The following is a 71774-nucleotide window of genomic DNA, read 5'->3' on the forward strand; positions in this document are numbered from 1 at the left end:
TGGCACCTGGGGCCCATGATACTTTCAGGAGCCCATGAAAATGTCTTAAAATTTCTTATAAAATCAGAAGAAGAAGGAGAAAGAGAAGAAGGAGGAGGGGGAGAGGGGAAAAAGAGGAAGAAGAAAGCTTAAGGTGAAGAAAATGTTTTAATATAGAAATTAATATTTCTTTATAACAATTTAGTTATAAAATACACTTTTTACTTTTTTAATGGAGGAAGGAGCCCATAAATGTTAAAGTGCCTAGGCTCCCCCAGAGGAATGCAAGCCTGTGCTACAAACTACAGCCTGCCTAACTCCAAACCTGTGCTCTTTCCATGCCTAAATGAGAATATTTGCTGTCTTTGAGTATAACATGCAACTCTGCTCTAAAACTAAAAAGAGACCACGAGAAGATAAATAATACTGTTTCATAAAAAAGATGTGTACTGAGGCACAGGTACTCACTTTACAATGTGATTGTAGGGGGGTAAATGTAGTTTCCTCATTTGCTTTATAAGTAATCTGTTCTTTCTTATCAGTTCCACTAGGGATCTAGCCCAGAGTTGGGGGTGAGGGAATAGAAACTAAATTTTGTCTAAATTGGTAAACTTCCAATATCAGTAACTAAAGTTGTCTTTTTTAAGTAATTTGGATGACTTGGGAGAATCTCAACCTTTGGGAGTCTGCTTTCTCTGCTTCCTGAACCCACTGTGGTGAATGGTTCTGACCAAGATCCTCATGGCAACCAGGAGAGGGTCCTTGAGTTCCTGTGGCATGCCCCAGATCCTCACTGGTCTCCTTCACAAGAGGCTAGACTAGCCAGCTACCTGAGCTGATGACCACCACAGTAGGATGGGTCCCTTCTGGCTTTCTGGGGTGTTATGCTAGGATATAACTAACACTCGAGGCCATGGTCCCTGCCAGTTGCCCAAGTGACCTCTTGGTCCTATTGTCACCAGGTCTATCCCCAGGCCTATCTTCTGCCATTCTGCTAGCTCTCTCAGCACCTACTCTGGTGCTATCTCAGGCTTCTCTACCCACCACTTCCTGCTGTACCCCCATGCTATCATGTGGGTGCTTCTCCTGGACTTGTGGTCTTCCCCCACATGCCTGGATAAGGACCCACCTGGCCCAGACACTATGTCCTTCATGCTTTTCTGGATGATTCAGAAATTCCCAACATGCCAAGTTGTGTGTGGGGAAGATGGTAGAGGCAAGAATGGTAGTGGCAGAGAAAAACCTTGCTGCCTGTCTACCTATTCCCTCTCTATCCTTTTCTCCTTCTCACAGTCTATCAGAATAGAAGGAACAGGTGTTCCCCTCTCCATTTTCTCAGAACTAGTCAGGCAGACCTAACTTTTGCTGTGTTAAATGAGAGTTAAAGGAATATAGAAAGCCTTTCCTCTTAACGATGACTACATTCCATCCAAGAATCTTGCTACAGATGCAGACAAAAATCTAATCTGGACAAATTGATTAAAGTATTTTATGTGCCTTCCTCTCACTGCCTGCCCCAAACATTGCTTCAGTGGACAAAAAAAACCCAGAATAACAAGATTTACAGGATATGAAAATTCATCTAAAAGTGTTAACCCCATTGCAGAAACATAGTAGTTCAACAGGAGAAATGAACTATGCTGATATTAAATATCAAAAGAAATGTACAGTTGACCCTTGAGCACTACAGTTGAACTGCACAGGTCCTGAGGACTTTTTGCAGTACAGTACTGTAAATGTATTTTCTTTTATGCTTTTCTTAATAACATTTTCTTTTCTTTAGCTTACTTTATTGCAAGAATACAGTACATATTACATTTAACATACAAAATATGTATTAGTTGACTGTTTATGTTATCAGTATGACTTAAGTCAATGGTAGGCTATTAGTAGTTAAGTTTGGGGTAGTCAAAAGTTGTTTGTGAATTTTTGACTGCATGGGGAGTTGGCACCCCTAACCTGTATATTGTTCAAAGGTCAACTATATTCTATGCCTCCTTTCTATACAAGAAAGATTGAACAACCTGGTGAACACTAGTCTCCAATGCTTATTTTACAAGCCTTCTTCCAATAGCTGTTTGTTTTATCACCTTCATAAAAGTAGACTAGAATATTAGGCACTTCTGATGAAAGAGGGCTAATCAGGTGAGTCCAGTTATGCTATACCTGGTGTTCTTACCACTGGATGTAGCTTAGACACCCCAGAGAAGATAGCACAATGTAGCATGACTGGTCTTTCAGGCAGGGTTTAGACTGGGGAGCAAAGTCACTCTCCTCCTCTCCCTCCTTGAAGGACATCAGGGAGAGTTTTTAAAAAGGAAGATGGGCACAACCATCATAGTTTTTTTTGAATATTAGTCATGATTCAAAATGGGAACCAGAAATAGTTTGAGTTTGGGGCGGAACTGACTTTTGGGAGGAAATGACTCAACAAGTGTGAAAAGTTGGAGAATACGAGATCAAATTCTAGGATCTTCTACACTCAGGCTGGACATTTGCAACTATTAAAGGTCTGGATACAAATTATGACTTTTACTCTGGACCAGGAGAAAGACTCCAGAAGTCTTAGTATCTGTCTTATCCAGAAAGAATATGATCATAGGGAGAATCAAGATCTTCACATTGGAAGGCACTCAAGAGTTCATCCTGTCCAACCACTGCCTTTGAGATAGAAAATAAGACAAAGACAAGGATAGTCACTATCACTACTTCTATCAACATTGTGCTGTAAGTCCTTCCCATTTAAATAAAGAGAAAAAAAAAATGTAAGGCTAAGATTGAGAAATAGAGAAACAAAACTTTAAATGTATACAAATAATATTATGTGAATAAAAATCCAAGAGTCTACTAATATTATTAGACCTAGTAAGAATGTTTTGCAGGATTGCTGGGTATAAAATTAACATACCAACAATGAGTTTTTTTCAATACATGAACAACTAATGTGAGAAAATGAACTTTTTAAAAAGTGATCATATACATTTGCAACAAAAATGAGGGATTTATGAATGAGTCTAACAAAATTTATGTTATACTTTTTTTCTTAGAAAATGATTAATTTTTTTTAAATTTTTTTTTCAACGTTTATTTATTTTTGGGACAGAGAGAGACAGAGCATGAACGGGGGAGGGGCAGAGAGAGAGGGAGACACAGAATCAGAAACAGGCTCCAGGCTCTGAGCCATCAGCCCAGAGCCCGACGCGGGGCTCGAACTCACGGACCGCAAGATCGTGACCTGGCTGAAGTCGGACGCCCAACCGACTGCTCCACCCAGGCGCCCCGAAAGTGATTAATTAAGCAGAATTTTATTTCCAAGCTCATTAAAGATTACTACAAACACAAAGTATCTTTTAAAGGTGTCCCAAATTGGGGCACCTGGATGGCTCAGTCAGTTGAGCGTCTGACTTCGTCTCAGGTCATGATCTCGTGGTTGGCAGTGGGTTCAAGCCCTGTGTTGGGCTCTGTGCTGACAGGTCAGAGCTTGGAGCCTGTTTCAGATTCTGTGTCTCCCTCTCTCTCTTCCCCTCCCCCAGTCATGCTCTTTCTCTCTCTCTGTCTCTCTCTCTCTCAAAAATAAAAACGTTAAAAAAATCTTTTTCAGTGTCCCAAATTAAATCAAAGCACATCATCAAAGTAAAACACTTGTGACATTAAGAATTTAGGTTGTAGTATTTTCCATTATTTTGTTTTTAATCATTTGCAATGTTCAGAAGATCACATGTAAACATTTTTTAAGACATGAAATGATGTACCTTTTTTTAAGACACAACCACGACAACAAAGTAGAGGAACTTAAGATAAAGACCGAATCTTTACAAATATGTTTGCTAAGAAAGAGCTCCCATGTTTAGTGTTACAAATAAAATAATCTTCTCATTTAGAAAAATCAAGACATCATTTGATCAATAAAACTTATTCTTCTCCCAGTTTTATACTTGCTTGTCTTCATTTAGAAACTGTTAAATTCATGAGAAAATAACAAGTTTTGTTATGGTATAAAAATCTTAGGAACAACAAATTAACAAAATACAAATTTTTTAACAAAAATGTTTTCCTTCCCAAACTGTAAACATCTAGTCAATAAAACAAACATGATATTCCAGATATAGAAACACTAGTAATTTGCTCATGAAAAAAGTATATTTGGTGGTAACATTTTTGTTTGTCTTAAATATAGAAGCACTTTACCAAAAGAATCAGGCCATTATTATCTAAAGTCCATTCTTTCACTCAGTTCTCTTATCCGAGTAGAAACTCATCAATTTCTGTAGAATTTTGGCTATAGGACCAGGCCACAGGACAGCCCCGAAATATCTAAGAGTCATTTGGCTGGAAAAAAGTGTTTTCTTGAGACTTAGAAGCAGTCATCCATCACTTTACGCTTAAAAGCATTCCTCAGGAAACTTCTTCCCAGCCTTTAGAATAAAGCACAGGATCTGAGCTCCCAGAAAGTGTTGCTTTCAGCTGGAACACCTACCAGCAGGGCATCCTTGCAGGCATTTTACGTGCAGTACTGTTGAAGCTCTGCAGGTGCCTGTGAGGCCTTGATACTCTCCACACCGGCATCCAGCTTGAGCTGCTCCATCAGGCATTGCAGGACATTCACGCTGGCCCCAAAAGACATGGCAGCAACACAGGGCTCCAATGGCCTGTATGTTAGACTTCTATAAAAAAATTATTAAACTTTATTGAGGGACACTAAAGGATACTCTAAAAAATGCAGAGGTATACTATATTCGTGGATAGATAGGTCTGCATTGTAAAGATGTCATTTTCCACAAATTTATATGTGGATTCAAAGCATTCCAATCAAAATCCCAACACATTATTGCATGTAGGATTTGGTAAACTTATTGTAAAATTCATATGAGAGTGAAATAAGAAAAACAAAGTGAAGGAATTGTCCTATCAGGGATTATTACTTACCATAAGGTCATAGTAATTAAGACAATGTGTCATTGGCACAGGCATAGAGAAATAGACCACTGAAACAGAATAGAGAGCTCATGAACAGATCAACACATATAGGGATACTTGATATAACATAGAGGTAGGGTTACAAAGCAGTGAGAAAGAAAAACAGACTTTAAAAAAATGCTGGAGCAAAAGAGTGGTAGGGAAATGTGTTATAAAGGAGGAGAAAGTACCTTGTGGTGTCTTTACAGATCACTCCAACATGGCCGTGGACATTGCACTTGGAGAGGCAGATGAAATGAAAGGCTTTGGGGCACCTGGGTGGCTCAGTTGGCTAAGCATCCAATTGTGGCTCAGGTTATGCTCTCATGATTTATGAGTTCGAGCACAGCATCAGGCTCTCAGCATAGAGCCTGCTTTGGATCCTCTGTGCCCCCAACCCCCGCCCCCCCACCACCATCTCTCCCCGACTCACACTCTATCTCTCTCAAAAATAAATAAACACTTAAAAAATTATGCTTTACTATACTCACATTCTAGGATAGGGAAGCACGACAGGTTACACAAAGTCAATTATACCTCAATTAAAAAAAAAGAATGCATACAGTAAGTACTTACTTGCCAAGCCTAAAGGTAAATTAACCATTAGCTTAAACTGTATAAAATTGCTGTTATCCAACCATTTAGTCTCCTACAGTTCACTCTAAGATTTTTAGGGTACATACACAGAGGATAAAACCATATAGAAAGGTAATGATGACCAGAAAAGTCAGGATAGTGTTACCTCTGGGGAGAAGGGGAGGAGATTTGATTGGGAGAGGTGTGGAGTTGGGGCACTTCACAGGTACTGGAGATGTTCTAGTCTATTTCTTGATCTCATGGTTGGTTACAAAGGTATTCACTTTATAGGTCTTATGCATTTATTTGTTTTAATGTTTTATTTTATTTTTGAGAGAGAGAAAGACCGAGCACAAGCAGGGGAGGGGCAAAGAGAGAGGGAGACACAGAATCCAAAGCAGGATCCAGGCTCTAAGCTGTCAGCACAGAGCCCAATATGAGGCTTGAACTCATGAATCGCAAGATCATGACCTGAGCCAAAGTCGGACACTTAACCGACTGAGCCATCCGGGCGCCCCAGTTTTATGCATTTAAAAAACAATATTTTCTTTAAAAAAGTAGATGCCAGCTCTGAATCAGGACACACTAGCCAGACAAGTCATCTATCCACAGGTGGGTGGCAGAGAGCAGGGCACCTCTGTTCTGGAAGTCAGGGTCCACATTACAGATTATGTGTAACAGTTGCCTGACACAGTTGATTTGTCTTGTTTTGTTTTTACCAGATAACAATTGGTAACATTCTTATTATTCCACTTATAATATATATAATAATAAATTATTTATGTGTGTTTACCCGACAGAGAGTGTGCCCCTTGAGGGCAAGGCCTGTTTTTGTGGTTGACCCAGTAAAGCCAAGTACCTGGCGTACTGTAGATACTCAATTAAAAGTCCCTTGAGAGGTGGCTGGGAGGCTCAGTTGGTTAAGCGTCCGACTTTGGTTCAAGTCATGATGTCATGGCTCATGAGTTCAAGCCCTGCATTGGCTCTGTGCTGACAGAGCTTGGGATTCTCTCTCTGTCCTTCTATCTCTGTTCCTCCCTGACTCATGCTTTCTCTCTCTCTCTCTCTCAAAATAAATAAACTTTAAATCAATAAATAAATAAATAATAAAAGTCCCTTGAAAGGGCATACTCTACATGGATGGATGGATGGATGGATGGGTAGATGGACAGACAGAGCTCTTAATGGTTGCAGGTCTTTCAGTGGATTTTATTTTCAGAACTAGTAAAGAGATGTTTAAAGCCAAACATGGTGAATGGAGTGGGTTTATACGTGTACATGTGCTAGTATGGTAAAAACAGAGGCAAAAGCATATTTAGTGATCTAGTGAGTGGGACAGTACGTGCTGTATTTTGAGTACTCGGTTCTGTGCCCGTCTAATTGTGCTGCTAGGACTCGCTTCTGGGACTTGCCAGCCACACAGGGCCCGCTACTTCCTTGGGCAGCTCCAGGGCAATTGCTGACTTTGTGTTTTAGGTAAATAGGGCTGCCAGAGTGGGGCAATGAGGAGGCTCGGAAGTGGCTTCTGCTGGGGAGGCCATGGAGCAGTGGGCACAGCAAAGCCCCAGGAGAGGGATGGTGGGAAAGTAGCCCCGCACGGGGCTGGACCCTCAGCATGCCTGCACCACCCCTCAGTCTTGGAGGATTGGTGGCACTCAGATGACACGGTCTGGGAAACATTTTCCTTCCTCACTCTCTTTCCTTCCTTTTTCCTTCCTTCTTGCCTGCTTTCCTCTCTCCTTCCCTTCTCTCTTTTCTCTATTCCTCTTTCCCTTCTTTGCTTCCCTCTTTGGCCCCTCCGTCTCTCTGGCTCTCCTTCTCTCGCCCAACCCCTGCACTGGGCAATCTTTCCAGGCCTCTATTTCTATCTCCCTCTGTCAATCAGATGAACTCAGTGGTGAAGAAACCCAAATACATTAGCTATTCTCCCCTATCCTCCCCAAGAGACCAGCTCAGACTGCAGTTCTTAGGCGGCTGAATTCCCTCGGGGCCCTTTGCCCTGCATACTCTCCACCCCACTGCCCTGCAGGCCACAGACCCCTCTGGGTGGCCTGGAATCTGCCCCACCAGGCAACCACGAAGCCCCCTTGGGCTGGCCCAGGACCCCTTCCCAAAGCTGCATTTAGAGAAGGGGCCACCTCTTACTCCTAAATGTATCCATCCCTAGCGCCAAGAGCAAATGCCCCCCTTTCTGGACCCCATAATAGAAACACAGATCTTGGCTGCCCTTCTTTTCACCCCAAAGAAGGGCTGCTTTTGCAATAAGGGCATTAGAAGATTGTCGTCTGCCAGGAATGCATAGACGTTTTTTTCTCCTGTCCCTGCCCTGGGCTGATCTGGTCTGATTGACAGGAAAGGTAGACAGGACAGGGCAAGGGGAGAAGGAGAGCAGGAAGGGGGCTGGAGAGGTGGAGTCTGGAGGGTAGAGAGAAGCAGAGGCAGAAGAAGAGATCAAGTTCCAGAATTTTAGAACTGGAGGAAGAGACAGAAGACCATCTAGCAGGCCACCCCAACACACACACCACCCATTTTTCAGAGGAGGAACCGAGACTTCAGAGTCTCAATGCAAAAGAAGCGGTTTGCTCCTGTCCTGCGTTGATCATGGGCAGAGTCCGGACCAGCAGGCAGGTCTGTTGACTCGGATCCCAGCCCAGCACCGCCCCTCCGCCTGACTCAAGGCAGAGAAAATTGACTGTCTTGGCAGAAAAATGAAACCTTTTGATTTACGAGGAATTCCGAGATATCTTCCAGTTGACAGTCTTTGGAGAATTGCACAAGCCCACACTTTTGTGGGGGCAGCATTTAATGAAATGAACACATGAGTTATTCGTTTTTCATTAAGGATGTCATGCAGAGAATCCATATCTAAGGAGGAAAAATCAGTCCCGGTCTGGGGCCCCACAGTCCCATGGTCCCAGGGAGAATTTGTCTCAAGACGGGGAGGCCAGGAGCAGGGGTGAACTAACCTTCCAGACACTTATGTCATGTCCATCGTCTCAAGTAATTCTCACAGGGACCCAGAAAGCTAGATACCGTTGCTCCAGCATTACAGATGAGAAAATTGAAGCTCAGAGAGAGCAAGTAACAAGCCCAGTGTCACCCAGCTAATGAGTGACAGAGCCAGCGTTTAAATCCCAGCCTGCTTTGGATCAACTGCAGTAAGCCGTCCGTGCAGGAATGGGAAACCAACTGGGCAGCCTGGGGTCCAGCTGTGCAGACACTCACTTCAGATCGATGGTCCAGGGACAGAGGAGCCCTGGGGCCTGGCAAGGGCAACCCTGGGCTTTGGTGGTCAGCCAAGCCCAGCTGGATGATGGTGGCCAAGCCTATGAAGTCTAGGGAGTAATTGGACCATGACAATGATGCCCGGCAGGCTCTGTTTTGGTTGCTTTCTGGATTCCCAGCCTCAGAGCAACCTGGCATCTGTATCAGGATACTCAGTTGGGCCCCCATCTCAGATGCAGACATGACAAGTGTGGGCCTTAGAGCCAGGTAGACCTGGGTTTGAATCCTGAGTCAGGCCCTGAAAAGGTGCCTTGATCCCTCTCAAGCCTCAGTTTCCATACTTGAAATAGTTACCTACAGCACTTACCTCTCTGTATTGTCACGAAGTTTGAAAATAATATTATTATTACTAATAGCAACTATTTAATAATAACGACAACTAACATATTGAGTGCATTTTATGTGCTGTGCATTATGCTAAGCATGTTACCTGAGTTAATTTTTTTTTAAATAGTGTTTTATCTAGTATAGTTTATTTGAATTTGTTTTTTTTAATATGAAATGTGTTGTCAAATTGGTTTCCATACAACACCCAGTGCTCTTCCCAACAGGTGCCCTCCTCAATACCCATCACCCACCCTCCCCTCCCCTCCCTTCCACCCCCCATGAACCCTCAGTTTGTTCTCAGTTTTTAAGAGTCTCTTATGTTTTGGCTCCCTCCCTCTCTAACCTCTTTTTTTTTTTTTTTTTCTGAGTTAATCTTTAATACGACGCTCTGAAGTGTACTCTTAGGAGCTCCATTTCACCTATGAAGAAACAAGCTCAGAGCCATTCCCTCTCCCAGATCACATAGCAAAATGACAGGGTCAGAATGTGAACCCAGGTCTGTGTGCACCCCCAGCTCATTAACATGACTGTCTTTATAAGCAAAATAAGTAGCACATAGTAAACATTCAACAAATGGGAGTTCCAGTCCCTTCTTTTTCCCCTAAAACTCCAGATTCCCACAGCGTCCATGGGTATTTGCCTTAGGGCTTGCCTACATGGAGTTTTATGGAAGTCAAAAGAAAGCTGGGGAGGTGGGTGGGAGAGGGGGCATGTCTCATTCCAGGCTCCCCTCCCTTCTCTGGCTTCCTTATAGGGTTTGGCAAAAGCTGCTTCACTGAGGCCTCTTGTGTTGCTGGAAACAATGCAAGTTTATTTTGGCACCGTGAAGAGGGCCCGATTCCGCCCCCTGGACGCCTCTGTGGGAAGAGGACCTAGAGAATGTGGCTCAGGCCCCATCAGTCCCTGCTGCCCTCCCAGCACATCCACGGCACAGTTACAGCCATCACACGTAGCTCGGAGAAGGACATGAGATAGGGCTTTCTTTCCCATCCTCTCCATTGTCCCCTTCAGAAGGACATCGGTCCCAGGATGAGGCGCTGTGGTACCTGCCTGCTCTTAGCAGATCCCTTCTCAATGCTGCGGGCACTTGGTCTGGCGGCTTCTGCCCCTGGGTAGTCAGGTGCCTGTGGCCAGCGTACCGATTAGTAGACACCCAGAGTTGGAAGGGATCGTCACTGTCCTCCGGGCCAAGCCCCCACTGGCTTAGGTTCATAGCGGTTTTTCGAAAGCCAACCCGGGGCCGAGCCAGGAGCGCTTTTGCATCTGTTAGCTTGTATTTCCCAATCCTCACACCACCCTCTTTTAGGAAGGCCTCACTTTCCTGTTTTCACAAACGCAGGGCCTGTGGCTCAGGGAGACTAGGAGACCGTTGGTTCGAGCTCCTGAAGGAAGGAGGTCAGGGTCGAAGCAGGTTGTGGCCTTCCAGCTCTGACATCGCTCGGTCTGCCCCAGCCCAGAAGGCGTCCCTTCTGCAACACTCCCCATAGAAGTCTTGTCCAGGCAATGTCTGAGCTCCACTAGTATTCCCTGTGAGAGCCTTTCCAGGGTTGAACTAAAAACTGCCTCCCTGTCACTTGCTCCCACGGGCCCCAGATGTCCTCAATCTAATTTCAGGCAAAGGGAGGAAATCTAGGTCTCTGCCCTTAGCCTTACCTGTTCTTCAGAGATGGGAAGATGAGCCCAGAGGACTCTTGGTCAGCCCTGTTCTTGTTCTAGGACTGGTGTGGCTGTGGGTATGGTATGGATGCCCACCCAAGGACACTGGCAGTCAGAACTCTGGCTCTGTGAGGCTCCTTTGAGGCAGAACTTGGCTCCAGGTGGAAGTTAGAGGAGGCTGAGGGTGACAGGTGTAGCCAGGTGAGCCTACCAGTCGGGCCCCAAGTGAGAGAGGTGCACGGGGACCGTGGCCCAAAGAACTGGAAAGGCCTGGCAACGGTGAGGAAGACACCAAAGCACTGAGCAGGTGGTGCCCTGTGGGTGGGAAGAGCCCTTGGACTATAGGGGCAAACCGAGCGTCCCCTCTCCCCACCCACATGCTCCACCTGCCATACACCCCCACTTGGTGGCCCAGGGCCAGATTCACCAGCATTAAGGGCACAGATGCCAGTTTTCAGGGCTCTTTCTCCACATTAGCCCCTTGATCCCACAACAACTTCTAGATGGAGGTAGGTAGAGCGAGCTTCGTCTTACTCTACAGATGTGGAAACAGGCTGAGAGAGCTCCGAGGGGCAAAGTGAGGCCTGAATACCGGACTTCTGGCTCCCACGCACGGTAGAGATGTCCGCTCGGCCGGGCCCCCCTCTTCCTCCATCAAGGCTAGGAAGACCGGTCTGGGGACAGCTACAAAGGCACAGATGCAAATAAGCAAGCCTAGTCAAAGGGCAGGGAGGAAAGTGATTGATGGGCTGGTCGATTGAATCACAAGACATCATCTCCCAGAGCCCCCATCAGGCTTTTCTTGGATTTCTCTGCTGGGATAATAAACCACCAGTGAACAGGAGAAGCAGCACAGGCCAGCCCAACTCAGTTCACCTTCTGGGTCGCCTCCCCTCCCCCAGGAGCCCTTGGAATAGGAGGAGAGCAGCTCTGTACTTGGAGATCCTGCTCAGGGTGAGTTTGAAACACTTATGGTTCCTATTTAAAGCCATACCTCGTTCATCATTTCAGCACCAACCAACAATTAAACCTGATTCAATCAAGCGCCGACAACTAATTTAAACCGAGCCTCACAAGGGGCTTGTCACTGGCTATTTAAAACCCTCTCCTGGCCTCTGGGGCTCTTCAGAACCAGGACTGTCTGTGCTGCAGAGAGCAAGGACCCGCTTGCGGCCTTGGGGGATCCTGATTCCTGTTGTGTGCAAGGCCTGGTCTAGGGCTGAGGCTGGAACCATCTCTGCCACCTTGCCCAGGCCCGGGCTGGCTCCCCGGGGCATTGAGGGTTGGCTTCTGGAGGAATGCCAGGAGGCGGGAACAGGGGGAAGCAAAGAAATAGCAAAAGCCCACTCAAGAGGTCATATGGGCCCCAAATGCACATACTTCTGGTGCTTGGTTTGGCTTTATTCGGGCCCTGAGCAACGGTGACACCCAGGGAATGTAGAAAGCATTAGAAATTCCGGTTTGAACCCTGACTCTGCAATTGACTACCCAGTCCTGTGACCTTAGCCGGGTCTTGGGCTTTCCTAGCCTCACTGTCCTTACCAGTCTAGTGAGGATCACAAAAATCTCGCTCTAAACCACCTCCCTGGGCTAAGAGAGCCCTCAGATCTGGCCGCCCCAGGAAAAACGGTCAGAAGATGAGAAGTCCTAAGACCCAGAAGTCCTGCAGAGTAGAGCAGACTTGAGCTTGCCCTGGCTCTGGCTCAGCACAGGCAGCATGACAGATGCCAACACGTGGTCCTCAGAGTGACGCCTGCCGTTCACGTGTCTCTCTAGGGCTGCAGGAACACAGGATGATGACGCCTTCAGGCCAAAGACTCGGACCACACAGGTGTACTTAGGGAGGACTTCCTGGAGGTAGTGGGCTTGAGGCTAGCTTTGAAGGCTGGGCAAGGCTCAAATAAGCCAGGAGCTGGAAGGGAAGCCCAACCAGGTAGAGCCACTTAGAACTGGTAGTGAGCTTCCACAGCAATTTCCCGTTTAATCCTCACAAGCACCCCGATTTTCTGGGATGAGAGTGCTGAGGGTTTAAATGACTGACCACTGAGAGATTAAGGCAACCAGATACTAGTTTGGACCTCCTGATGCCAGCTGCCTTGGTCCCACTCTGCCCTACGCTGCCTCTCACCTCTCCACAGAGCAGAGGGTACAGAGGATGCCAGGGTAGGAAGGCAGAAAGACTCCCAGCAGAGCCTGGGATTCCTACTTCATAGCCTTCTCAAAGGCAGAAAAGTACAAAAAATATGGTTTGGAGGCAAAGAGCTTATGGGATAAACTAGGGAGAGAGTGCTGTTTCAAGAGGGGCTGAGGACCTTGGGGTCCATTACTGCACTGCGGGAACTGGGGCTGCCCTAACAGGGGGAGAGGAGGCTTGTGGGTCTCCAAGTTCCCGTGTGTGGGAGGAAACAATAGTCTCTTTTCTGGGGCCTCCAGGGGTGAGGAGGAGTGAGATCATGTCTGGGGAGGGAGGGGGCAAGGACACAGGATATGAGTGTGCTCCCAGGGGAGCATGGGGGAGCTGAGGAGCAGGGCCTTAAGAATGGCTGCCTCTCTCCCCAAAGTCCCTCCACGGCCTCCGCCCCAGCATCCCTCATTCCTCTAGGTTCCTGGGCCATAAGTCAGGACAATCTGACTCCGCTAGGATTCTTCAGGGCTCTCACGGACCCCACTGGACTGCAAACCCCTTCAGGGCAGGACTGTGGCATCGCACTGAAGTTAAGAGCTCAGGGCCTAGAGTAGGGCAGCCCTGAGACAACACCAGGCCTGCCACTTATTAGCTGTGTGATTTTAAGCCTGTTCCTTAACCTCCTTGAGAATCTCCTGTGCAATGAAGGTAAAATAGGACCTCTCCCATGTGGTTGTCGTGAAAATTAAATGAGTTAATCAGAGTAAGTGCTTACCAAAAATATCCTCATTTGGAACCCCCAGCGCAGCTAGTACGCGCCTCAGTATATGGCAGGGGCTTGACAATTAGTTGATGGCAAGCTCAGGACAGCAGCTGCCACAGCAGGACCCGGCTTGGATGGGAGGGAAAGCTCCCATGATGCCAAATGGAGGGCAGATGCTAGCTGGTTAATTTCCTCCCTGGGAGGCCTCGGGAAGGTACCCCCCTGTGTCATTCCACCCTGAGGTGGGATGCCCCCATCTCCTGGGGGAAATTGAGAGCCCCCAGACTCTCTGTGGGGTCTTCTTCAAGAGTCTTGGTCCCGCCTCATGATTGGGTTGGGACAGGTGATCGGGAACAGAACCACCCTCCTCCCGCTGATACTTAGCTGACGAGCACTGGGATGGATGTTAGCTTACAGCAGGGGAGGAGAAAGGACCCCCTCATTCAAGCCCCTGCAGAAGTTGTTTGAGGATTAAATAAGATGCCACACATCAGTTTCTAGACCAGTGCCTCAGGCTTTCTGTGAAGGACCAATTTTGCAAATTTTCAATTGGCCACAGACCAGTGGTTTTGTAATAGACAGCAAAAAAGGGAATTACTAGAAAAAATGATCACACACTTGAATATTGTGGCAACATCAAACTGCCCTAGAAAGTTGTGTTTGTTCTGTTTCTAGGCTTATCAGCAACCAGTGACAGTTGGTACAGGTGACAACCACACTGCATTTGGAGCAGGCACTCCATAAAGGCCAATTTCCCTTGTTTTCTTCCTGCCGTCTTGCCTCCTCCTCAGTTGGATGGGAAGCGGGATCCTGACGGCCCCTCATGATGTGCTTAGAATCCTCCCCACCCCGCCACCCTTCAGGGCCTTCCCTGGTCATCTATGGCCATATGCCTCAGTTTTTCTGGGATAGTCCTGAATATATAACATTCTGTCTCATGGCAAGGTGTTCTGACTTTTTTTAATGACTGCCATATAATAGCTATGCTACTGAGAAGGGAGCATCAATTCTGTATGTGATACCAAGGAGGTTGAAGACAGCAGGGTCCTGAGGCGGCGGTGAAGCCCTTCCCAGGGGTGGGTGTGGAAACAAAAGAGTGTCTGTCTACTGGGGAACAGCACAAAGGCTTCTACCTGGGATTCCAACAACAGCAGTTACTTTTTTTTTTTTTTTTTTTTTTGAGCACCTACAGTATGCCAGAACCTGGTTCCAAGAGCATTATCTGTGTTTTCCTGACAATGGACATAATTTTGTCTGACTGAAAATAAGACGTCTCAAACTCTCTGGGTTCCTGGGAGTTCTGCAGGTGCCGTGTGGCCTGGAGGGCTTCACGACAGGTTGACCGACCTGCTGGTCCTCGGCGGTTTCAGGGCATCCTGAGGAGCTTTTTAAACTTGCAGATTCTCCAGTCTCAAGTGCTAGATTCTGATGCCAGCAGCCTGGCTGGTCCCCAAGGTCCCCAGGTGATTTTGATGACTGGCTGGCTCAGGCTCCACTTTTCTCGAAGATATAAAGGCCTAGAGTCAGCAGAGGAACTCAAGAGAGACCACATGATGTGGCCCTTAAAAACAAAGAATTAAAAAAAAATTTTTTTAATGTTAATTTATTTTTGAGAGAGATAGTGCGTGAGCAGGGGAGGGGCAGAGAGAGAGGGAGACACAGAATCTGAAGCAGGCTCCAGGCTCTGAGCTGTCAGCACAGAACCTGATGTGGGGCTCGAACTCACGAGCCAAGCCATGAGATCACGCCCTGAGCCAAAGTCAGACACTCAACTAATTGAGCCACCCAGGTGCACCAAAAAAAAGAATGTTTAATAATAAGGGAACATACTTATGTTATATCAAGGGTACAAAGCAGATAAGAAAATTGATATATAGTTTTACCTCAACCACGTAACCAAAAACAAAAAGTACTTTAAAAAAAAAAAAAAGACTGGAAGAAAAATTGCAAAATGTTGATGTTGATTATCTCCCATGAAGAGATTATATGTGCTTTTATTTCTTTATACTTTTCCACACCGAGCACGCATTACCTTTATAAATAGAAAAGCAATAAGTACTGTTTTTAGAAAACTGCCATCATCTGTGCTACCCCAACAAGCATGAGTCAACTTTTAACATTCTGGGGTTAGACAGAAATTGCTGGAGTTTTTGTTTTCTTCTCTCCGAGGGCAGGAAATCACTATCTCCCACTGGGTTTCCTGCTGGAGTTAGAGGCTGAGAAAAATTCTGGCTGAAGATTCAAGAAAGGTATACAAATTAAGACATGCAAGGTCCTTGTGAGTGTGGCTTCTGCTTAGCTCTGCAGCCCTTTCCTCCTCCACCGCCTGCTCTGGGACTCACTTCTGGAAAGTACCATCATTACTCTTGTCTTCGCCCCCACTGCCACCTCAACCCGGAAATCTCATCCCTATCCTCCACCCCCCACCACTCACTTTAACATCTTCAGGCATCAGTTAGATGTCCATGTTCCATGAAGAGCTTCCTTGATCCCCCCAAACTGAGTGAGCACCCAGACACCCTATCCTTCCCTGTCAGTGTAGTATGTCACCTTTGATTGTGATCATGGCTTACTTCTGTGCTTCCCCACCTGCCTCTTAAAGCACCATGTGGGTTGGGATTCTATATCCCCAGCCTGGTACACAGGAGGCACTCAATAAATGCTTGCTGAGTAAATGAAGGAACCCTGCCTCGAGGTACTAATGACTGGGGGGTCACTCCAGACACTCTAGGTACCTGGCTCTCTCAGAGCTCCTTGGGGGAAAATGGCCACCAATAGTTCCTTCTGCATGAAGTTCAGTAAAACCACTTCCTCAACCTGCTGCACAGATTGGCCCAGGGATGGGGACCGCAGCCAAAGGCCACCGCGCCCAGGCTGGTGGGAGGGAGGCTGGCCTCTGTGCCAATAGCTCACCCAGAGATTCTGCCCAGTCCAGGGACCTAGTTGGGGGACTCTGTACAGGATGGTGGCTAGCTGGCCAATCACACAGCTTTTTGGGAAGAGGTTCCCTAAGGCTGCTGAGTCTCACGTAGGCTCCTGGGGAAGATGGCTCTCTGGCCCAGTCTGGAAGCCATTGGTTGCAGATCCCTTCCCCTTCCCACGCCTCAGAACTCAGGGCATCTCCGTCCATCTCTTCCCAGCAAACTAAAGAGCCTGCGTCACAGGCGAGGGCAGCCATCCACATTGTCTCTCTCCTCCTCTGGTTGCTCTCTGGCCACCTTTGGCCACTCCCCTGGGCCCCCCTCCCTCTCAAGCGGGGGCGGAGGTTGCTCCCCTGCCAAGGCCTGGCCCAGCTGGTCACATGCAGGAGACGACCTGCACCCACTGGACCCAACCCCAACAGGCTGCAGTTGGTTGATGAGTTTGGAGCCCTGCTTTCCTGTCTGCCCAGCCTCCGCCTGCCTGGGGCACGGGGGGCAGGAAAATGTGACTGCCAGTCCTCACACACTCTCTTAAGAGAGAGGGGCGAAGCATTTGGCACCCAGGCTCACTCTGGTGGGGTGGAATGAGCCGCACCAGGGAGACTGGGAAAAAATAGAAACATGTTGCTGATGCTGCAGGAAATGTGCTGGGAGCAGGGGTCCCAAGAGGGCCAGAGGCGGGCGGGGCGGGGGGCGGTGTTTTCCAGGGTCTAGAGGAATCGACCCACGCTTGTCGACAGGCAGCGTGTCCTTCCCAGGCCTGCACTCAGTAGGTTGGAGTTGTGCTAGATCGGTCTGGTCCCCACCCCACCCCCTACCCTTTCCACACTTTCTCCTCACTTCCCCTCCCCCTCTTCAGGGAACCAGTGCCCTTGGGCTTCTGGAAACTACATGTTCCAGTCTCTGAAGGATAACTCAGATTTAAAATATTCCTATCCCACATCAAACCATGTGTCACTGTGCTGTGGCCGTCCCACAGCCTCCTGCCCAGGGCAGTGGCTGACACATGCACCCACACTGAGGAACAGAGGTGGCCTGGGCAGAGGACAAAGAAGGGGGCATACGTTTAAACAAGCAGCCCCAGGAAAACAAGGCTTCATCAAAGAAACGAAACCCTCAGACTGGGATGGACCAGTCTAGCCAGGGCCACAGAATGAGAGCTCTACTCAGGTGACCACCTTCTCTGCCCAAACAGGTCCCGACGGGCAAGATTGAGCAGGAAGGTGGGGAGGGTGACCTAGCAGTCAGCATGGATGCAGGCCACCCCCACTGCAGAAGATGGGCTTCCTGGTCACAGCACAGAAGGACAGCCCTGAGCAGGGAAGCCAGGCCTCAGCCAGGCCTTGGATGAGCCCTATGGCAACTCAGCCACAGAGCCTCAGTTTCCCTACTGGTAAAATGGGAATACTCCTATCTATATCACGGGGCTTTGGGAGCCCCACTGAGATAAGACCTGAAGGATGCAGGCAAGTCAGACGCAGGACACTGTGGAAGGGTTGGGAGCAGAACAACAAAAGAAGGCTGAAGAAAATATGGTATATATATATACGATCAAATGTTAGCCATTAAAAACAATGAAATTTGGAGGCACCTGGGTGGCTCAGTCCGTTAAGTGTCTGACTTCAGCTCAGGTCATGATCTCATGGTTCATGAGCTCGAGCCCCGAGCCTCTGTGCAGGCAGCTCAGAGCCTGGAGCCTGCTTTGGATTCTGTGACTCCCTCTCTCTCTCTGCCCCTCCCCCACTCATGCAAGCGCTCTCTCTCTCTCTCTCTCTCTCTCTCAAAAATAAATAAATAAAAATAAAAAAGAATGAAATTTTGCCATTTGTAACAAGATGGTTGGACCTAGAGGGTATTGTGCTAAGTGAAATAAGTCAGAGAGAGAAAGACAAGTACCATCTGATTTCACTTACATGTGGAATCCAAAAAACAAAACTAATGAACAAACACACAAACAAAAAACAGAAACAGACTCATAAATACGGAGAACAAACTGGCAGTTGCCAGAGAGCATGGGGGTGCGGGAACAGGTGAAGGGGATGAAGAAGTACCAACTTCCAGGGTCACCTGGCTGGCTCAGTCGGTAGAGCATGCGACTCTTGATCTCAAGATCATGAGTTTAAGACCCACGTTGGGGGGCGCCTGGGTGGCGCAGTCGGTTAAGCGTCCGACTTCAGCCAGGTCACGATCTCGCGGTCCGTGAGTTCGAGCCCCGCGTCAGGCTCTGGGCTGATGGCTCAGAGCCTGGAGCCTGTTTCCGTTTCTGTGTCTCCCTCTCTCTCTGCCCCTCCCCCATTCATGCTCTGTCTCTCTCTGTCCCCAAAAAAAATAAATAAACGTTGAAAAAAAAAATTAAGACCCACGTTGGGCATGGAGACTACTTTGAAAAAAAAAGAAGTACAAACTTCCAGTTATAAAATAAGTAAGTCAGGGGGATGAAAAGTATAATATAGGGAATATAGTCAACAATATCATAATAATGTTGCATGGTGACTGGTAAGCACTGAGTAATACGTAGTTGTTGAATCACTATGTTGTACACCTGAAACTAATATAACGTTTCATGTCAACTATACTTCAATAACAAATAAATAAACAAAACAAAACAAAAAAAACAACGGCCTGGCTGTGTGGCCTTGGGCAAGTTCCTGCCCCTTTCTGTGCACTGAGAGGTGGATCAGCAGATCTTGAATGCCTCTTGCAATTCTAGTCTCTCTCATTGCCTTCTTTGTTTTCAACACCCTTGTCTTTCCCCTTATGAAGGGATCCTTTCTGAGGAGGTGCTATGGGCTGTTTGTACATTGTTCCTCAGAGCACCTGCCAATGGCCTTTGTCTGGACACTTGACCTTTCTGAGGATGTATGGGGAGCCCTGGGCCGAGGGAAAGAGGCAAGTCCTACCCTTCTTCTGCGCCCCCGCCCCCGGCCTGAGAATGTGATGTTGTCTCCCCTCCTACCACACCCTCTGGCTCCCTAGGTGGGTTTTCCTGCCCTGGTGTCTGAGATCCCTGGTAGCTAGCTCCCTGTACTCAACACACACACACACACACACACACACACACACAGGCTGTCCCCTGCCCTGATGGCCACTCTGGCTGAGCCAGGTCTTGGGTCCTGAACCAAGCTCCTAGAGTCTAGGGCTTCCCAGTGGGTGCCGGCAGAGGCCAATGGAGCTTCTTTTCTAATAAAGCTGCCTCCTCTCTTCCTGCCAGGGTTAGATGGGGCCCTAGCTTGCTGGGATTTGCTCTCAGAGAAGGGTCTGGCCATGGACTTGCTTTAGGGATGGGCATGATTCACAACCACCTGGTTTGGGAAGACCATACTCTTCAGAAGGGAAGGCAACTAAAGGGAAGGCAACTAATTGCTAATGATGTGAATGTGTGATTTTCTTTCTTTCTTTCTTTTTAATGTTTATTTATTTTTGAGAGAGAGAGAGAGAGAGAGAGCATGAGTAGGGGAGGAGCAGAGAGAGAGGGAGACACAGAATCCGAAACAGGCTCCAGGCTCTGAGCTGTCAGCACAGAGCCCGACGCGGGGCTCGAACTCACAAACCGTGAGATCATGACCTGAGCCGAAGCCGGACGCTCAACTGACTGAGCCACCCATGTGCCCCAGGTGTGATTTTCTTTCTTTCTTCACTTCTGCCTTCAACCCCTGATTTTGATTGCCTTTCCCTCCCAGCGCCATGAGAGCTTGTTGCTGTCCAGCAGGCCCTGGAACTAAGAGCAGCTCCTAGAGGTCACCATCCCCACCCCCAGCCCACAGGCCTGGCCACACTGGACCTATCTGACCAGCCATCCTGTCAGCTAGGCCCCCGAGGCTTTGACCTCTAATCTGGAGTTGAACTAGAGAGAGGGGCAGCCAAGCCAGACCAAGCAGAGACCCTGATGCCCAGTGAGCTCCACAGCATGAGTGGGATTCCCCTGGCTCCTCTCTCTCCCTCTCCTGGGTTGGGCTGGGGTGGGGAAGGGCCCTCTGTCTGCCTTCCCATCCTCCAGGTCCTCTCCTCCCTTGGGGCCTCTTCCCCATCCCCAGCTGCCCCCTGGTCCTCTGTATCTTCCCATGCATCCCTCAGGTTCTTGGCCACTTTGTCCTCTGTTTTCTCTCTCGCTCTGGCTCCCTCTCCTCCTGTGTCTTTCTTTGCTTGTCCCCATCTCCGGGTCTTCACGTTGTCCTCTCCCTCTCTACCCTCTGTGTCCCTGACCCAGTTGGTGCTTCTCCTTGGCTGTTTCTCTCACTCTCCTTCCCCTCCGGCCCTGCCCTCTGCATTCATCACTACAGGCTTTGTAACCCACTTTGCAGAAATCCCGTGAAGAAAAAAAAAAAGAAAGAAAGAAAGGAAAAGAAAAGGCACAGTTTGGTTTTCATCAGCGTAACAAAGCCCTGGTGGCCTGGAATGTGGCTGCAGACCTGCCCACCTCCCTGCCGAGGCCTCCCTCCCTCCAGGACATCTGTGCTGGTGGGCCCTCCCTGCGCATCAGCAGGAGGAAGCAGCTCCGAGCTCCCACCTGACTCCTCCATCAGGCCAGAGCAGAAACATGCCAGCCATGATGCGTGCCGAGGAGGCACGGCCAAGCATGGGGACAGAGCAGGACCCCACAAGGCCCAGGACATGTTTCCAACAGCAGTTGTGTGCTTATTATGGACTGGATGTTTGTGTTCTTCTTATACTGAAGCCCTCACCCCCAAAGCAACAGTATGTGGAGTCCTTGGGACTTGGGACTTTGGAGACCTTGGGAGGTTCAGGTCAGGTCACGAAGGTGGGCCCCCATAACAGGATCAGTGTTCTTGTAAGAAGAGGAAGAGATCAGAGCTCTGTTTGCCACGTGAGGACACAGCAAGAAGGCGGCTGTGTGCAAGCCAGGAAGAGGCTCTCACCAAGAACGAAATCAGCTGACATCTGGATCTTTGACTTCTCAACCCCCAGAGCTGTGAGAAATAAATATCTGTCGTTCAAGCCACCCAGTGTAGGGTATCCTGTCATGGCAGCCCTAGAGGACTAAAGACTAACAGTTGGCCCCTCTATGGAGAGGCAGCAGCCTGGTCAGACCTCCAGGCCCAACCTGGACCAAGGCCAGCCCCACCCTGCACTCTGTCCCCTCACCTTCGGCTTTTGTAGCCTCTGGCTTCTCCCACGGGGGCTCCCGCAGGGATGTGAAGGAGGCTCTCTGCCCCCGCGGCTGGCCTGCCAGAGAGCCGGCCTCCAACCCAGGAGCCTACATAGGCTTGGGGGGCCCAGACTCGACCCCTGGCTAGCCACAAGACACTGATCCACTGTGCTCCTTGGTGGGGGAGAGCAGTGGACAGTCCAGGGCTACTGTCCCTGCATTCTCCCGGTCACTGTCTTGCCTTCCGGGAGCATCTATGTGCCTCGTCTGCTCTCCACTAAAGGCTCCTGTGTGCCTGCATGCCCTCCACTCACCACTCACGTTTCCCACCTGTACCAGGAGCCTGCAAGTGGGAGCTGCCTGAGGAGGGGGTTGTGGATTGCAAATTCCTCCTCCTGTTCCAAGGCTGAACCTGTGTCATGACGACAGTGGCTGTTGTTTTTGAACATCTAAAGCAGATAGGATCTTACAGTTCACAGAGGACTTCCTCCTACTGCATTTCATTGAATCCTCACAAGAGGATGGTCCCTGTGAATGTTTTACCGAGGAGGAAACCAAGGCAACGCCACGCTGATTACAGTCAGCACAGCACTGGCCCCCTGCTCGCAGGGCTGGGAACCAGCGAGCCAGCCCTCCTGACACCCAGTCCCTGCTTGGCCAAGGATACTCTACTAACCCACAGGCACATCTTGTGCCTTCCTGTCTTTGGGCCCTTGTTTGGTCGTTCTCCTGCTAGAAATGCCCTTACCCATCCTTTTTGCTCATTTAAATCCTACTCATCTTTCGCAGCCTGGCTCGCCCCCTACTTCCGATTGAAAGCCTTCTGTCACTTCGACAGAACGAGTCTAGTTACCGTGTTGCACGTATAATCAGCACCACGGAGTTTAACAGTTGTGGCAGAGCCTGCTACTCGTCCCTCAGCATGCATTCCCCCCTTCTTCCTCAGTCATGGGACCCCTGAATTTTAGTGGGGTACATAGTTGCCTAGACAAAAGCCTGTGTTCCCCAGTTTCCATGTGGTTAAATGTAGTCAAGTTCTAGCTGGTGGAATATAAGCAGAGTCGCATTTATGACTTTGGGGAAGAATATGTATGCATTTTTATGGCCTCCTTTCCTACTTCCTACCGGCCGGGATGCGAACACGATATCTGGAGCTCGAGCAGCCATTTTAGACCTTAAGGGTGGATACCACGTTCAAGGATGGCACAGCATCATGACTAAAGTAACTTGCGGGCCTGTTGGTCTTATTGCTGCACCACCTTCCCCACTTTATCCGAAACAATAATCAATTTCCATCTTGTTTCAACCATTGTTGTTTTGGGTGTTCGACCAGTTTAACCAAACACAATCCCACTTGGCACCAAAACAACCACGAAGTAAGTGGCATGTCCTTTGTGCCAAGTGCAGGACAAGTCAGGATTTTTTTAAAGGTGGTTTTTTTGTTTAATTTTCACCACAACCTGAAAGCTGGGTGCTAACACTAATGAATTACTTCGAGCTTCATCTCCCAAATGAGTTTTGTTCATTCCATATGCTACAACATGCTAGACACTAGACAAGGCATTGAGAATCCGGCAGTGGGTAAGATAAACTCCTTTTTTCAAAACATTGACAGTCTCGTGGGGGAAATGAGTAAATGGAAATAACAATGCACTGTGATGACAGTAATACCGTATCATCATCTTAAGATGCCATTACTTGTACGATAGACTGTTTTTTATGTACCATCAAGAAAAATAATACTGCCATTAAACTGAGACATGATGTCTTAATAATAGTCCCATGTGACACATGAGCCAGTCACACCAACTTCTCATTACTTTGAAATTTTTTTATTATCTATTCCAAGGGATTTCGCAAATTTCTCCGGGCTCCACTTGTCTTGCTTCCTATGTGACAGACCATCTTTTAGACATACCTCAGTAACGAAATGTAGCACAGCTTTATCCACTGGTATCTTCTTTTTCTCTCCCATAACACACTTGGTAGTTGCTTTGGAAGAAGCACAGACTGTGGTTATTCCTCTGATGATGAATATTTGCTCCATTAAAATCAGATTTATGCCCTGCCACTCTATGTAGTATCTTTCTTCACACGCATCAACTTTTCATTTCTCTGCTGAATCATAGCATCTTTGAAGGCGGTTCGGATGGCAGTTAAACTCAAATAAAATACCCAAGAATGCACAAAACTTTACTGAAGAGCTACTGTCAAGTTTATGCTCATGCACTCAGTGACATGCCAGTGTGGGACTGCCACCTGGGAAGGAGTGATCATTAGACACGTGACTGTAAGCACAGCTTGGTCTCAGAGATGTGAAGAGGTGAAGGAAAAAAAAAACAAAAGTATGTCTTCCAGAGCCTGGAGGAGAGAGGACTGGGGACTGACTGCTTAGTACGTGTGGGGCTTCCTTTCGGGGTGATGGTTGATGGTTGCACACGTTGTGTGGCACTAAGTGCCACTGGACCGTACATTCAAAAATGACTACAATGGAAAATCTTATTTTCCGTATATTTTACCATAATTTTTAAAAGTATGTCTTAGATTTCATGAAAATGGTAAAACTACAAAGTTTCAAGCACTGTTCTAAGTACATGACATCCAGAAAGCAGTGTGATCCCAACAACCTCTACCATAGCTAATGATCGCTACCATCTATTGGTCATGGGCCTGTTGATGACTTGGTGGGGCTTTACAGGTGCCAGTCCGCTCACTCATAACAGCCCCATCGTTCAGTCCGCTCTGCCTTAACGCTCACTCTGAAAATACAAATGTGTTCCCATATGACTGGGATATTAGGAAACGGTGTGAGCATAACGCAAGTTTCGCTTTTGCTCACGCGTGATTTCGTCCATGAGAAACTCCCCAGGTCCAGGGCTGGCAAACCACAGCCCTCCGGCTCGCAGGCTATTTCTGTACATAAAGCGTTACTGGAGGACACAAGGACACTCCTTCGTTTATGTCTGGTCTGTGGCTGCTTTCACACCACGGCAGCAGAATTGGAGTGTTGCAGCAGAGACCGTATGGTTCTGCAAAGTTGAAAGCATTTATTTTCTGGGCTTTTAAGAGAAAGTTTGCCAACCCTTATGTTACGTGAACCCAGAAAATTGCACCTCGCTGCACTGAGCTGTGCGGACAAAACACGCCCACCCTCTTGGAGGAGAGATGGCCAGTTGACCAGTTACGGTGCAGTGCAAGAGAGGGGACTGCTGTGCACAGAGTCACCAGGAGCATTGACAGGATCAAGAAAGGCTTCCCTGGGGCATGGAACCACCCTGAATGCCAGGCTCCACAGTCCGGGGAGAGGACAGAGGCCCAGAGGCGGGACAAGCCTCCAGAGTCCTTTCCTTGCCCCCTGTGCCCACCTGGGGCTGCATTTATTTCCCTGTGGCCCTGCCCCTGATTCAGAGACACCAGCTATCACTTCTGAGTCTTGGAACACAATTCAACTCACAGCAGACCCTCTCTGCTGTGTTCCATGGGATACATTTGGGCATCCGTTCTCCCAGAAGACTCGGGAACTTCAGGCTGATCCCAGACAGCAGCCTCTCCTTTGGTTTGTCTACTGAGCAGCTGGCCAACCATCTCTAGCCCTGTGGTTTCTCGGGCGGGAGTCAAGCGCCAGTCTGCCACCCCACAGTGCAGGGATCCCATACACATCTCCCCAAGAAGCTCTGACGAAGCCCTCTCTTGGGCTTCTTGATGCGAGAGACAGGCACCTCACAGAGGGCATTCAATAAATAAATCCTTGGGCGCCTGGGTGGCTCAGTCGGTTGAGCGTCAGACTTCGGCTCAGGTCATGATCTCACAGTTTGTGAGTTTGAGCCCCTCTGTGCTGATAGCATAAAGCCCACTTCAGATCCTCTGGCCCCTTCTCTCTCTGCCCCTCCCCCCCTCAAAAATAAACATTAAATAAATAAATAAATCCTTCCCCAGAATCTTCCCGTTAACTTCCAATAAACTGACAGCCACAAAAAAGAGGCTGTAATATTTGTAATACAAGTTTTTAAATGTTTCCTCATAAAATTTGCCTTTTGCTCTGGTGACTCTGAGAACTGATACCTATCATCCTAAGATCTTAGCAGAAACTTTTTCCCTGTCACACCCCCTCCTCAGAGCTGAGGAACTGGAGCCCAAACAGCCCTTCACAGATGTCCTCCCCAACTGTCCAGTCAGAGAGGACTTTAGGAGAAAGAGGTCTCCCAGCTTGGCCCCCAACAAGGTCCTCCCTGCTCTGGGGGCATCTCTACTATTAGCAGAAACCTGTGTGGTAGAGAAGGAAGTGTGATGGGCCTGGTGTATGGCCACTTCCTTGATCCGTGACCTCACACAAACTTCTGAGCTGAGATTCATTTCATCATAAAATGGAGATTAAAAGTAGTAATAATACAGTCCCAATTTCCCCGAGTCATTGTCCGAATTGTGTTGAGTATAGGGGCACCTGCATGGCTCAGTTGGTTGAGCATCTTGACTCTTGATTTTGGCTCAGGTCATGTTCCTAGGGTCATGGGATAGAACCCTACATCGGGCTCCACACTGAGCATGGAGCCTGCTTTAGATTCTCTCTCTCTCTCTCTCTCTCTCTCTTTCTCTCTCTCTCCCTCTCTCCCTGTGCCCCTCTCCCCCACTTTCACTCTCTCACTCTCTAAAAAAAATTTTTTTAAATGTGTTGAGTATAACCCAAGTGGATCCAGTGAATTCATTCAGCCTGTGGACAAGTCTTAACTGAAGGCTCCTGGGAAGCCCAGGGCTTCTGGGAAGGATGGGGGTCTTGCCTTTCAGAAGGTTTACCATCTCACTGGGCAGAGAATATGCACATGGCTGAAAACAGACATAACAACCCATGTCAGGTAAAGCCACAGGGAAGATTTGCAGGCTGGCCAAGAGTCCCCAGTCAAAAGAAGCACAGTATAACTCAGTAGAGGAGATAAGTAATCCTGATTTGGGGCCATCTCTTAGAAGGTGGGCTCAGGGTAGGGCCCCAACGGTAAGATTGAACTGGGAGGGGGACGGTGGGAATGAGGAAGAGGAATGACATTTCTCTTCGTGGTCTTCCTGAGAAGGACTGGACAAGTGTCCATGGTAAACAGAATTACACATTTGCCCCTCATGTTTATATATTTAGATTCACAAACCAGATGGCAAAGTAATTCAGGGGATAGTAGTCCTCTGAGCAACATTGGTAGCTCATTAATACGACCTGGGGGACTTTAAGAACTACTGAGGTCTGGGTCCTCCCCCAAGAGACTCCTGTACGGTTGTTTTGGGATTTGATCTGGGCATTGGGATTTTAAAAGCACCCAGGGGATTCTAATGTGCAGCAGGGTTCATGACTATTGCCTCTCAAACCTCAGTGGGGGCAGTATGGCTTCTGTTTAAAAGCAAAACAAAACAAAACAAAAAAAGTGCTAAAAGAGAAAGCAACTTTATATTTAAATGCCAGAATGCCAGGGTGGGGTGCTGGTGTCAGATTTCCTCACTACCTTTGCCTACCTCCAGCCACCGCCCCCACATTCTTCCAAGCTGTTCCAGTAAATTCAAGCTCCTGCTCAAAATGCTGCTTTCCCTTTCTGGAAAATTCTACTCCCAGGCAACTCCCTCCCGACTCTGGAGGCATCTCGTTCTTAGTGCTTTGCCATGCTTGTCGAAGTGCTCTGATCCTCCAACATCATACAGTTTTGCTCAAATGTCATCACATTGCGAAGAATTTTCCAGAAAGGCCAAAGGAGCCCTTCCCAAGGAGGCCACTGCAGCAGTAGAGGCCAAGTGGAAAGTGCGCTGGGCTTGGGAACCAAGATCCCCTGGCCCAAGTTCTGACGTGACCACTAACCAGCTGCCCCTCTGAGCCCAAGCTTCCACATCTGTGAAATGGACGAGACCTGGGTGACCCCAGGTTCCTCCTCACCATGGCTCTCAGAGACTTCAGGAGCTGCTCCAAGCTGAACACAGTGGGGCCTGAGTACGGCTCACCTCCAGGCTCTGCTTCCTGGGGCTTCTGCCAAGCCCTGGGCCTCCTGCCCAGTGAGCAGCGGGCACAAGGGGCCTCCACAGAGTCTCTGCGTGGTTCTCCTGGGGGGCGGGGGCAGGCAGGCAGGGAACCTCACAGACCTAACACAAGGCCCCGTCTGTGTCCAGGTGGAGGGGGAGTGGACTGAGCCACCCACGGGGACGCTACCTTGCCTCTGGATTTTTCCGTGGCCTTTTTCAGAGGCTTTCATTTGATCATCAAATAACCGCTCAGCAGTAGAGACCGATGAGGACAATTAGCTCCATTTCACATATGAGGACGCCAAGAAGCTGAGGTGCGGTGAGGCAAAGTGGAGCGGGGGGATGCAGTGTGTCAGAGCGGTCAGGAGTGTCTGCTACTCTGACATTGAAACTGTCTTTAAAAAATGTATATGGAACACTGCAAACTTGTGTGTCATCTTTGCACAGGGGCCACGCTAACCTTCCCTGTATGTTCCGCTTTTAGTTTGTGTACTGCCAAAGCGAGCACTCCATTTAAACTTTCTAACCCTCAATTTTCTCACCTAAAAAAGTAAATACTCTTAACGCTCCACTAGGCCTGCCCACACTTTGTGGTGAGGCAGGCTCAGAGACACCTTTGGTCATGAGGTGGGACCCAGGAGTCAAGTCAGTGCAAAGGCAGGGCCCTGAGAGACCCACGATAGGCCAAGTGGTGTTCTAGAATTTTCTATATTTCATCTCCTGTCATCCTCATGGCAGCCCTATCTGGCACCCTTGGCCCCACTTTGCAGAGAGAGAATGAGAGGTTGAGAGTCTACACACAGGGGCCAAACTCAGGTTCAGAGTCATGTTCTCCCACTTTCTCCCTGTGATGTCTGTCCCTTTGCATGTGGGTGTAGTTTAAGAGGCAAGTTCTGATTCTGTTGTCCCCTCCATCCATCAGACAGACAGACGGCCTGCAGGACGTGGTCAGGCTCAGCCCCAGGTACCAACGCAGGCAGGGAAACCAGGGAAGGAAACTGCTGAGTTTGAGAAACTTATACTTCAAAATCATCTCTCTCCTCAGACCAGAGGGAGTCTTTACAGAGAAATTTTACAGAGATTAAAGAGTTCCATACTTTTTAATAACCTAGGAAAACTAGAAGAGGAGAAACTTAAACATTCATCAAATCTCCAGGGGAAGAATATCTTTTATTAAACTTGGAAATCACTGATAAAATCACAAAGGAGAGATTAGCGAGTTTGACTAGAGAAAAATGTAAATTTTCTGCCTTAAAAAAAAATGAAAAGGGGCAAGTGGGGAGAAGTATTGGCAGCAAATAGGGGAGATAAAAGGTTACTCTCTGTTTTATGTATTTATACTCTGCCTCCTTCCTAAAAAGTTTTGAGGAGGGCATATTAATAAAGAGCTCATACAAATGGAAAGTTTAAAAACAAAGAGGGGCTCCTGGATGGATCAGTCAATTAAACGTCCAATTCTTGATCTCAGCTCAAGTTTGATCTCAGGGTCGTGAGTCCAAGCCCCACGTTGAGCTCTGTGCTGGGCATAAAGCCTACTTTAAAAAATAAAATAAGGGGCACCTGGGTGGCTCAGTCGGTTAAATCTCTAACTTCACCTCAGGTCATGATCTCATGGTTCGTGAGTTAGGGACCCATGTGGGGCTCTGTGCTGACAGCTCAGAGCCTGGAGCTTGCTTCACATTTGTGTCTCCCTCTCTCTCTGCCCCTCCCCCACTCCCCCTCTGTCTCTCTCTCAAAAATAAATAAACATTTTTTTTAAATTACAAAAAAATAGGGGCACCTGGGTGGCTCAGTCGGTTAGGCATCTGACTTCGGCTCAGGTCATGATCTTGCAGTTCTTGAGTTCAGGCCCCGTGTCGGGCTCTGTGCTGATGGCTCAGAGGCTGGAGCCCGCTTTGGATTCTGTGTCTCCCTCTCTCTCCGCCCCTCCCCCGCTCATACTCTGTCTTTCTCTCTCTCTCAAAAATAAACAATAATAAACAATAAGACAATGAATAAAAAATAAAAATAATTTGTTAATTACAAAAAAGAAAAGAAAGTAGCAGGTAAAAATAAATAAAAGAAAAAGCAGGATAAATATTGTAATATTCATAATATATCATTCATAGTATGACTATAGCTATGTGAAAAAATACATGCATGAAAATATGAGAAAGGTAGGTCTGCCCCCAACATGTGCAGACCCCGGGGCAGGGGTAGAGAGACCACATACCAAATGCCTAAATATTAAAGAAATAATTACCAACTATTTATTAATTTAAAACTAATAATTTACATTAATATAAGCTGAATGTAAATATGAGATATTTAAATTATATTATTTGTGAAACAATAAATTATTAACTAATTCAAACTAAAAAATCATCACATAAAATGTCAAATATCCTCTTACCTTGCGATAAGACTGCATATTGTCCCTAGAACAACCAAGAAGAAAATAACACCATTTAAAAACCAACAAAGAAATTAAAATGGTATGCTAGAAGAGTATCTATTTAACACCAAAGAAGTCAGTAAAGGAGAAACAGAGGAACAAAACAGACATGAGCTAGGTCAAGAACAAATATCGAAATGGTAGATGTAAAGTCAATCGTATCAATAATTACTATTATGGGCTGAATGCTTGTGTCCCCCCAGATCCATATGTTGTAGGCCTCCCCCCCCAAATGTGATGGTATTTGGAAGTGGTGCCTTTGGGAGGTAATTAGATGAAGTCATGAGGGTGGGACCCCCATGATGGGATTAGCGTCTTCATAAGAAAGAGAGAGGCCAAATCACTCTCTCTGCCACATGAGGAGGGAGAGAACAGGCAGCCATCTACCAACCAGCACCTTGATCTTGAACTTCCCAGCCTCCGGAACTGTGAGAAATAACTATTGTTTAAGCCGCCCGGAATATGGTGTTCTGTTACAGCAGCCCGAGCTACTAAGACAATTACATTGAATCACAGCAGCATTATTCACAATAGCAACAGACGAGAAATAACTCAGCTAGTGAATGGATAAACAGTAGAATAGTAGTTAGCAATTAAAAAGAAACAAGCTACTGATACATGCCGTAACATGGATAAACTTCAAAAATATTATGCTAAGTGAAAGAAGCCAAAAGTGAAACAGTCCATATTGTATGATTTCATTTACGTGACATGTCCCAAACAGGTACATCCAGAGGAGCTGGCTGGGGCTGACAGTGTAACAGGAGTGGACCAAAAATGGCTATATGAGGTTTTTTTTGGTTTTTTTTTTGGGAGGGGGAGGGGATGGAAATGTTCGAAATCTAGATTATGACAATGGTTACAGTGATGCGCAACTCTGTAAATTTACTAGAAAATCATTGAATGAAGCATTTAAAATTATACCTCAGCAAATCAGGTTTTTTTTAATGTGCTAAAATTTTAAAAAAACTCTGCTGCAAATGATACCATCAAGAAAGTGAAAAGGTAACCCACAGAATGGGATAAAATATTTGCAAATCATCAATCTGACAAGGGACCTGTATCCAGAATATATAAACAACTCTTATAATTCAATAAAAGGATAACCCAATATAAAAATGAGCAAAAGAGCAAAATAGACATTTCTCTGAAGAAGATGTGCAAATCTGTCTCTCCCTCTCTCTCTCCCTCTGCCCCTCCCCCCACACACATGTGCACAGGCACTCTCTCTCCTCTCTCTCTCAAAATAAATAAATAAACTTAAAAGGTGGAGGGGGGTGAAATGGAGAGCAACCAATTAAGAGACTCCAGAAATGGAGTATGCAAAAAGCATAGATAATCTGAATGTGCCATTGACACCTCCAACCCACCACGTCCAAGACGGAAGTCAGTCGGCTTCACCTTCCCTACACCACCTCTCTGCCTGTGTCCCTTGTCCTATGAATGCCATCTGCATCCCCACGAATCAGCCTGGACTCCTCCCTCTCTCATATCCCCAACAACAGACTTCTCTACAAATCCGGTCCATTTTCCCTCCTAAATGTTTCTGAATGTACTTGTCTTATTCCTCTGCACCACCCTTCTCCTCAGGCCACCATCATCTGTTGCTTGGATGGCTCCTACAGCCTCCAAACTGGCCTCCCTGCCTCTGCCTGGTCCCCTTTCAATGCTCCACACAGCAGCCAGAGCCATTCATTTAAGTTACAGCCAACTGGGGACTCCCCACTGACCAACCCCTTTCAGGACATGGTCTCCGGCCTCACATCTTCCTGCCCCAACCCCCAGCCATTCCAAGCTGCTTTTAGTGCACCAAATGCAGCATGACCTCTTTCCTTTCTGGACCTTTGCACATGCTGCTTCCTCTGCTCTCCCCTTTTTCCCTCTTTGTTCCTGCTGTGGGAGCTGGAGAGAAAGTGCTGAGGAGGCTGGGGGACAAGAGAAAGGGGTTGGGAGAGAGCTGGGAGCCTCATGTGGTAAATGTGCTCCTGTCTGCCCAGCGCTTGCCCTCTCCTGGAATAGCAGCCCCCCTTTTGTGGAACTGCTCCCCACACTCGGCTGTGTGAGCCAACGGGAGCCACCATCTTACACAGTCCTGCCTCCCTGCCACACTTGTCTACCCTGCTGGCCTCGGCTCTGCATTCCAGCCTGCAGGAAGGGGGGTGGAGGAAGTGTAGGGCATGCAAACTCCTTTTAAAGAAGTAACACAGAAGTTGCACGCATCCCTTTCATTCCATTCCATCAGTAAAAATGTCATCATACTTAGCTGCAGAGTAGAGTCTCTAGTTAGTTGGACTTCTGCCGTTACTAAAAAGTTCCATTCCTAAAAAGAAAAGGGGGGTGGTGGCTCACGAGGGATCACAGCTCCAGCCACACACCCCTGAGAGCCACCAGAGTCTGCCTCCAGGGCCTGACTCTATACTTGGGGGTGCTGGAGGCTCACCTGCATGGGGACTATATCAGGTATAGCAGAAAACCACCCCAAAATCTAGTGGCTCAAAACAACAGCCGTGTTCTTGGCTCAGTAGTGTGTAGGTCAGCAGTTTGGCTGGGCTCAGTTGGTGGTTTGTCCACTGGGCTTCCCTGGGGTCATGCATGCAGCTGTACTCACCTGGTGGTTTGATTAGGGCTGGATGATCTAGCATGTTCGCACATATCTAGCAGTCAGCAAGCTTAGGGCTGAGATACTTCAGTTCTCAATGTGGCCTCTTTAGCAACTAGCTCAGGCCCATCCACATCATAATGTCCGCCTTCCAACCATGGCCAAAGAGAGGGCAATCCTCATGCCCAAGTGTGTTTCAAGCCTCTGCTTACATTTGCTAAAGTCCCATTGGCCAAAATAAGTCACATTGCCAAGCTTGGGATTCAAGGGAGGAGAGACAACTTCACCTCTTGATGGGAAGAGCAGTAAAGTGACATTGCTAAGGCACATGGGAAGAATTATTCAAAACATTTCCATGAAGAGTCTTCAGCGGTGACCTCAGGCTCCACCCATAGAACAAGGAATGTCTTTCTTGGTTCTTTCAGGCTCTTGTGGGGACACGAGTGGGGGAGCATTCTTGTGGGTTGAATGGCGGACTCCCCACCCCCAAAGATATGTCCATGTCCTGATCCTTGGAATCTGTGAATAGGACCTTATGTGGAAAAAGGGGACTCTGCAGAGAGGTGATTGAGGATCTTGAGGTGAAATCATCCCGGATTATTCAGGTGGGCCTAAATCCAATAACAAGTGTTCTTATGAGAAACCTATGGAGAAGACAGAGAGGAAACCCATGTGAAGATGGAGACAGGGATTGGAATTATGCAGCCACAAACCAAAGATCACCTGGAGCCACCCAAAGCTAGGAGACACGGGGAAAGATTCTCCCCCTGAGCCTCTGGAGGGAACGTGGCCCTGACACCACCTTAATTTCAGACGTCTAGCCTCCAAAACTGTGAGAGAATAAGTTTGTTATTTTAGGCCACCAAGTCTGTGGTAATTTGTTACAACAGCTCTAGGAAATGAAAATAGGCTCATTGCTAAAAACACAGCCACCTGGGAGCAGAAGCCTGCGCAAGGCAATTTCTCTGAGAAGGCCACGCCTCCTTTCCCTACCAGTAAGCAGACCCTCTCTGCTCTTTCCCTCCAAGGCCTGAGGCATGCAAGGCAAGAGGGCCTGCACCCCAGTGTGCTACCCCTCCACACTCACACCCTGAGGCTTTCGAGCATCCTCGGGAGTAAAAGGAGGGAGCAAGGTGAAGGTTCAAGAGAGGATTATAAGATCCTGGGAAGTGTTGTGTTTGGTTGTCTGTGTCTGAGGCAGCAGAGACCCGAGCATCCTTTCAGAGGCCTGGGGAAGGATCCAGAGGAGGCCTGAAGAGTCCCATCCTTCATGCCAAGCACACCAGTCTTCTGCTTACGCAAATCAGAGTCGTGACAGGTTAGGACTCAAAGGACCTTTGCATTTAGCCCCTCACTTTGCAATGAAGAGGCAGAAGGCAGAGGGAGGAGTGACTTACCAGCGCCCCCTACAGGTGCCTGCTCACAATATCCAGTCCAGTCCTCTCCCCACTCTGTGGTGTGCCCTGGGCAGAGACAAGTATTTTATTCAGCTGCTTTTATTCCTGTCTCAACACATTGTAAGACTGCTCTGCTACTTCTCAGTTCCCATGCCCTTTCCCTTCTTCCCGGGACACAGTGGCTTATGAACCCCTTGTTCCTGCCAAGGGCAGCCAAGAAAGTGGGAGTGGCCGCTCGAGGGGCACTGGTCCTCTGGCCTGGCAGGACCATCGCACCTTGCCTGCCTCTGCAAGGCCTCTGTCTCCAGCAGGACACCCAGGGTCTTTAGCTCCCCCTGCCCCTTGCCGTGTGGTCCTAAGTTAGATGTGGGTAGCAAAACGAGAAGCCACAGGCAATAAAGAGCAATCCATTTGAATATGGTCATTCTATAAGAGCTAGGAAGAAAAAAGTTTAAATTACCTGATTTTTATTAAGAATGGGAACAAATGTGGGGCACCTGGGTGGCTCAGTTGGTTAAGCATCTGACTCTTGATTTCGGCTCAGGTCATGATCTCACGGTTGGTGGGTTCAAACCCCACATCAGACTCTGTGCTGACAGTGCGGAGCCTGCTTGGGATTCTTTCTCTCTGCTCCTCCCTTGCTCACACTCTCACACTCTCTCTCTCTCAAAAATAAATAAATAACCTTAAAAAAAAAAAAAGAATGGGAACAAATGTTAAGTATAATCTTTTAAGACAAATTACAGTTGATATTTTGGATAAATTATTAATACTGCCTTTTACTGGACACTTTCCTATGTCCAGCCTGAGGTTTTACACATATTATACTGTTTAATCTTACCAACAATGCCGTGGTTAGGTTGTGGTTAGCCCTGCCCCGTTTTGTAGACTAGAAGCCTGAGGCTCAGCGTTCAAAGCTGAGCCATTCTCTTTCTGCCTTATCACCTGGCTCCTCCCTGACTAGAAAGGAGGAAGAGAGAACAAGGGGGAACGAGAAAAGCAGAAGAGGAGGACAGAAGAGACCAAGGAAGAAGTGGGGAGAGACACGCGTGCAGGTAGAAAGTGGGGGAAAGGAGGGAACCCGCACGGGTGATGCAAAGTTGGAGAAACTCTCCTCTCCATCGCCTCTACGCAGACCGTGTGCTGCAGAATGTGACCCCCGCCCGTGGCCACACCACTTAGCTGGCTAACCACTGTTCACAGCTCTTCAACAACTCCTTATTCTTCAGCCTTCTGAGACTCCGCTGTGAATGGAAAAAGCCACAAAACTCCACTGGGTAAAGAACTCTATGGGCTGCCGCATCCATGCTCAGAATAATGTTACACTGGAAAACAGATCAAACCAAGCAGAGGGGCAGCTCCAGCCCTGGGCTAATGCTCATGGGATCGCGTTTGCCCTTGTGCCACAGGGCACTGGTGAAGGCTGTCTTGGACCCTCTTTTGCCTCTCCTTCCAGACTCTTCCCTAAACACCCTCAATCCCACCCTGGTATCCTACACTTCCAGCTACTTCTGGGATAATGACAGGCTCAATACCCCCCTACCCTCCTGGCTCTGTGTCTTGTGAGAAAGCATCTAGATTGATGAAGCAGGGCAGGGGCACGTCCCACTCTGGGTACACGTGAGGCCAGGCGGACTGGGAAGACCAAAGGGGGCATGTGACAACTGGTCCACATCTCATGGTATCTGAGATTTCCAGAGCATAGGCTGGGCCCTCACAGGTCCTATAAGCCAATCCCTTCATTTAATCGAGGAAACTGAGGGTCAGAGAGGTGAGGGCAGGAGCCCAAGGCCCCGCTGTCTGCACACTTGCCCAGAGCCCAGCACCCAGCCCTCTCCTCTGGCAGCTGTGCTCTCCCCCAGCCCCTGGCGCCCAGTGAGCCAGCGGGAGCCTCACATGTGATTATAATTACCATGGGCTTGGCCTGAGCCCAGCCATACCGTGCACACATCCAGGCCTGGTTGCTGGCCAAGTTTCCATCTGGGTAGAAAAATGAAAAGGTTCAAGGGATGCATGTTAATCCCAAACACCCAAGCAGGAAGGACTGGGGAGAGGGGGAGAAGGCTGGCCAGAATCTCTTAGGGCAATGTCAGCCCACCAAGAGCTCCTGAGACAAGCCCAGGAGGCAGAACGCTGCCCCTGCCCCACCCTCTGCCCCTCTGCCCACCAGCTGAGACTAGGCTGTGTGCCCACTAGGGGGCCAGGATTGACCGCTTGTTGGGCATCGTGGTTCAAGAGCCGTCTCAGGATCGCTTGTGGTTATAAATCCTGCTGGCCCCCCGGGCCCAAGATGGAACTCAGCTGGCAAGGTGCGGCCGGTGGTCCCCCTCCTCATACGGGTCCTTCCTTGTACTAAGCATTTCCCCCATCCTTTCCTTCAGTATCACCATCCCCTACCACAGATGGGAAAACTGAGGCACAGAAATGAAGGGGCTGGCCTGAGGCCAGGTAGCCATTGAGGAGCCAAGATGAGTAGAATATAAGCCCCTGGCAGCCCATCTGGCCAACAGCATCCCTCCTGATGCTCTTAAGCTGCGAGGTCAGCCTGGGTTGTCTCTAGGACTTCCCTGCTTTCTCCTGGAGCCTACCACCATGCCTAGCACCTGAAGATTTATTTCATGAGCTGTCTAGCTTCATCTGCTCCACATCTGCTGCATGGCCCTGGTGGGGTCCCAAATTCTGTCTGGTTGACATCTTGTACCTCTCTAAAGTTGACATCCCATGCCCTCAAGGCTTCTAGATTAATATTTCCCCACTCCTTCCACCCTCAAGATAAAGGTCCCTTCTTTTCTCCCAGGTCTGAAGCAATCCTGAGCTAACATTCCCCTCCCAGCTTGCTTCAACTCCCAGGAAGTATCATCTGCAGTCTGTGCTTGGTTCAGGCCTCAGTTAAGGCAAGACATTTGGATTTTTGAACTATGATATAGGTACAACTATCCTTTGGGGGCTTATAATAGGTTAAATAGATATTAAGAGAGCTACCACTCTCTGTCTTGGGAGCAAAAGCATTAATATTTAGCTGAAATTTTACTAACACCCACATGATGTGCTAAAAACCCTATGAAGGACAGCAGCCATCAATTAAATATCAACTGTCAGGTGGGAAAGAGCTGTGGCTCCCAAAGGGAACAATGGGCTTTTTGATACGATTCCTCAGAAAATGAGGTCTTCCTCAGATGCATGTGCTTATTTACACCAGCTTCTAGACTGGCTGAGGACAGTCCAGGGCCTGCAGCCAGGCATCTGAGCAAAGAGGCAAGCTCCAGAGTGCATTTTCTTGCCGACTTGGGGATTTACGGGCTTCCTGGACAGGCCAAGCAGCCTCGATTTCAAGGCCAGCAGCTGGGCCAGGAGGTTGGCCAAGGTTTTTTCAGAGGCTTTGCAAGCAGTTGGGCCCTTGGGGAAAATGGCTTTGAAACACTGAGCTGTTATCTGGTCTCCCATCTCCTCTAGAGTCAAAGCCACAACAGGGGCATTTTCCTCACTGAGGCAGGGGCAGGAGTCATGGGGGAGAGATGGGGAGGCAGAATGAGGAAATGAAGCATTATTCTCAAAAGGTCACTTCATTATTTTTTCTACTTTCAAAAGGCCCCAATGATCACTTTGTGTTTAAGCCAATGTTGCTTTTTCAAAGAAATGAAGAAAGGAAAAGATGTTTTTCCAGGTCTAATTATAAAAACCATAAGGCTGGAAAGATCTGGAGAAAACATCTGTCTCCTGGTTCTGCCTCCACTAGGTACACACCAAAGCCCATGGGCAGGGGTTCGTCTATGAATAACCTGCCCTGGGAAGCTCTATCAGCAGTCCTGGAGCCCCCAGTCTCAAGCCGCCCCCCTACCCCAAGTCTGTCCACATCCCCATTGCTGGGATTAAAGTTCATTTCTTCTTTTCAGTCTTCATGGAAAAATGGCCAAGAGACCAGAAGAGCTAGTGACTGGGGTCCTTATGAAGGAAAGCAGGTTGGGGGTCTCTGTCACCGCAGGGCACTGAGTCCTTAAAAAGCCTACACTGCCAGTGTGAAAGGGCAAGCCCCAGAGCCAGGGCTGCCCCCCTCCGGGCCTCTCTGTCCCCCTGCCCAGCAGGACTGGTCTGCACATCACCATGGGAAGTCCTTCTTCCTAAGCAGATGGGGTCAGTCTTCTGGTCTTGAGCCGACCAAGAAAAACGGAGTGGGTGTCCCTGGATTTTCTGTTTAAAAAGTGCCAGTGGCGGGGGGTGGGGAGGGGGGAAGTTGGGGTCTAGAGAAACCATCTCATTCCCTCCCCCATCTATCAAAACTACAAATCTCAACTTTCCCAAGGTGAGGTAGAGGTGGGCTGGTGGGGCCAGGGAGCGGACATCTGGCAGGAGCAATTGGTCTCTGGCGGCCCCTCCAGCTCTGACAAGCTCTGGGCACTGAAGCCAGGCCCCAGAGGACCCCCATCACCTCATAGCAAATCTCTCCTTGTTCTCACAGCAGCTCACAGCCCTGGCCACGCAGGATGACATTTTTTAAACACTGAAAATAGAGATAAGAAGCAGGCAGGGAGGAGAGGCCTGAGAGCTGGAGCTGGGCCCAGGGAGGGAAGCAGCCTCCCTGCCGAGAGAGGCAGACCCCGCCGGAGACTGGACATGATGGGCAAGGGTTTGCCAGCTCTCAGCCTCACTTTGATATGGTGCCGAGTCTGGGCCCTTCACCCAGCCAGTTGTTCACTGGTCAGAGTCCGTGCTCCCCTGAGCACTACCCACAGGCCCAGAGAGCTCCCATAGAGCTGCCCAGAGTTGGGATGGGAGAGCTAATTCAATCCCCCAGTGCTTGGAAAAGGTCGGGCACATGGCCTGATGGCACTCAGTAAATATCTGTGGAAAGAATAACTTGCTGTATTACTGCTCCTGGGTAAGCCCGTATTTGAGCTGTGACAAATTCCCCAGGGATGGGATCTCGGAGGCAGAAAGGGCAACGGGGAGTCCCTCAAAGCAAACATGGAAAGGTTTGGTTAGGTGCAGGTGGCCTGCATGGCAAAAATTGGATGACTTGAGCTCTTGACTTGTCTGGGGAGTTTCTAGGGAAGCCATTCAACAATAACAAGAAAAATAATAATGGGTACTCCAGTGTGCAGAGGATGGAGAGAGTCTCTTCTGACAGAAGCTCCAGAAAGTAGTTTCAAGGTCACCTCTGGGATCCCTTGGAAACCTTAAGAATAACCAGAACAGTCCAGCCTGTTTCCCTGTAACTCAACTAAAAGTGTGACTGTTTAGGGGTTTAGGGTCAGACCGTCTTTGAATCCCTGCCCTTTGAACTCCCACCTCTAAAGACAATCCCACAGCCGCCAGCAGGATCGCACGCTTGGAGAGAGATCTTCATAACTCACGCATTCCATGGACGATCCTTGGCTCTCCTCTCAGCCTGAACAAACAGAGTGAAATACAGCATCCGGCCGCTACCCAGTTCAGCCTCACTGCTATCTGGGGGCAGAAACCTTGAGAGGAATCCCAGCTCCAGCCAAGGAAAACATGAGTCTGGGCTGGCTAAGCCAGGTGGTTTTTCCCCCCACCTTCCATTCCCTTGCCCCCCACTCTCTGGAGCCAATGAGTTGTTTGGGTAACCCCAAGACCCTACTCCTATATTGCCTGCAGCCAGCATGGGCTTCTTTCTGTGTCTCTGTATCTTCATGTGGCCTGATTAGACTGAGGGCCCTCCCTAATCCAGTAAAATCTCATTTTAACTTAACTAATTACATCTACAAAACCCTATTTCCAAATAAGATCACATTTTGAGGTTCCAGGTGGACAAGAATTTTAGGGGGACACTACCCAGCCCAGTACAGCAATGTTGAAGTCAACTTTATCTGGTCATGACCCCTTACCCGTCGGATTTTGGCTTCCAAGATTCTGTGGCTGTTATCTGTTCTTCCATTATCTTTGTCCCTCTATTTTCATTTTGGAGATGCTTGAGGCATCGGACCCAAGGCAAAAAGAAACCAGAGAGATTAATTTTAATGACAGTTTCTTTAATCCAATATATCCAAAATATTATTTCAACATGTAATGAGTATAGAAAGTTATTATTATTTTTTAAAAAGACTTTATTCTTAAGTAATCTCAGTACCCAATGTGGGGCTCGAACTCATGACCCTGAGATTAAGAGTCGCATGCTCTACTGACTGAGCCAGCCAGGTGCCCCTAGAAAATTATTAGTGAGGGGCACCTGGGTGGCTCAGTCGGTTAAGCATCTGACTTCGGCTCAGGTCACGATCTCGCGGTATGTGAGTTCGAGCCCTGCGTCAGGCTCTGTGCTGACGGCTCAGAGCCTGGAGCCTGTTTCAGATTCTGTGTCTCCCTCTCTCTCTGACCCTCCCCCATTCATGCTCTGTCTCTCTCTGTCTCAAAAATAAATAAATGTAAAAAAAAAAATTTTTTTTTTAAAAAAGAAAATTATTGGTGAGACATTTTACATTCCTTTTTCATGCTAAGTCTTCAAAATCCCATATGTCTTTGACCCTTAGGGTACTCGAGGCTAGTGGGTATCTTATTGAACAGCACAGCTTAGGAAGTCAGAAGAGAAAGGGGTGAGGCCTGTGACAGTGCTGGGGACACTCCTGGGGAGGTGAGTGGGTTCTGGGAGGTGGCGTTTGCTGATGACTTCCCCGCCTTCCTGATGATCTGTCAGGTGATGGAAGCAGCAGCCACTTGGGGCAAGCTCACAGGACTGTTCTATCAAACCCAGAGGGGGATCTGTTCATTCACAAGGAAAATGATCTATATCTGGTTGCTCTCTCATCTGTGCGTGTGGCCCCACCCCTTCCCCATGGCACACTTCTTGGAGAGCCAGCCCTGGGGAGCCTGGACTCAGAACCAGGAACAGTCCTCACTGAGTGTAGACTAAAAACCTCAGCAGCACAGTGTGAGACATCTGCCCCTCCCCTCCCCCACGGCAGGCATGCCCGTCACTGGGAGGAGGCAGCCAGCCCCCCTCTCCTTCTCCGAGGCAGTGGAGCCCACTGTGTCCACATTCTGGGGCCTGGCTCTTTTCTTCACCTACACTGGGGGCCTGACCCCTTCAGATGGACATCCTTCCCTTTATACCCAAATCGGTCTTACTGGAATGGGCCCATTCTCTCTTGTTAGGACAACTTTGCCTCTGTCTGCTCCATGCCCATGTGTCAGTTTTTTGGTCAAACTCTCAAAGAGTAATTTGGTTCCCCAAGGAATGGGGTCCCTCACTTTCTTCTCTTGAAGTGCCCACAATTCTTCTTTCTCCTGGATCCTGTTCCACCGCCTCTGTGTTTTTCTGAGAAAACCAGGAATACAGGACCCAGACCCAGAACTGGGCCCAGACATGTCTTCTCCACCTTTTGGGCTCTCAGGCCTGCACTTAGTAGGGGCGCAGCCCCCACCCAGGATGAGCAGAACAGGGGCATCCCACCCACACTGCCCTGTCTGTCCTGGGGACCAGAGACAGCCATGTGGCTGGATGATGGAATCTGCCAGACTGACCTCTGGAGCAAAAAAGTCACTTTTATGAAGGGGTAAAATTTGGATGGAAAAGGAAGTAGAGAGGATGGAGAACAAGAATAGGGGATGTGGAATCTCTGAAGTTAATTCAGAGTTACCACCAGTGTCTTTTTATTTTTTTATTTTTTTCAATGTTTTTATTTTTGAGACAGAGACAGAGAGCAAGCGGGGTAGGGGCAGAGAGAGAGGGAGACAAAGAATCCGAAGCAGACTCCAGGCTCCGAGCTGTCAGCACAGAGCCAGACGCGGAGCCCGAACTCACAGACCGTGAGATCACGACCTGAGCCGAAGTCGGCCGCTCAACTGACTGAGCCACCCAGGCGCCCCACCACCAGTGTCTTTTTTTTTTTTTTTTTAATTTTTTTTTCAACGTTTTTTATTTATTTTTGGGACAGAGAGAGACAGAGCATGAATGGGGGAGAGGCAGAGAGAGAGGGAGACACAGAATCGGAAACAGGCTCCAGGCTCTGAGCCATCAGCCCAGAGCCTGACGCGGGGCTCGAACTCACGGACCGCGAGATCGTGACCTGGCTGAAGTCGGACGCTTAACCGACTGCGCCACCCAGGCGCCCCAGCCACCACCAGTGTCTTAAAGCTACAAATGACAAGGCTCTCTTGCTCTCTCTCTCTCTTTGTCTCTGTCTCTGTCTCTCTCTGTCTCTCTCTCTCTCTCACACACACAGACACACATATCTCGAGAGCTTTCCAATTTTTTTCTGCTATGCACGGACTTCACAAAAAGTGACTCAACCTTACATAAGAATCTGAGGGGGCCCAGGAGCACAATGACTCACTGCCTTGAAATTTCCAATGGGTTACACACGTCTTCTTAGATGATTTTTAAAATTTTATCTTTAATGACTGTCAAAATTTTTTTTTTGGTTTGGAGGCAGATTGGGGTGGGGATCCTGGCTCTGGGCAGGAAAGAATAGTTATGATGGACAGAAGGAGACAGGCGCAGAGGACAGGGCCCTCTCGGTGTCAGGTCCCAGGAGGTTCCAGTGAGAATCGGGAACTCTCCTCTCAGGACCTTGGGGCATTTCAAGAAATTCAGTGTTACAGTAACCCTAGCAAGAGCCAGACTCCGGGTCTGCAGACAACACTTTGATTTGGGGAGGCTCTCCCAGACTTCAAGGTCACTGCTGCCTAAAAAGCCGCAGAATGCTACAGGGCAGTGGTTCCCAGCTCCGGTCATACACTAGAATCCCCTGGGGAGCTTTTATTTAAATTTTTTTTTCAATGTTTATTTATTTTTGGGACAGAGAGAGACAGAGCATGAACGGGGGAGGGGCAGAGAGAGAGGGAGACACAGAATTGGAAACAGGCTCCAGGCTCTGAGCCATCAGCCCAGAGCCTGACGCGGGGCTCGAACTCACGGACCGCGAGATCGTGACCTGGCTGAAGTCGGACGCTTAACCGACTGCGCCACCCAGGCGCCCCTAGAATCCCCTGGGGAGCTTTTAAAAATCCTGATGCCCAAGTCACACCCCAGACCAACTAAATCAGAACCTCTGGAGATGGGGCCCACATGTCAGTACTTTTTTAGGTTTCTCAGGTGATTCCAAAGTGCAGCCAATGAGAAGACCCTGCTGGTTGGAGGGTCTGGGGCCATTTTACACCAGGCAGATAATTCCAGTCATTGATGCCTCCCTAACTCTCAGAGGGTTATTAGCCATTGCCTTGAATTCTGGGTTCAAGGGTCTCCAGGGAGCCTGAGAGTTTCCTCTGTTCAGTCAGGTTGCAAAGAGTCCAAAAGCAAGCAATTCCCTGAAGGGGAGGTTGGTGGCTCCAAAGAGCTGATGGGTGGGTCAGGATTTGGGAGGCATCAAACTCTCCTACAGGCAGCCCCTGGGGAAGCTCAGATGCCCCCACACCAAGCCTCTCTCCCATCCCATCACAGGCTGGGGGTCCGAGGCCTGCAGTTGCCCCTCTGCCAGGTCAATCCAGCCTGAGCCACTGATGACTCCCTCAGCCACAGGAGAAAGTCACAGCCTGATGCCAGCACTTAAAGTCACGCCCAACCTTCCCCCAGCCTTTCCCTCCATCTCCATGATGCACACACACCCTGCCCCACCAGTCTGCCCCCTCCCACCTAAATGCCCTGCCCACTCCTACCCCCAGACTTAAGCTCACACCCAAACATCCCATGGCCCACAAGACATACAAGGTCTTCACATCTGCCAGGGCATGCATATGCTCCGGGTAGGAAAACCCCTTGTCATCCCACAGCTCAGTGGGTATCCATTGACCTGCACCTGTGCAGACGCAGACAGCAGGTGCTTGGCCCTGAGATGGGTGACAGGACAGAAAACACCGTGGCCACTTTTATCCCACCAGCCTTGTCCACAGATTCCTAGAACCCGGCATTCTACATGTGGCCATTTGACATGTGGCACCGCCATACCATCACCCGCCTCACCTCCGCAGGCACAATGTGCCCTTCTCACTTTGTGTCAGACTTAGCCTCCCCCCCAAGAGCAAGAAAGGTGGTCGATCTCTCTGGGTCCCTCCTTCTCCGCGTTCAGTTACATACTGGATGTCTGAAGGCATGGCATTTCACCTTTCTGAGCCTCCTTTTCTTCACTCTTAAAATGGGATGCTAAAAGCACTAGCCACATAGATTTGTGGGAGGACTAAAAGAGGTGATACAGGTGAAGAGTGCAATGCCTGGTACCTGGTAAGCTCTCTCAGTAAACGCTGCCGTGATCACGGTGTGATTATGTATTTGCAAGCTCAACCTGATGCCACGCTGGACTGTAAACACCGAGGGCAAGGACCTTATCCGTGTACACGCTGGATGCCTAGCAGGTGCTGACACCAGCAGGGATTCAATGAATACTAGTTAAATGAATAAGGCAGGAACTATTATCACTTTTGTTGTTGCTATTGTCCTCATTATCAGTATTGTTTTCACTTTTGCCATCAATATTATTATTCTTATGGGGTTCTTTCTCTTTTTTTTTTTAATGTTTATTTATTTTTGAGACAGAGAGAGACAGAGCCTGAGCAGGGTAGGGGCAGAAAGGGACAGAGTCACAGAATCTGAAGCAGGCTCCAGGCTCTGAGCTGTCAGCACAGAGCCTGACGTGGGGCTCAAACTCACCACAGATCGTGACCTGAGCTGAAGTCGGACTTATTTAACACATTGAGCCACCCAGGCGCTTATGGGGTTCTTTCAATACCACTACCAGTTCTGAGGATACTGCACTCCTGTCCCTGCCCCCTCCATAAGCCACGTGGTCCTGGCCCTCTGTATGATCCCAGCTGCCTGACAGCATCTTCCCTCTGACCTCTGATTTCTTGGCAACCCTCCGCTTTGGCACGCTGCTGTCCTGTCTCTCACTGTGGAGCATGAACCGGGGACAGCTGCATATCCCCACAACTCCCCACATCCAAGTGGACAACTTCACAAGGAACCCCAGATGCACACAGTCAGTCCCTTGGAGGAGGAGCCCCAGGAGGTAACTTAAAAGCTTGTCCCCTAGAACCTTCTAGCACTGTTGGTGGGAATGCAAACTGGTGCAGTCGCTCTGGAAAACAGTGTGGAGGTTTCTCAAAAAATTAAAATAGAATTACCCAACGACTCAGCAATAGCAGTACTAGGTATTTATCCAAAGGATACAGGAGTGCTGATTCACAGGGGCACATGCACCCCAATGTTTATAGCAGCACTATCAACAATAGCCAAAGTATGGAAACAGCCCAAATGTCCATCAACTGATGAATGGATAAAGATGTGATACACACACACACACACACACACACACACACACACACTGGAATACTACTTGGAGATGAAAAAGAATGAAATCTTGCCATTTGCAACAACATGAATGGAACTGGAGGGTATTATGGAGGTATTATGCTAAGCAAAATAAATCAGTTAGAAAAAGACAGATATCATATGTTTTCACTCATGTGGAATTTGAGAAACTTAACAGAAGACCATAGGGGAAGGGAAGGAAAAATAAGTTACAGAGAGGGGCACAAACCATAAGAGACTCTTAAATACAGAGAACAAACTGAGGGTTGATGGGGGTGGGGAGTTGGGGGGAGGGGAAATGGGTGATGGGCATTGAGGAGGGTACTTGTTGGGAGGAGCACTGGGTGTTGTATGTAAATGAAGAATCACGAGAACCTACCCCCGAAGCCAAGACTACACTATATACACTGTATGTTAGCTAACTTGACAATAAATTATTAAAAAAAAAAAAAAAAAAAGCTTGTCCCCTAGCACCCACTGCCGGCAGCTTTTCCATTCAAGGCTGAACTGACATTGCAGTGGGAAGCTGGCTGAGAAGGGCCAGTTCTGTGCTCTGCCCAGCTGGGTCTGGCTGGAAATGCAGAAGTGGGCGCCCAGACCAGCCACACAATGACCTTGTTGACCCCTGTTTTCACACGGCAGATCTTGCCTGCTCCCCTTCCTTTTCCCTCCATCTTTCTGGGACAGTTTTGTCCCTCTTGGCAAGTAGACAACACCTCCCTTGCTGCAGGTCCAGGCCAGGCTTCATCGAGAACTCAGTGGTTCCTGGGTCTGCTCTCTCTCTCTCTCTCTCCTGGGCTCCGGTGCTGATCTTGGAGGGGGGCTGGACTGCCTTAGGACATGGTGGGAGGCAGGTAAGGTCACAGTTGATGGATTCTCGTGACCATGCAGTGTCCTGTTTGGCACCTAGGAAAACCATCTCAGGCAAGACTAAATGGCCCTACGGGGTACCTGGGTGGCTCAGTCAGTTAAGCGTCAGACTCTTGATTTGGGCTCAGGTCACAATCTCACGGTTTGGTGGGTTCCAGCCTTGCATCAAGCTCTGTGCTGACAGTGAGGAGCCTGCTTGGGATTCTCTCTCCCCTCTGACCCTCCTCTGTTCACACACACTCTCTCTCTCAAAATAAACAAACTTAAAAAAATTAAAAAAAAAAAAACTTTAAAGACTAACTGGCACTAAAATGGCAGCGTTAGGACCACCCACTTCACAGGCCTTTTTCTAAAGAGACTGGAAAGGTGGGCCTGAGCCCAGGTATCTGCCCTCCAGCTGTCCCTGTGCTGCCTAAAGACGAGAATGCCAGGTTACTCAGTAAGTGGGAAATCTAAGAACACAGCCGCCATCCCCTAGCTCAGAATCCAGACTTCAAAAAGAGTAGTTAGGAACAGTTGAGGAAAAGACTAGGATTTTCTACATTGATTTTTCTTCAAAAGATTCACAGCATCCCAAATACCCCTAATTCCTTCTTTATGTTTGTAGTTGTGATAATGCAGCCTGTCACTCCAGACCTTACTAAAAACCCTCCTTGACCTAATTTGTACTTTCCTTCAGGGTTACTCTATGCGCCCCAAGACTGCCAATGGTTGGCCAGACCGAGGGGTGTCCTCATGGACCCAGAATCCCAGTTAGCTCTCACATTTGTATCAGCAATTGTCACAGGATTATAAAACTGACTGTCTTTGATAATTCTCCCTTTTCTTTTTATTCAGAAGAGACTTGCAGGCAATGTTTCTTTGGGCAATGTTTCCTAAAGTCTGTTCCATAAACCTCAAGTTTTGTGAGATGTTAAATGGTGTTATGTAAAAAAAAAAAAAAAAGTCTAACAACTTTGGGAAACATTGGCTTTTAAAAATGAATGTGTTTTTTATTGCCTGATTCTGCGACTTTACTAAAATGCATTAGAGATAGAAAGAGCGTTTTCCAAACTTTCTTAACCACTCCACATTCTTCTTTTCTTGGAGGAGGCCATGTGACTGGTGTTCCATGGCCCAGACTTTGGGAAATGCTGCATTTGTTAGGCTCAACATAAAAAGCAAGTGTTCTCATTGGCTTGTTACACAGGCGGTAGGATTGTAAATAGAAAGGTCTGTAGAGCAAGTAGCAGCTATTAAAATATTTGGTGACAAAGCTTTTCTTGTCATAGTTCCTTCAACATAGGCTCTACATTCAACAGGCTGGCCAACTGTTCCCTTTCAGATGAGCTCCAAGATCTATAGAGAGGTTTTCTGGGTCTGGGGGTGAGTCCCTCTCAATGGTAGTCCTGAGAGCCCTAAACCCAGGATAAGCACCACCAACAACCACCAGCTCAAGATAACTCAGGGCAAGTCAAAGCTTTCTGTGTGGCAAGGTGAGGAAAACACAGTCCACAGACAACTTGCACATCCCTGAGATCAGGGAAATGAAGAAGGAAGGAATTGGATCTGCAGATTTATTTAATGAAGCATAAATGCCACAAATATACAACAATAGGGGAATGATCAGGTAAATGGAGGCCTGCTGCCTCTTCGGAATGGCGTAAGTGTGCTTTGATATCAGGTGGAAAGAGGAGATAACACAGGAGGGGAAACTGTGAGTTTCCAAATGGCAGCAGTATCTTCCGGAAGCACCTAGAGTTGGCCCAGTACCAGGAAGCCTCTTTGGGTGGGAAATGTGAACACCCCCCCCCAGGGATCAGCCTGGATGGGCTGAAAGTGTGGAGGGGGGCCCACTGAATTGGACAATACAAAAGAAGTAACAGTAATTTGAGAGTTGGGGCTGGCAGCTGGAGGAAAGAGAGGAACTACCAAGTAGGACATTCAATGCATATCTGTGTGAAGGAAGGGCTGGGAGGAGGATTTCTCAGGGCAGGGAAGTCTTAGAGGGTGTAACATTCTGTTTGAGGCATTTGCTATATTGTCACATGAGGTCATCTCCCTCTCTACCCACTAGTAGGTGACCAAAGCAGCATATTCCAACGTCAAAGAAAGATGGTAAACAGGAGAGCTGAACCAGTGTGGCTCCCACAACACCCCCAGAAATCCTCAGAGCTGCCGGGAGCAGCCACCATGCCTGGTATAACCAGCAGGGGCGCAGCAGGAGAGAGATGGCATGCTCAATGTGGATAACGGGAGAGAGTGGAAGAAAAGGCTTATTTACAAAGGTGTGGGCAGGGTGTGGATGTGTGGACACCCCAAGGGCTGGTAACAGCCCAGTGCTATTACCTCCACTAGGCCTGAGGGGAACCAGAGAGAACCGGCCGTGGGCTGCCTGCTAAGAGCTGTGACCTTCTGTTGAGGGCACAGCCAGGCCTCAGTGACCCCAAAGGGGAGGAGCAGGGGGAATGAAATTATGGGCTGAACTGTGGCTCCCCCAAACCATGTTGAAGCCCTAACCCCCAGTATCTCACAATGTGACTGTATTTGGGGATAGGGCCTTTACAGAGGTGATTAAGTTCAGAGAGAACTGAAATTTAAATACACAAAGAGATACCAGGGGTGTGCACTGTATAGGGCAGAGCAGGCTGGGGAAGGTGGACAGTAGACCTAGAGGGGCAGACAGACAGCGGGAACCCACATATTTGGGAGGGGGGTTAAGCCAATTTAATGTATCATAAGAATGTGCAACTGAGGCTTCTGATGCCAGGTTTACAAGTAGGACACAGGATGGTGGGGTGAAAACAGGCTAGCACTTGGACGAAGATTGGAAAAAGAAGGAAAAATAACAATGTTTGACATTTATGTACCTGACTTTTTCCTTTCAACTTTCCTTTCTTGATATGGTCAGGTTGTTTTTAGACTGACAAGAGATAATCCAGAGGCAGACTTTTCAGAAGAAATGGCTTCATCTAGCTTGGGGAACAGCTGTAGGGGGAGCGGGAGGGAGGGTGGAGGGGCAGAAATGTGGTGGATGAAGGCAGGCAGCCCCCTTGAAATATTTTAAAAGCCACCAGAAGAAAGGTGTCCAGGTCTCTTGTGTGCGTCAGCCCCTTGCTTTCTTATGACAAATCATTCCCCCAGCCCTTGAGATGGACTCCAACTCAACATGGGTCACACTCAGAGCACAGCTCAGAGGGGGCAAAAGCATTTAGGGGAGATGCCCTGAATGCCCCTAACCCCTTGCTTTCTGCCCCAGAGTCCTGGGGAGCTGCCATTTATTTTTTACTAAGTGTTCTCATTTGAGGTCCCCGAGCAAAACTCCTGACTGGGTGAGACAGGCCAGACAACGTCAAAGAAAGATGGTAAACAGGAGAGCTGAACCAGTATGGAGTATCTACTCACAAGTTCAACCTGGGCCTTACAGAGCCCCATAGGAGGGATTAACTGTGGGTAAGAGCAGGGACAGTCCATGTAGAATCTCCCTAGTCCTCCATGGGGTTGTTTGACTTGATCACTTGACCTCTAGTATATTAAGCAGAGGCCTACTTGGTTAGGGTGCATTAGTCAAATATGGGACACAGACTGGGAGTCTTCTCCAGCAGAAATGGACTCCTCCCTGACCACTGCCTGGCCCCCTAGCATCTCTGAAAGGGACAAGAATCTCAATGGCCCTAGCTGTCTGGCTTGGAGGTGTGTGTGGTAGCGGTAGGGGGTGGATGTAGTTTTTAATCTTCCTCCCCTGATGAGACAACTGACCATCCTACATTAGTCAGCTCCTCCCCCAGACAAAGGGCTGAGGTGAGAGACTCCCAGATGGGATAGCTCTTCCAGGATCCTTTATTAGAAAGCCGGAGTTCCCCAACAGGCATTATGACATTTTCAGTCCTCAACTTGCTTTCATTCAGGGAGCACAAGACCTTCTGAAGCAAAACTAGACAATGGGTGCTTAATAATTCACTAGCGTTGCATATAAAATATCTCATTATTCCAATTAATAGCACATACTGATGCAAGGCACCAATAACACATTTATTGCACAGGCACTTTCTAAGATCATTTTATGCCTGTCTGAGAAAATGCACCTGCCCTAATGAGCCCTATCCAGCAAAATGGCCTGAACATTGTTGGGTCAAAGTGGTTGTTATTTGAACCCACTTTAGGGATGTGTTTGCATCTGAGGGGGTAACTTGTTTTCTGAAAAATTAAGAGAGAATTACACCACTGGGACCAAGCAGCCCAGCTCTGGACCCTATAACTTGGGGAAGAGAACATACTTCTCCTACCCATTTTTCAGTGAAGCACAAAGTGTAGGGACACTTAATTGCCATTAATAGAAAACCCAACTCAAAATGGCTGGGAGCTAGATGCTTGCCATCCCAAAATGGCTGGGAGCAGTTGCAGGCACAACATCCAGGAGTGTTAACGACCATCTCCTCCCTGGGGTAGGAGATGAGAAACCTTCCCCTGAAGCACCTCCAACAGACTTATATCTCATTGGCCAGGATCAGGTCACATGTCCATGCCTAAGCCAGTCACCAGCAAAAGGAATGAGACCATGATTGGCTTGAGCCAATCAGGAACCACCTTCTGAAGCTAAGCATGGTTCCCAGCTGAAGCAGGGAGCTGGGGAGGGGGGCAGTTTTTTTTGTTTTGTTTTGTTGTCTTTTAATTTTTTTATTCTTGAGAGAGAGAGAGAGATAGAGACAGAGCATGAGAGGGGGAGGGGCAGAGAAAGAGGGAGACACAGAATCCAAAGCAGGTCCAGGCTCTGAGCTGTCAGCACAGAGACGGAAGCGGGGCTCAAACACCTGAGCCAAAGTGGGACGCTTAAGGGACTAAGCTACCCAAGAGCCCCGGAGGGGAGGATGTTTGAATTAAATCAGGTTTGTTAGTGAGGGAGAAGCTACACTCCAGCTGAGATGGCCAACCCCAAGAGTTGGCAGATGGCAGGGACCGAATGCATACATCCATTTCCGTTTAAGTGGCTTGCCAGAGGGCTCAGGGCTCTAAGTGGCAGAGCTGGAACTCAAACTCACAAAGAGGCAAGAGTGCATGCAGAAGATACGCTGGGCTTGTTCAGGTGTCTGCCAGGCCAGCCCCCATAAAGAAGGGCCCTCCTTCTCTGGGGAACTGGCTATTTTGTCATCCCGAAGGTGAGGGCCACGGCAATAGCTTTCTGGGGCAGGAGACCCTCCCCTCCGCGATGTGAAACCACAAGTCCCACCTCTGCCAACATCCAGCCGGCCCAGCTATCACACCACAGCTGTGTTTTTCCACCTCTTCTGCACAAAATAACTGCAAAAAGTCTGACGGTTTTTCCTCTGTCCACATTTGATTTATGGCTACAATTACAAGCTTTCCTTCACTCTGTCTGCATGCCAACAGATATCTTTTGCAAGTCAGCAGTGCTGCCATCCCAGCTCCTCTCTGGAGTCCCCAGCATGAGTACTGCAGGGGACCCTTCCCTCCGCATTCTGAGATACCAGGCCCTTCCAACACACCCCCTCTTGCCACCCCTGCCCATAATTGTCTGGGTGCCAGCTGCCTGGAGTGTATCAGAGTCAGGTGAGAAGCTGAATGATCTCTTTCAACAGAGACTCTGAAAGATAGGAGAGGCTACTCTCTCCACCCAACATCTACCTGGGATGTCTCAGGAGGCCCTGTCTGCAGCCAAGGCGGGGGGGGGGGAGGGGGGAGGATGGGTGCCTACCTCCCCAATAAGATCTTTACCATATGCTTCAGAGGGTTCCCATCCCTAAGAACAGACAAACCTCTGGGCCAGCCTCACTCCTGCCCTCTTTTGCTGCCCCTTCCTAAAATAACCACTCTGAAGTCAGGGTCACTAGATTTGAATCCTGACTCTACTTCTTGAACAAGTTACCTGCCTGTGTCCCAGGTTCCTTCTGTAAAATGGGGATAATGATAGGACTTACCTCATAGAGCTATACTTGGATTAAATAGGATCAGTTTTAAATCCTTAGCTTCATGTCTGACATATAAGTGTTCTCTAAATGTCATTTTTCATTATGCCACTGTTTATGCTTATTTTCTAACCTAGAGTAATTGTTTATTACCTCTGAGCATCTAACGCCACCGGGCACAATCCAGGTTGTCCCCACATGGCATCAGTGATTCTCACAACCACCCGGGGAAGACAAAGCTCCTGTCTTGCAAATGAGAGCAACCCAGGCCCAAGGAGCTAGGACCAGCTCTCACAGCCAGGAAGTGAGAGAACAGAGGCTGCAGCCCAGATCCGGCAGAGCCCAGAGTTGCCACTTTTCTACTATGCCAACTGCCTTGCAATTACATCTTATCTGAGTAATATACATCTATATTTGGGGGAGGGGTAGTTGGGAGAAATTGGAGAAATCTGAGATGTGGGAAAAGAACATCACTGAATTAGGACACAAAACCACAGTTTCAGAGGTCACCAGGCATCCTGGACCGCCTCTAAGAAAAGAAGGCAGGCACTGCAGAACCTTGTGCCCTCCTTGTGTCTGTGCCTATTGCTATCTGCTACCTGATTCTCCATAGTGAGCCCAGAAAAGTTGGCAAAAAGAGAATGGCCTCCAGGATCACCACATGGAAGCAGTCTGAAGGAAAAAAAAAAAAAAAAAAAAAAGCCAGGCATGTTAGGGCAGGGAGGTACAGGTGTGGCCCTTGGCCCAAAGAGGAAAAAGTTCTCCTTCTCCCTTCCCATTGCCCTCCTAAGCTAAATCAAGGATGTCGTTTGGGCAAATGTGCTAGTGGGTGGGGTCCCTGTGCTTGTTTAAAAAACTTGGTACACTTTCAGGCCAAGCCAGAACAGTGCTGAGCTGGGGGCTCAGCCCGGAGAGGAAAGGCCCATGGATGGCCCTCCCTTAAAACAGATGTGCCCTCACTCCTCACTTGTGGCAAGTAGCCCTAGACAGCTCTTTCCTTCATCCTCTTCTTCCCTCAGCCCTACCTGCTCCATTCAGACAAGGTGAGAGTGAATCTGTTCTAGGAAGGCGACCTGGGCCACACGGGCCCACACGCCAGGGCCCCCACTGCTTCTGTGCTGGCCTCTGTTCACCTGAGACTTGGGGGTGGCATTAGGGGGTAAAGGGCCTTGGGTCCAGGGCTCTGAGGTCTGGGAAGAAGGTCATTTGGTGTGGCTCACTAGGTTTGGGGTCAAAGCTCCAGCCAGCAACAAGGCATCCTATTACTTTGCTTTACCTTTTTCTCTGAGGGGCTGGGAGGCTGGGAAAGATTTGAGTACTTCTGAGTCCTCTGATCTAATATCCATCTCATGGCCATCTCAGCCTCTCCATGACATCTAGAGTGGGTAGTGGTAGCTATACTGCAAAAAGAAAAAAAAGAGAAAAGGGAGGTCGGCTGTGTCCTTGAGCCTCTGGAGATAAAAAGCCTCTGTCTTTGGCCCTTGGGAGTTTGCAGCTGAAAAGCCCATGCACTTCTTGACATGTGGTCCCCATCCCCAACAGCATTTAACTTAGCAGTAGAGAGACAAGGCCAAGGAGGCTGGAGATAGATGACCAGGATCGGGGAGCTGAGCAATGGAGAGGTGGAGACAGAGAGTGTGTCTTGTGCCCTGTGGAGCTAAAAAGCACCTGGACTTAGATCAGACCCTTTCTTGTCCTAGAACACCAGCTCTCGCGACAACAGGGTGACTCTGACAAAGCACCTGGGGTGTCACACTGAAGACCAGAGCATGACTTCAGACCTTCGGTCTTTATGGTAAGGATGTGATTGCCAAGGCCAACGTCCAGCTGGCCTGTGGGAATGGGGATGCAGATTTGGAAGCAGAGGCTAGACCTGCAGTGATGGGTGCCTACATGAAGGTGGGGTGGACAGGGCTCTGGAGAGAGGAGGGGAGGCCTCGGGGAACACAGTGTTCTCAGGAAACAGCAGTTCCTGTTGTTAAACCCTGGCTCCTCGCCTCCAACAAACTTCCTGATTCTGAACCGCATGACCTCAGTGCTGGCCCCTTCCCTGTGCAGACCATGAGGGGGACTCGCCTCTGTGAAGACCCGTTGGCACTGGGCTGCAGGATGCCCACCCTGACTCCCTGGGAGGCAGACACCATGTTTCCTTTGCGCAGATTCATGGGAGGGGAGGGACAGAGGCCAAGCCCCGAGCTACTCCTCAGAGGGGCTGGCTTGCTTTTCAAGTGGCACAGTTCCCCAGACTGGGATCACAGGGACCTGTCTTCTTATCCCACCTGAGTCACTCACTACCTGGATGTGCTAGGGAAGGGTGTGTATTTCTTGGGACCTCAGTTTCCTTGCATGTAAACAAGAATGTTGGATCTCAGGACCCCTTTCAACTTCAAGGTTCCAGAATTTCACTTTGGAACCAGTTGGTGCCACATTAATACTTGTTGCATATTCCTACATTGGTTTACATTTGGGTGTCCTATAAACTCCCATGGCAGGAAAGGGCAGCTTTTCTCCCTTGGCAAGTCAGATCTTCCTGGAGAAAGGCCTGTGCTTTCCTAATGGGGGCTGACTCTCCTTCTGCCTCTGAATTAAATTCAACTCAATAAACATTTCCTGAGCCATGCCATGTGCCTAGCTTTGTGCTGGGCATTACTGACCTCAAGGAACTTCCCTCCAGGAATTCTTAGTCTAGTAGGGGAGACAGACAAAAAAAAAAACCTCACTGAGATAAGGATCAGAGAGTAAGTCAGGGAGGAAAACAATTTCCTGGGTCAGGGAGGTCAGGGAAAGTTTCACGGAGGAGATAGTTCCTAAACTGGGTTTTGAAGGATGGATAGGAGTTCCAACAGGCAAACCAAAGCACATAAATCAAAAGCAGGTCTGTCTCCAGGACATGGCTTCTGCCCACTGACTGGGGCTCACTTTTATTTGCTTGTATATGAAATGGGGCCTGCATTTGCTGTCAGTTTAACCCTGTCCCCCACTCCCAGCCCCTCCCTTCCTCTCCCACAACCCCACTCTCACCGCTGCCCTTGGGCCCATGCCCTGCCCAACCCTCAGACTCCCACAACCCATGTGCCCGGCTGGCCTCCTGTGCCAGGAGCCCCCACAGCACCCAGCCCGAGTGTGGCAGCATCTGCCATGAGCCAAAGACTTGCTGGCTCCAAGGGAAATGCTCCAGGAGATCAGTTCATGTTGGGGCTGGAACAGGCCTGAGAGAGCCGAACTGTCAGGCTCAGAATCCAACTGCCCCCTCCTGCCCTGTGACTTCTGGCAAGTCCTACCCCTCTCTGTGCCTGTCTTCCCATCTGTATAATGGCAGTGCTGTAATGAGGACTTCCAGCTGCAAGGTATGGAGAGCAGAGCTGAGCGCTGGGTTAACAGTGGGTGGCTATTATTATCATTGGATGCATTAGTGCTTCCTTATGATGCCTGGGCATGCAGTCCTGCCCTTGGTCCCACCAGGGGGTCTGTGCAGGGGTGAAGACCATCCCCTTTCCCAGCAGATGCAAAGCCAGCCTTCCCTACTCACCCCCCCAGGGCATGTCCCATGCTGACTGGATGAGATAAGGTAGGAGACAGTTTTGGGGGCACAGGCACCACTCTGAGGAAGAGTCAAATAGCTCTTTGCCATAAACATACAGTTCTAGGGATGGGGGTGGGGTGCCCAAGCCTGGCCCTTGTGTCTGGTCCACTGCCCTGTCCCTGGAACCTGGTGTCTGTTCCCCAGGCCAACCCCTCTCCCCGCCCCAGCCCTACCTTCTCCATTGCCAGCCACATCAGCAGCCCCTCAGAGGTTTGTAAGCCTACTTCTGGGTAGAGGGGCAGGGACACCCCTGGGCTGAGGCTGAGGAGGCTGGCCTTTTGCCCCGGGCCAGGCCGCCATGTTCTCCATTGTCTTCCCTTCTGCGCTCCCTGTTCACTACAAGTTCAGTCTCCCACCATGGGGTTCATCGGGCAATATATAGGATTTCTATCCCCAAAATCCTAACTTTGTTCCGTCCCTTCCCACCCCTGGACACAATACTGAGCCCCTTCCATCAAACTTTGCCCCAGGAGGTGCTGTGCCCTATTTCTCTTTGCCAATTCTCTGGGTTCCTATCCTTCCCTACTCTGCCCACCCTCCTTCACCACAGGGGTCTGCCACCTTTCCTTTATTCCTCACTCGTGCTGTGGCTCCTGTTTTCTCTCCAGATGCTGGCCCTGAAGGATACTATGTGTTCCCAGAGTACTGGCCCTGGGTGACCATGTCTAAGGGAGGGAGAGGTCCAGTCTTTAGACCACTCCTGGGGTCTTGACATCAAACCAAGGTGCCTGTATGTAGGCCCTGGTTTTTGAATTATCTATAATTAATGTTGTTTTTTGTTATTTAGCACTTTCTCATCAAAGGGCTCACTTATTACTTGAGACTACCTGGCAGTTAGATAAGGCTGGGTCTCCTTCCAAATCTGCTGTCTCAGGCTGCTCCCTCTGATCTCATCCTCCTTCTGTCTAGATCAGTAGGTCTGAAGATAGATTGTCCTTCAAGGCTAACCTCGGATCTCACCCCCTCTAGGAAGACTTCCCTGATTCCTGCCATGGTGTTGCCACCCTTCTCAGAATTCCTGGGGCAAATAGAATCTGTACCAGAAATCTGTTGTAAGCCATGTCCTCTGATTGTGGGTAGAAGTCACTGGGACTGTCCTCAGGGACAGCTCTGGCTCTCTCTCCTTCTGGACACTTGGGAAGGGTGTACATCTCCACCCACCTGAATCCAGGTGGGGTCATGTGACTTGCTATGTGAGTGGAAATGACAGGTGTCACTTCCAGCAAGATAGTTTTAAACTCAGTATGTGCTTTTCCATGACAATTGTCAAAGTTCCCAATAATGGCTGCCTGAGTCCCTGTCTGACAAAAGACTGAGCCCCTACAGACCTGTGATGACGTGTAATTGTGGGCAAAAAATAAACCTTTGTTGTTTTAAGCCACTGAGATTTTTAGAGCTATTTGTTACTGGAGCATAACCTAGCCCATCTTAACCGGTATATTGTATGAACGGCCAAGATGTCCCACGTGACCATTCTGAGATACAGAATAAGTTCATGGTTCCTTATAATTTTCATTCAAATTATAAAAACTTTTTTTTTTTATAATTTTTTTTTTTAACGTTTATTTATTTTGGGGACAGAGAGAGACAGAGCTTGAACGGGGGAGGGGCAGAGAGAGAGGGAGACAGAATCGGAAACAGGCTCCAGGCTCTGAGCCATCAGCCCAGAGCCCGACGCAGGGCTCGAACTCCCGGACCGTGAGATCATGACCTGGCTGAAGTCGGACGCTTAACCGACTGCGCCACCCAGGCGCCCCTCAAATTATAAAAACTTTTGATCCTTAAATCTGCTGGTGGCTGTGCTCACTGAAGTCACTGCTGGTCAGTGGGTCCTCCAAGGTACATAGGGGACGCTCTCCAAAGTCACTGTAGGCCATGGGCTTCATGGCAGGCTGGACGTGAACACCTGGTTCTGAAATCCTTTCGCCACACGGACATCAGTCGAGGGCACGCTCATCCCTCTTGGTCCAGTGGGCAAGCCCACTACTTTGGTCCCCTGTCTGTACAATGACTTCTATCTCAGAGATATCTTGGTCCTTCCGTGCTACTGGGTCTGGGTCCCAGGACTATCTGGTACACACCCTGATCTGTTTCAGTAACTTAAACGCTCAGAGAAAAGGGTTCAAGAGCAGATCTTCACTCTCCTGAAAGGGCCACAGGCTTAGTGTGCAAATTTAGCCACTGCCGCCCTGCCGCCACAGCCACCACCACTTCATCAAGCAGCTGCCAAGCCCCTTATTTCTATGACCGTGGGAGAAGGTGACACAGCTCCATGTGCCCACAGGGCTCCACTCGGGCCCAGATGGATCAAAATACCCAGGCACACCCTCTCCCAGAATGGTGGGTGGCTACTGACCTTACATGTGGGCATCCGGCTGCCCAGAACTGTGCAAGCCTGCTTTCGGATGCAGCAATGTCGTTTCTAAATGGAAACTTGTCCCCCAAATTGGCAGTCTTCCCCCGCACCTCCACCCCAGGGTAAGAATTTAAAGTCCCCCTCCCCACGGCACTCCACATGTGACTCTTGGCTCCTGGCTGCGCAGCCAGCCTGTGGCACGTCCCCATCACCCTTGAACATCACAGGGCCTGCAGTGAATGTGGGATAGACACTGGTGGTGGGGAAGGAAACTGACCCCCTGGAGCCATGCTCTCAGGCACAGCTGAAGGGACTCAGGCCACCAGCAAGGACCAGAACATCCTCTCCCGCAGTCTCCAGATGGGAGCCGGCACCAGGTGAGGGTGAGGCAGAGGGGCAAAGGGGGCTGGGCCAGGGCCAGCGATGCCACTGTGCCCAACATAGTGGTAGGACATGGCCCCAACAGTCCAGGACTCTCTGTGGCCTTTCTTTTCAACTGGAAATGTCTGCTCCCAGCCCATCCCCCCACCCCCGCCACCGGGATATTCCTCCTCACCCTCCCAACACTCCAACCTCACTTTGCACAACCAGCAGATTCCTGAAAAGATGCCAGGAAATTGGGTTTTGGGAAATCATACCCTGCTCTGAATGCCCAGTGGGGAATGATGTGTTGAAATACATCTTCTGTAAATCCTTTCATAAAGTGACACCCCCACAGCCACTCCCACAGCACAGATCAGGTGAGCTCCCCTAGGGTGCTCCTCCTTCATCTCCTAAATTAATGAGCTATTCCCCACCAGCCTCACCTGGGATAGAGGTTGAGGCCAGGCTGGGGGGATCCTCTATCTCAGAGAACAGAAAGGACAAATAATGAGCCGTTTGCCCTTTGCCGGCAGGACCTCAGGCCCCGCAGCGCTGTGAGTCACTGGTGATGAGTCACTGCGCATTGTTTGTGCTGATGATCCAGGGAGGAAGCAGTCACACTGCAAAAGTTGACTTTTCTCCTCTTGCTCTGGGATGTGAGGTTACGTGTGTGCGTGCCTGTGTGTACGTGTTTGCTTGGACCCCCCTGAGTGCATGTGGGACGGGCACGTACCTGGAAAATTACGATTTCCCAACACATTTGGGATAAGAATGTCCTTCAATCACAAGATGGTGTCTTAAAGCTAAAGCTAACAAGGCTATTGACTCTATAGGCATCAGCCTCTGGGACTGTCCCTCCATGGCACAAGGGGCATGTGGGCCCTGTCCCCTCAGCACTGCACCCACCTGGAACTGCCCTCTGCCTACCACATGTCAAACTTGTCCGTAAAGTGTGCCCCCTGCCCCTGCCCCCTGACACAATTCACAAGGCCAGGAGTGGATGCAGGACTCGGGAAATGGGAATTGGAACGAAGATTGCAACTTCGGTCCAACTGTCCCCCTTACCAGAAGCCTAGTTGGGGTGGTGGGTGGCTATTTTCCCCACACTGTGGGCTGGAAAGCAGAGAAGGTGGCTGCTGGAGAGTAGGAAGCAGATGCCCAGAGGAGCCGAGAAGGGAGAGGTCTTCTAAAACACACAGCCCTTCGGTGCCTCTGCCCCACACATGCTGTTCCCCTGGTCCAAGGCCCGGCCCCCACCCACATGGTGCCCTCACCCTACAAGACCAGCTCAGGGGTCACCTCCTCAGTGAGGCCTTTCCCAAGCCCCCCAAGCAGGGCACCCCCTTCTTGCTATGGGGCACCCCTTTTCTTCCTGCTAGTCATTTTGACACCACCCCCACCCCAACTATGCTCCTTAAGGGCAAGAACTGTGGCTCCTTTATCTTTGTACACCTAGCTCCGTGCATTGAACATAATAGATGCTCCATAAATACTCTGGGACCAATGTCCCAAGGCCAGTGTTGACCTTGACTCTCTTGGATCCCACAAATAAGTGACAAGAGCAGGTTTAACCTTGGTGTCTTCTGCCTCTAGGAAGCCTGAGTTCTTCTTGGCTTACAGGGTTGAGAGCAGCCAGTCTCCTTCAGTTGCCTCCCCCCACCCTACCCTGGGGAAACCGAGGCAGGAAGGCATCTGTTGTCTGCTCCAGGGAGCATTCTGAAGAACAGGAATGCTGCAAGCAGATGGGCTTGTCTCTGAATTGGTTGTGACAAGGTTGGCTACCAACAGCTAGTGCCCCTCGGAGCTGGCTTCAGGGAACTCCGTTTAAGGAATCAAGGGTGTCTTAAACCGAGGATAAGGGCCTTAGAAATCTCTCCCAACATTTTCTACACAAATGTAGGTAGCTACACATTTTTACAAATATGAAATCAAACTGTACATCCACTCTTTTGTAACCTGTTATTTTCACTCAGCAATATATTGCAAACATTTTTGTCATGCTAATAAACCTGGATCTAAAACTTCATTTGTTGTTGGTAGTGTTTCCATCGTAAGGACACGTCAGGGTTAGATGTATACGTGCTGCTGTTGGACATTTAGCTTATCAGTCATTTTTACATTGAAAACAACACGATGAATGAATACCATTGTACACGCATCTTGACTGATAATCTCCATCAGATCAGTTACTCACAATAGCATTGATGCACTAAAGGGTAGGCATTAGGGGTTTTTTTCAGTTTTTTGTTGCATAACAACCAACTGCTGTCCAAGAGAAGATTGTACCAGTGAAAATTTCCCTTTCCAGCAGTCTTTAAGAGCAATATTCCCTCACACCTTACCACTCCCACGTTTCTGCAAATGGTTTTCAAAGCGTCAATCAGCCATAAGAAATCAATTTTTCCCTTCTCTGCTTAAAATATGCTTCACAGCAATCAGTCACAAGAAATAAACTCTTCCCTTCCCTGCTTAAAGTATAGCTTCACAGGAGAAAATCCAAAGTCACAAGAGAGGGCGTGACACCCACTGAACAGCCTCTACCATGTACCAGGCATGAGACACGTTCACTCTCATTCAATCCCACAAAGTAGATACTATTGTTCCTGTTTGACAAATGAGCAAGTGAGGGTTCAGAGAAGTTCAGAGACTTGCCCGAAATCACATAGCCAGGACGTGGCCAGAGTCAGGCTCTGACCCCAGGTCTGAGGACAGGGCCCATGACCTCCATCCTCATGGCTCCTGGAGACACACACAATGTGGCCCTAATGCATACTTTCCAACCTCATCCTCTCCTTGCCCTGGTCAAGTCCCCCTGCTTTGGCCACACTAGTCCCCTCCAAAGGGTGTACACCCTCTGTTAGCATGGGCACAGCAAGATGGTGGAATCAGGGACGATTTTTTTATTGCTTAACTATACTTTCTACCACAGCAATATTTTACACATTTAACAGAGAAACAAAGTTTTTTAATTAAAAAAAAAAAAAAAAAAACCTCATTGTCAAGATTCTCTCTTTAAGAAAAGAGTCCCCTCCAATGTTCCCAAACACACACGTGTGCATGCATACACATGCACACATGCTCACATGCTGTGACAACTTGGGGTTAGTGGGCTACAGGCTGTTGGTGGGAGGGAGTAGAGCATCTCAGAAGCATCCTGTGACTTTCCAAGGTGAGGCTGGGGGTCATGCCCATCCACAGTCAAGTCTCCCACAACAGGACAATGGCCTTTGAGGACATCCCAGAGCTACTGCTGGCCTCTCTCTCCTCCAGAGACCTGACCTCCCCCGACTCAGGCCAGCTGTCTCTGGCACAGACCCTCAACCAGCCAGGCCCTGGGGAAACAGCTGGACCCAAATGACTCCAGCGGCTGCAGCTAAATGGCCAGGCCTTCCAAAATAAGCAAAGGGAAGCCGAGGGAGCCAAGACTGCCAGCATCAACGAGGGAGTCAGCTGAGGGCAGCAAGTGAGGGACAGGGCCTGGGAACATGTTGCTCAGGGGGAGCCAGGAAAGCTGCATGGGCCTGGTCTAAGAAAAGGGTAGAAACAGGGACTTCCCCCACTATACCCACATCCACACATGTAAACTAGAACACACTCCTTCTGGAACTCTTGCAATATATTTAAGGTTTATAGAGTAAATGCATTATATACTGGATGGATGGATGGATGGATGGATGGATGGTTGGCTGGGTGGCTAAACACAGCAATGAATGCATACATCTGGTGGATAATGAGTAAATATGTCTGCTTCCTTTGGAGGCCAGTAATACCAAGGTGAATCGAGAATCATAAAGATGTTCATATTCCTCTAGTCCTTAATCCCATTCTTGAAAATTTGCTATAAGGAAATAATTCAGAGGAAAACAACTGCTCTAACCCCCAAAGGTTGCAGCAGCATTGCTTCTAATAGAGCAAACCAGAATGGCTCAAGCAAGCAGTGACCCAGGCTGGTGAGTAAATTATGGCAAAATATTATATTATGCAGTTATTCAAATGAAAATAACTTAATAACAATGTAAGGGAACCATATTTCTGAAATAGTATTAAGAAGTAAAAATGTGTATATTTGCAGAGCCGTGTTTTAAGTCAGGAGGAAAGGTATTTTGGTGGATAGAACAGCACAGGCTGGGACATTAGATCCGTATTCCAGTACACTTGCATCTCAGGCCCATCATTTGACCTCTTCTGCCCCACTTTCTATATCCCTGCAGTGGGAACAATGAGCAAACATCTCCTGGTTGGGAGGACTGCATTAGCTTTTACATGTGCGGGTACTTTGTAAACTGTAAAGCTCATCACATGCTAGTCAAAATTACGCATCTGTGTTGAGATTAGAAGGAAAACAAAATAAATATAGTGGTGGAGTTAGAACTGGAGGAAATGCAAACTGAAACAAAAATAATACAATATTTCATCCATATCAGATTTCACCAAACAAACAAACAAAAAGTACACATAGAATGTCCTCAACACCTGACGCGATTAAACCTGAACCCTGTCTTTGTTGCTCACCTTGATAAGGCAGAGCTGGGCTGGGGACAAGGCAAGAGGAATTGTGGGAGGGGCATCTGGAGATGGAGGGCTCTACAGTCCCTTGCTCCCTGGATAAGGACAGAAAAATCCAGAATCCAGATTCACTGGGCATGGGGTACTTTAGAGCGCCGGCGGTTCTGTGGATAGCAGCCCTTGGTCTGGACTGTGAGCTCAGAGAGAACAGGGCTTCCTGGAAGGTACAGGGGATGGACCTACAATCCCCCAACAGTAGCAGCCCCAGACCCAACTTACAGCTGTTTGAAATTCAGTTCAAGGGATTTATTTGGCTGCTGCTGCAGGTAAAATTGTGTTTGTTCAAGAATAGGTCCTGCGGGAGCCGGGTGGGCGGGGACAATGGAACCCAAAGCAGCAGGCAGGTGGCTCAAAAGAACCCCCACCCAGTGGGCTCCAGGTTTTCATATTCGTGATCCCCAAGAAGTAAATTCAGTCACCTCCTTTTACAGATAAGGAAGCAGAAGCTATTCCAAACTTCTTCGATGCTGGCCCACTGGGCACAGTCTGGGGGAAGCAAGGATCAGCGGTGGGAGGAACAGTTCTCCAGGGACCCAGGTCCCGGCTGAGTCACTGGGCCCGGGGGTCCACTTTGCAGCCTCTGTTACTCACTGCCGGAGACTATGACTTAATTCCCTGTGGGCGATGCCACCAGGCACACGAGGAGATGGGAGATGACTGTGACACAGAAGCTAAAAGCCTCAATTACCCTTCATGACAGGAACATAGGACATTTTTATGAAGAGAGAAATTTTTGCCTCGTAAATCTCAGCCTGAACTGCTGGTGACCATGGTTACATCCAGAGGCACATCCAGAGGCACATCCAGAGGCAGTCTCACCAAGGCGGGGGATCACCCCAGCCTCTCACCTGCTCATTAAGCCCCAGGACAGTGCTCTGGGGGAGCACTTAGGGGTCAGCCAGGATTAGGCCAGGGCAGGCATCAGGAAGGGCCAGAGTTCAGGTACATCTCTGGCTCCCAGCCTTGGCTTCTGGTGGGAAAGAGAGGGGGTGCTTTAAAAGGTCCTGCCACCGGGGTCCACCCTCAGAGATTCTGATGTAATTGGTCTGGGGGGGGGGGGCAGGGAGCCTGGGCATTGGGAGCTTTAAAAGCCCTCTAGGTGATTCTGATGTACAGCCAAGGTTGAGAGCCAAATAGACCTTGTGCTGCCCTGCCAATCAATGAATCCAAGGGGAAGCTTTCAGCAAGTGCAAGCTGGTGGGAGGAACCAGAAATAGAACACAGTTTCTGCCCAGGCTCATTTACATGAAGCCATAGGGGCTGACCCTCCACCCAACAAGCAGCAGATAGCCTGGGAGGAGGGCCCCATGCAGGGTATGTATGGTACCTTGGGGCTGAACATGTTCTGGGGCTCCCACCAATGCACACCACTAATGCCCTTCCATGCTGTCATCACACACGCATACGTCCTCTCGGGTCTGCTGTCTTGCCCCTCTGCCCTTCACTAAGTGTCCTAGTACAGCAGACCCAGGTGCCCAAGGATCCCCTCTCCTTCTCCTTATGAACATTTGCTGGCCACATCAGGCACGTAACAAGCACCAGGACTGCCGGGCAGCGGGCTAAGAGGAAGCGGGGACACAGGAGTCAACAAGGCTCCCTCAAGGACACAGAAGTCCTGATCACTTAACAAGTGGAAACCAAGCATCTGACGAACTGCCTCAGGAGGGTGCGAGAAGAGGTTGACGAGAGCCTCTAGCAACTCCCATTCTTCCAACAAAATCACAGGCAGCTTCCATACCTTTCCATGTACTCTTGAGTATTAATAAATAATCCCATACTCTGTAATAAAAAGCCTAGTTCAATCAAATATCAAAACCCCAAACTCCCACCCATTTTTAAACAGCTATCCTCTCCTCTGCCAGTCAGCTCAGCCTTGAGGCGGCTCAAGGTTCTTAGGTGTGCCTGGCATTCAACACTACCTCTCGGGGAAGATTCCAGGCTCAGAGAGACTCCCCATGGCTGGGGATCCCGGGACTTGACAATGTCTCCTAAAATGACACAACAGCATAAGCCCTGTTCTATATTTGGCTACTTACACAATATTCAAATTTCTGTGGATTGTTGATGTTGCTTGTTTTCAAATAAGGGCATTTAAGGATATGAATTTTCATCAGAGTACATCTCATTAACATTTATTGCTGTCCCTAGCCTTTGATACTGATAAAAGTAATATATGCTTGTTGGACAACAACTCATACAACTCAGAAAAGCATTCATTAATTCACTCAACAAATATTTACCCAGTGCCTTCTGTGTATCTGACATGGTTCTTGGCACTAAAGATACATCAAGAAATACATTAGACACAGACCCTGCGCTCAGAGAGCCTACAGTTCATCATGGCGTCAGATAGAAACTAATAATTATGATGTCATGTGATGCAGAAAGATTAAAAAAAAACCCAAGCCTACCCACCATCCCAAAGCCCAGAGAATTCCATGGTTCCCATTTTAGTCCATGACTTTCTGGTATCAGCATTATTATTATACATAGCATTACATTGTGAATATTTCCCCTTATCAATGGGTATTTTTCAGCCAAATGATTTTAGTATTTCAAAATGTGAATGAATCACAAAGATCTTAGTCATAGAATCTTTAAAGCTGAAAGAGTCCTTAACAGGCTCCTATTCTGTGGGTGTGTGAAAGGGGTATAAAAATCAGGAAATGTTAGGAATGATGAGTTGTAGAGGTACGGCCTTCCTGATGGCATGCACCTTGTGGGAAGGGAAGGAGGGAAGGGAAGTTAAAACCCTGTGTTGGCTAGACACATCTGTGTAAGAGTCAACTCCAACCCTCCATGTGAAAAGCCACCCTCCCCCCTCCTGCCCCCACACTGACAGATAAGGGTCCGGAGACCCAGACGACTTGTGTGCACAGGTGGCCCATGGGTGACACGATCAGGATGGCTGATCATGACCATCACACTGCACCAGCTCCAGAAACCAGTGGCCAGGTCTTCTCACCTCCCTCTGGATTTCTGAAGCATGTGAGTAATTGCTTCTACCTTTTCAGCAAAACCCAAGGTTGAGGGAATCAACTTTCAAAGCAAACTTTCCCCCCTTTTAAGGGAAGACATTGTACTCCTTGGAGCTGCAAGGCTGGCCCTTTTAACACCTTCTTAATTCAAAGGCTGAATTTGGCTCGAACCCCCTTCTCTCAACTGCAGCCAACCTGCTGCTGAATTTCAAGTTGATTTAAACTTTGGAAAAGTCTGGTGCGTGTCTTTAGTTGGGAGAGGTTTTTTTTTTTTTTTTTTTTTTCCTTCCTTTTAATCAGCTCATAAGTCAATAAGCAGCGTGGGCAATAAAGTTCATACTTGGAGAAACCAAAGACTAAATTACCATCTGCATTCACACCCAGGGTGGATGGTCTCAGCTTTCAAGAATTTAGTGTTTGTCTTGGAGAAAACTGAGAGCCTAAATGCAGCCAAGGGAAAGAGAAAGAAATGCCACTTCAGCCCTGAGCTCTGCTTCCCCTGCACACACAGGAAGGATGGTAACGGAAGCATGATAGTCAGGAACCACAGATGGGGGAGACATCTGTGCAGTCTGCTAGTTTGAGGTTCTGAGGCGATCTCGCATTGCCCTCCACATGTTTGTGCAAGTGAACTCACCAGGGCATCTGCTGATGGCACCCTCTGTGATTGCTAGGTCATCATTTCCAAGTGATCCCCTTGAGGGTGTTTAAGTTTTCCAACCAAACTTCAAGATTTGGGCAGGAAACTTGTGGGGCTTGGGGGTTTGGGTTGTTTCAATACCACCCACCCGGAGCTCTTCACACTGGCTCTGCTGTGATGAGAAGGGGAAGATAAAAAAAGATGTCGAAAGTTGTGGTTCCTGCCTCACTGACAGGCCACATAACATGGAGCAAGTCACTTAGCTTCTGTGAGTCTCAGTTTCCCCATCTGAAAAATGGGGATAGTAGTGTCTGCCCTGTGAGGTTATGCCACATTAAATACAGCTTGTTGGGCCGTCTGGGTGGCTCAGTTGATTAAGTGTGCGACTGCGCGGCTAAAGTCATGATCTCAAGGTTTGTGATTTCAAACCCTGCGTCAGGCTCTGTGCTGACAGCTCGGAGCCTGAAGCCTGCTTCCGATTCTGTGTCTCCCTCTCTCTCTGCCCCTCCCCTGCTTGTGCTCTCTCTCTCCCTCTCAAAAATAAATAAACATTTAAAAATATTTAAATACAGTTTGTTAAACTGTGGAAGGTTATATAAAGTTAGTTAATATCTTTACTGTTAAATGCTAATTATCTGCATGGAGACTTCAATTGTATCACGAAGAACATTCATCTCATTTCATTCTCTTCTCCACAAGATCCCAAAGAGAAAACATTATAGGAAACTTCTGAAGCAAAAGAATAAACCACAAATTGATAGAACCTAGCACTGAGCTAGAGGTTTTCTCACAAAGACCCATTTATTCCACCACGAGGCTATGAGGTGAGAAATATCATTGTCCCCTGTCAGGTGGGCAGAGGCTCAGAATGATTTTCAGCGATAGCCTTCTTCAAGGTCACCCTTGAGGTCACCCAGCTAAGAAGAAGTCACACCGGTATGCTGGTAAACTCTTTGAAGGGGAAAAAAAAGAAGGCTTGACTTGCAGGGCTTTTGCCAATCGCTATGGTGTAAATACTGTCACCATGACTAATTTCACACTAACCAGTACTAGCCAGTTTCAGCACACTACTTGACCACTAGCATCTGGAAGTTTCAGTTTCATCTCCCAGTTTCAGGTAAGGATCATTTCCTGAACCCGAGACTGACCTGCCACCCATAAGCAGAAAATTCCGGGGACCAGGGAGGAACCTGGACTGGCTGAGTCACCTAGGGCTCCACCCCCACACCCACCCAACCAGATCCTGTGGGGCAGCACCTGAAAATGTGTGTTCTGCACACAGACCTGTTATGTGCACTGGAGTTTGGGTACCACCCAGCCCTCAGCTGCCAAGAAGGTTATCAGGCCAGTCACCCCAAAGGCCCCCTCCCACACCCGTCTCCCACACGCAGCGGGAGCCCAGGTATCTGAGGAGAGAGATGACAGCTTCCCTGGTGACCCATACTAAGATTCTGGTCTCGGTGTCCACATGGGGGCTGGATCATGGTGGTGAACTCGTAGCTTTGTCTTTATAATTATCTTTTCACCACATCTAGGATTCCACTTGATTACAAGCTGCACCATTATTTCATTTACCACCAAGAAAAAAAAGTGTTGCCAAATTATTTTAAAATATGAAAAAGTACATTTTAGAATCAGTGAAATATGATCTATGCAGTGTATGTACATTCACATACACATTTCATTTCACAACAGTTCATTAAATAGTCTGCCCTTTGGGGCGCCTGGGTGGCTCAGTAGGTTAAGCATCCAACTCTTGATTCCCGCTCAGGTCATGATCTCATGGTTCATGAGTTTGAGCCTCAAGTCGGGCTCTATGCTGACAGTACAGAGCCGGCTTGGGATTCTCTCTGTCTGTCTCTCTCTCTCTCTCTCTCTCTCTTTCTCTCTCTGCCCCTCCCCCATTCACACAGGCATGCTCCCTTTCTCTCTCTCAAAAAAAGTCTGTTCTTTGAGGGAAAGGCTGGGTCTCACTCATCTTTATTTTGTCCTCTGTGATCCATCAGGCTTGGTTGAATAAATAAATTCCTACCAGCATATCATTATACACAGTTTCTTGATCACTTATCAATAAATGCCCCAGGCTCTGCACCAAGCACAGTACCTTTAATCTCAGCAACAATCCTATGAAATAGGCACCAGATTCTTGCCACTTTACATAGGAGATCAATGAGACTCTGGGAGGCCACATAACTCGTAACAATCCCACCTGCAAACGAAACCCCAGGTCTGAGACTCCTGACCCCATTCACAATACCAGCTCCTCAAAGATGTTCAAAAATGTTCACTGAACTGAACTGCAGAGTGCTTCCACCTTAGTCTTTTGCTCAAGGCTGGACAATAAACCAGATTGATTTCTCGTTGGTGCTTAGGTTGTAGAAGGACGAATACCATTTTTAAAAGCAAAGTTTTCTCGCTTCTGTTGGGGTTTCAGCTTTCTTAGACTTTGTGAAGAGAAACAGGCGGGCGGATTTTCTGAGCTTTGGTAACGTCTGGAGGGCTTGCTGGAATCAGACCTTTAGGTTGTAAACTCCAGGGCGCAGGCACTGACAAAGTTCTCCCCCACCAAATCTCCCTTGGGATTTGGTTCTTGCAATCTACCCTGTTTTCCAAACCCAGGTTGTGTCCCATCAGTTCCCATGCCTCTCCACCCCCACCCCCACACTGCTACAACCTGGGGGTGGCCTTGCCTCCCTGCAGAGCCATCCTAATGAGTGTGGGAAAATCCCTGTGCTCCTCCACTCAGCTGCAACCAGGTGGGGATTTTTCAGAAGGCATTCGTATTAGGAGAAGAAAGCACAATAGCACAGAAGATGAAAAAGCTTAGATTGCTTCACCAAGGTGTAGACACACACTGCTTTGGCTGGCTCAGAGTTTACTGGGTCCACAGCATCACCACTGCCCTTCCTCTTTCCGGACATCACTTCCATTGTTTGTGGCTAGCTTACTAATGCCTTTCTCCAAAGTAGTTCAGTCCAGGTGGGTTTTATTCTTTTCAGGTCCTTAATTTCCTTTTTTTTTCTTTTTTAAAGATTTTATTTTTAAGTAATCTCTACACCCAACGTGGGGCTTCGACCCCCAACCCCAAGATCAAGAGTCACACGATCTACATACTGAGCCAGCCAGGCGCTCCTCAAGCTCTTATTTCTTGTGAACGGTTTTGTTGTTGTTTTTAGGTGTGTTTTTGTCATCGTTGTATGCGAGTGTGGGGTGTTCTGTGGGGGTTTTCTGGTGGCCACTTGACACAGGGAGATTTGAGGAGGAGCCAGCCCATCTTTCTGCCCATGTGAAGGATCCTGTGCAAGGGAGGGACAGTCCCCTCCAATAAAGAGACCGTGTGATTCAGCTCTGCCACTCTGGAATACATGGAAGAATTTGATGTCAGCCTGCCTCTTGAATCTGAAGATTAAAAGGATGTTGTTCTACCATGAAGCAAACAAAGTGGCCGACTCCACGCAGAAGCTCTCCATGTTCCCGCCAATTTTCAGTGACCCAAACACGATCTACAATAAAGTCTCACCAAACCTGATTTGCCTACTAAGAGCATGGGCAATACGTTTGGGAGCTAGCTTAAGGTCTACTTCTACTAGCCTCATTCATTATATGTTTCTTAGTGTTTTTATGTTAAAAATTGTATCACAGCACTATGACAGAGCGGTTTGTACACAGAACATTTCGTCTAGACCATCATTCTTAACTGTACCCCAACTTCTGATTTCATGTTTGTGAGTTGCCTTTCTGCTTCATCCGCATACAGATTTTAGCTTTATTGCAAATCACAGTCTGTTGTAACTTAAATTTTCCAGGGGGACTGAACAGCCCAGTGAGCATTACTGCTCACACCAGCACTGCTTCTCTGCTGCTGCCCTAAACCTTTCCATTCCACCAAAGACCCAGCCACTCTTCCCCTCCATTCTCAGTATGTGGTCACACACCTATGACAGGGACAGTGTATCCGTGTAAGTGAAGTGTAGCATTAGGTCTGACACATAGTAGGTGCTCCATAAATGCTGGGAGGAATACGAATTTCCCATGCAGACCAGTCAGATAATTTTTCTATGTGACCTTGGGTGGTCTACCTAACTACCCATGCTCTTCCACAGCCTCCCTACTGGGAGAACAAAATAATGCAGCACTAATTCTGTCTGGGATATCCATGGGGGTGGGAGGTAGCGGGAAAGGGAGTGAGCCTGAATTTTCCAGGCCGGAAACCTAACTGAGTCTTAAAAAAAAAAAAAAAAGCATCCCCTGGATGGGATACTAAGGGCAGGGAAAGGACAGTCTGTGGAACACTGCTGCCATCTAGTGGTTTACATGCAAATGACAAATTTTATGCTAAGAGACCAGAGGCATTCAATCGGGTAATAAAAATCTCAGAATCTTCAAATATTGGCATTTAAAGAATCATCACAGGCACAGAGTCAACAAATGCTGATCAAGTCAACAAATGCTCCTTCTGGGCCCAGCCCCTGCTGTGCACTGGAGTGGGGCTGGCGGTCCAGGGAACTAGAGAAGACAGACTGGTCCACCAAGCACAGGACACCACTGAAACAATATCCTGCAGAAAACAAGCAGACTCTGGTGGAGGGCAGGGGACTGGAATCTCACTTTATATACATCTATTTGGCTTCTGTTTTTAAAAATAGTTCTTACTTAGGGGCGCCTGGGTGGCTCAGTCAGTTGAGTGTCTGACTTCCGCTCAGGTCATGATCTCACAGCTTGTGGGTTCGGGCCCCAGGTAGGGCTCTATGCTGACAGCTCAGAGCCTGGAGCCTGCTTCAGATTCTTGTCTCCCTCTCTCTCTCTGCCCCTTCCCCACTCATGCTCTGTCTCTCTCTCAAGAATAAATAAACATTAAAACAAATAAATAAATAAAAAAAAAATACTTCTTACTTCAGTAGTTATAATGAATTTATTGCCTATTACTGACCATATACTCCCTAGGGCAATGATTCTTAACCTCTGACCCTTCTTAGATACACTTCAGAAGATCCATGAACTTGAGTGGGAAAAAATTACATCTTTATTTTCCTGAATCTTGAAATGAAATTTAGCATTTTTTCAAGTATGAATCAAGTAACAAACTTGTGAGGGTTATTAGCAGAACCTGTGACTTCATTATTCATAGAAATTATAAAATATTTT

At 48.5% G+C, this 71774-nt stretch overlaps 1 long non-coding RNA gene, 1 other non-coding gene and 1 pseudogene across 2 annotated transcripts; all 3 read right to left on the reverse strand.

Moving 5' to 3' along the window:
• Positions 1-4291: 4291 nt before the first annotated feature.
• On the reverse strand, positions 4292-4670 carry LOC122496808 (annotated as a pseudogene).
• An 18841-nt stretch (positions 4671-23511) lies between these two features.
• On the reverse strand, positions 23512-54702 carry LOC122496809. The gene is made up of 3 exons (XR_006300950.1): positions 53420-54702; positions 30076-30100; positions 23512-23687 (listed from the first exon to the last, which is right to left on the reverse strand). It is a non-coding gene; the product is annotated as an uncharacterized LOC122496809 (long non-coding RNA).
• Positions 28083-28191, reverse strand: LOC122467396. Its single transcript, XR_006292930.1, has one exon. It is a non-coding gene; the product is annotated as a U6 spliceosomal RNA (small nuclear RNA).
• Positions 54703-71774: the final 17072 nt, after the last annotated feature.

Source organism: Prionailurus bengalensis, chromosome A3, assembly GCF_016509475.1.
Source record: "Prionailurus bengalensis isolate Pbe53 chromosome A3, Fcat_Pben_1.1_paternal_pri, whole genome shotgun sequence".
In the NCBI taxonomy this organism is placed as follows: Eukaryota; Metazoa; Chordata; class Mammalia; order Carnivora; family Felidae; genus Prionailurus; species Prionailurus bengalensis.